Here is a 71,646-nt window from a genome sequence, read left to right on the forward strand (position 1 = left end):
AGCCCCATATGGAAGGTGAACTTATTTCACATTCACTAGCTTTGCCAAGTCACAATATTTAAATTAGCACACCCTTGTGAATGATATATAATTTGCTGCATAAGTTTCAGGCACCTTAACGATCAAATTTCATGATCGTATCTCTCATGATAGGCCATTCGTTGCCTTTGATAGCTGAATTATTTTACTGACTCACTAAATGTTTCTAGGAGAGCAATAAGATTCTTTTGTTTACTTGCCTTTTATTCTAAAGTTAGTTTTGACATTTGCAATTCTGTAGCGTTAAAGTTTCGCGATGAAACAGAGTTTATAGCTTGCTGACTTTGCTTCTTAATTTAGAATTTGGTGGTGCTTAGCTTCTATCACAGATCTGAGGTTCAGGAATGCAAAAAAAAATTTGAATGTTCTGCAATGCAGTTTGATTGTTGATTCAGTTAATGGCTTAAGGTTATGCTTGAATTTTGGGTAGGCTCTATTTGGTTGTTTGTAAAGTTTCAGTTTAGTATTTCTTTAAAGCTTTCAAAGTAGAGACAAGTTAAGCTTCAGACGGACTAGTTTGTGCCTCTGAACCTAGGTACTAAACCTGTGCATGAGGATTAGTGTCATGAAACGAGTTAAGCTTCAGAAGGATGACCACTCAATCCATACTTCTATCGCATGGTTGCAACTTATATATAATTTTCTACTATAATAATTTGCCTTTTCAGCAGAAGTATGTGATTAGTATGACTGAAATCTACCAAATTGTAGTAATTATGCATATCAGCTTATTTTACGACTAGAACTTGAGTATTGGTCACATTTATTATCAAGGTGCAGTTATGTTTGAACTTTTTATTTATCTTCAGAATGCCTGGACATTTATTTGCATCGGAAAAATGTTGATTCTTTGATTTCTTGGTTATGAAGTGTTATCCATCAGCCATACCATTGATGTCTCTGCTAGCTGTTATTTCTTTGTTTTAGTTTTCTCATTGCACCATTTTGCATTTAAATTGGTATTATTTTATTGCATCATAATGTGTAAGCATTTTAGAGATAAAGAATGCATTTCTCTACTTGGATTTTTTTGTTATGTCAATGTGACTACGTATAGATATATGCTTAAGAAAGTATATGCTTACCATACATTTGCATTATGCAGGCACCTCGTAGAGCAGAGGCAAGGATTAACGAATGAGCAACTCGAATCAAGATGTGAAAAAGATAGGACACGATATACAAATATGACATATAAGCATAGGCAAGCAATATGTGATCATCAAAATACGTGTGATATTAGTGGTTGCCTATAGATTTTATTAATGTAACCTTTTAAACTTTGACATAAGAGTGATATTAGTTTATTCGTAATGAAACTAACTATTGTAACATCTAATATTTTTTATTTAAAAGTAATTATTTTTTGGAGATATTATTGGTCAAAGATAAAAATATTTGACTTTAAAAAATCAAAAGGTTACTAGGATGCTTTCAGCAACAGTATCAGCATGCAATTCAATACATTAATTGATTGTCTGCTACCTGGATCTCACCATTGTAATGTTTGTGTTCAACTGTTCTGTTGGATGCCACCGCCACCATAATATTGTTTTGTTGTTTGCCTAGAAAATTCGGAAAATGTCATCCCTTCTCTTAGCCTTGATGATAGAGGCGGAATTTTTTTTCCAGAATGTCTTGTATCCATTAATGATGATTGAAGTGTCATTGTTATGACTAGATTGCTCTTGTGTCCAAACAGTAACTGGAATAACTTAAAATTTTGTCCCATGAGGCCACCTCCAGCACTAGTTCGACCTCTCAAATCCACGGAAGCCGAAAACAACATTGGTTTGCTACCCACGGTGTGGACATCGAGTCGTGGACCCCATAAAGCAAATAAAATTATACTCTTTCCATCCATCCTTTCTCCTCTCGCAGTAGCAAACTGCGCCACGCATGTACAAGAACGAATTAGCCCGTGTTTAGTTTTCTGCCGTGTAAACGCAAAATTTTTTTGCGACGAAATCTTATTAATTTAAAGTACTAAACGAAGTTTATTTATAAAATTTTTTGCACAGATGTGTTGTAAATCGCGAGACGAATCTAATGATGCTAATTAATCTATGAGTAATCAATAATTAGCGGATGGTTACTGTAGCACTATTGTTGCAAATTATGGATTAAGTAGGCTCATTAGATCCGTCTCGCGATTTACAGCCCATCTATGTAAAAAGTTTTGTAAATAGACTTTATTTAGTACTTCAAATTAGTACGATTTTTTTGTAAAATTTTGTATTTTTGCGTTTACGGGTAGGGCCTTAATTTATTCGCATGGGAGGTAGGCAGGCAGCTGAGAGTTCGGCGCGTCTACAAGCTTCGATTTTGGCTCTGACAACAATGATTCGACTCCCACACTGTTCACAATTCGATTGGAGCAGTGCATGGTTCCTTTTCGCGCACGCTGTGGGTGCCCTGAGGGCTGAAGGAAGACTACAAGGGTCTCATGGCTGACGTCAGTAAAACTTAAAGGTCTACTCACAGAATGAAGTGTAGATTTCAGTTTCCCACTGGACAAAGCAGATGTCTGCCGCCTCTCCAACCTGAACAATGAAGTTCTCTGGAGTGCATTTAACAGAGAATATCTTCCTCCCACTGCATAACTGCAAGTGCGTGGTGCCCATTAGGATGATGGTATTCCCGATCGATCAAACATTGTTCTCCCTCAGAAGCGCTCTCCCACCACTGTGACGTCCACATCATCAAAACCACCACCACATGCATCCAATCAGCCAATCAAATCACCCAGCAAAAACGCCTGATGGCCAACTATAAATGATTCTGATAGTTTGATGGTCGAGAATACTCGGGTTTGGAGTTGGATGACCAAAACCAAACTTAGGTGATAGTTGGATGGCTAAAATGGACTTTACCCTATTTGATATAGGAACATATGAAGTGCAAACCAATCTCTTCGTGCAAACCGTGCAAACTTCAAGTGAGAGGGGGGATTTGCATAAGTGTGATTAGAAGCGAGCAATTAGTTGTAAAATTACCCAATCCCCCATGCCCCTTGAATGTTGATCCGGTGGTCTATATTGAAATTTGCTTGCACGAAAAGGTTGATTTGCACTTGATATGTTCTCATTTGATATATGTTGACTTGAGCTTCTTGGGGATTTTTTTTACATAATGGAAACACTTCCAGCTTCATCCCCTTGCCAAAGAGGAAATCAGTCCAAACAATCTTACACAACACTACTACTGAACCAGATCCAAAAAAGTAAGTAAAATATCACAAGCGAATCCGTAAAATAAATGACCAACCATGGAAGGCAAAAAAGATAAAAATAAAAATTGAAGAGCCGATACCTCCATTGACTGACGCACCTGGACCATCATCTTCTTTATATCATCGTTATGCTATAATTGCGCCTATTATCGAGCTCAATGCGTTCCAGTGAAAAGAACCTGTATAAAAGTTATTGGTTGGCAACATCTTGAAGATATTATGATGGGGTATGCCAACATCTTGTAGATGTAGGACTTGTTCTCCATGGTAGGAGGCTCTTTTTACTTCCTTCTTCCCAACCAAATAAGGCTTCCTTCAAAGGTATGAGCTAGTGTCTAGCTCCAAGCATTCTAAGAGATAACTCTTTCTCAATAATATGACTCATAGCACATCGTTCATAACATGAATGACACTATATGTCATCCTCTTATAAACTCAAAATTCGTGTATGAAACTATCTCTTGAAAAACAGATAGCCGTTAGGAGCCAGGCTTTGGAGGAGGCCTAAGGGCAAGGGCAAGGGCAAATATTCTCAGCCAGAGCCATTGTGTCACGTTTCTCGGAGAAAGGCTATCAGTCTTTTAGGAGCGGGATGATCGGGCAAGCATGTTATATCGACAGATCAGGATACCTCATATCTTGTTACTTTTTTAATCCAGTAATTATGACTCACGTAAACTATAAACCTAGCACTAAACAATAGATAGTAAAACACTTAGAATTTGTCATCCCCCAATCAGATTTATAAAATGTGTAGAGTCACTAAAGCATGTGTCTGCTGGGTGGTGTTTTCAACCGAACTAAGTAAAGGAACATTTGCAACAAAATGACTTATATGGGAGAATGTCAAACTTCAAGTGACTTACATTTTCCATGTCTCGCGCAGACATAAACCTCCGAACGCGCCGGCCGCCGGCGACCGGGCGGCGGTGTTTGTCCCGCCGTCCGTCCACCCGGCTTCAAAATATTCGTGCGCCTCTAAATCACACAGGCCACTGCCGGCCGGCCCCAGCAGCCAGTGGCCCTGGCCTGCAACTCCCCTCCAAAACCAGGCACGAAAGCGAGCTCCCCACATCGCCGCCGCTTCCCTCGCACTACCGCCCCACCCGCACCCCCACCTCCACATCTCCGCCACCCGTCCTCCTCCGCGGGCTCTCCGCAGGGCGCGGCGCGACCCATGGCCGCGGCATTCGCCTGAGGGAGCCGCTGTTCCCGCGAGGCATTCCACTCGCCGTCCCCGGATCTCCCGAGCTGCCCCCACGGTGCAAGATCTCGTCCGCGATCCGAAGGCCCCACCGTTTGTTCTCCCTCTTGATCTTGCTCGATCTTGGAGCAAGGCTCGAGCTTTTCTTCTCCCATGGGAGGCGGCGGCGGCGGGTTCCGGGGCAGCTGCCGGGTTGGGGCCGTGCTGCTCTTCTCCGCCTGGGTCGCGCTTGCGGCGCTCAGCAGGTTGCTGCGGCCGGTGCCCAACGGCTGCGTCATGACCTACATGTACCCGACCTACATCCCCATCGCCGCCGCGCCCAGGAATGTCTCCTCCGACAGGTACGGGCTGTTCCTGTACCACGAGGGCTGGAAGCAGATCGACTTCGCAAAGCACATCAGGGGACTTAGAGGCGTGCCCGTGCTCTTCATTCCCGGCAACGGAGGAAGCTACAAACAGGTGATCAAGTCCCGCTTCTTTGGGTTCTTTTCGTCGTCCGTGGTTCTGGAATCAAATGTGGTCCATTTAGTGATAAACAACTTGGATTGGTTGGTGAAGTCCATATTGGACTTTACATAATCATGTTTTGTGCATCTCTGTTCTGCCTATTGTGTTATTGTCGGAGGGTATTATGTGCAAATTGAATTCTTATAAGATAAAAGATGGCTGACGGTACACAAAGTTATGCACTTATGGTTCAGCTTATTTCGTTCCAAATGCACACAAGTACTGCTGTTACTGATGATTATCATATCTCGCATCTATAGGTCCGGTCATTGGCTGCAGAATCTTTTCGAGCGTATCAGAGTGGCCCACTTGAGCCCACGTTTTATCAGGAAGCATCTAGCTTTGTATCAGGAAATGAACTCAAAGGTTTTTCAATTCCGTCACGATATGGGCGCATGCTGGATTGGTATGCTGTTGACCTTGAAGGAGAGCACTCTGCAATGGATGGTCGGATACTTGAGGAGCATACCGAATATGTTGTCTATGCCATTCACAGGGTACCAGTTCCAACCTTTAAGATTGTATCTTAGCTTACGTATTTGTCCCTTTGCTCATTACTGTCATAATATAACCTTCTGTTAGAATCATCGTCAAATAGGAAAATTACACGGCATTGGATATTTGAAATGTTGAGAGACTATAGTAGTATAGTTTCAAATTTCCGTGGACATTGCAATGCTTAAGATTTTCGTCTAGGTTTAAATTTTACAATGACTTGATCTTGTGCTTTGCAGATCCTTGACCAATATAAAGAATCGCATCTAGAGAGAACAAAGGGTGGTGCTCAATCTTCTCATGACCTGCCATCTAGTGTTATACTTGTTGGCCATTCGATGGGTGGCTTTGTCGCTCGAGCTGCTCTTGTCCACCCAAACTTGAGGAAATTGGCGGTGGAAACTATACTTACACTTTCCAGCCCACACCAGTACTCACTCTCTCTCTCTCTCTCTCTCTCTCTCTGTTTGTTTTTGCAGTTTCTTTTTTAACTTTGGTTGGGGGGGGGGGGGGGGGCACTTGCTCCTTTAATGTGTATTGCTTGTCATTGGGTGGATGAGCAAGTGGTTCACATGATGATAATCCCTTATCCAGGTACCCTCCCATTGCACTTCAGCCGTCCTTGGGTCATTTTTTCTCCCATGTCAATGAGGAATGGAGAAAGGGATACCAGATGGGGGTATCACATGCAAGCAGTCCAAAGTTGTCAAATGTTGTTGTTATATCTGTATCGGGCGGGATTCATGATTATCAGGTATCTTTTCACTGTTGTCATTAATCTTAATGTAGATTTAGTTATGCCTATGTTATCTTCAAGGACAAGATGGCTTTTTGGGTAAACATTTAGATTCTACGATTTCTTGCTTTCCAATCACCTATGGTTTCAGCAAGAACTTTTTGGGTGAACATTACGTTCTATGATTGCTCACTTCCAATCACTTATGGTGACAGCAAAAATCTTAGCTAATATTGAGAAAAGAGAATCATGTCCATAGCATACTGAATCAACACTATACAACTTATACTCCTTTATTCTACATTTATTTAATGTGCCATAATCTGTGTGTCATGTCACCAGAGAACAAGTGTCGTGACAACTCTAGTATATTATCATGTTACTTAGCTGTGTTGATTATCCAATATTTTTTACTTAGTTGTGTTGACTGTTCGATATTTTGCATATGGGATTACTTATCGCTTTCTGTTTATAAATTTTGAAATAAAGTTGCCTTGATCCTTGTTCTAAGTTTTAAATACACAATAAACTAATTAATCATTTCTAGTGGCCTTTTTCCATTGCATTTTTGTTATGGTAAAACTAGGGATAGCACGAAGAACCTGTTCGTCGCCCTCCCTCTGCCTATAAGGCTAGGCTAGTGACATTGACCTGACCAAGGTCTCAGGCAAATGGGTCAGCGTCAGTTAATTAGCGCACCTAGCCACGTGAATGATGAATTCTTTAGATGCCATGGTTGAACTCATACATGACACTGGGGTATTTCGTTTTGGGGCATAATCTTGGTCTGCAGCTACCTCAGCAGTTTGCAGAAAAACTGGTGATCTGACATATATACTTTACCGGTTCAGTGGGCGTACTATTTGAACGATCAAGTAGCATGACCCAGCGTCCCAGCCCATATAAGGGCCTGCTCTTCTCTTGTTGGACTGCTTGTTGGGTTTCAGTTCTGATATTTAGTCTGAGATTCCATAGAATTATAGATCCTTTATTTAAGATTTTTCTTTTATTTAACTTTGTAATGTTTATTGCACAGTTGTGTTCAGTTCTTGATGCATGCATGATATCAATATGTGATTATTAAACTTTGGATGTTCGCAGCCACTTTGTAACATGAAGTAGGGATATCTAATTGGACATTTCTCACTCATTTTGATTCAGATTAGGTCAAGATTGGCATCACTGGATGGAATTGTGCCTTCTACACATGGCTTTATGGTAGGAAGCTCCAGTATGAAGAATGTTTGGTTATCCATGGAGCATCAATCTATCCTATGGTGCAATCAATTAGCTGTACAGGTCAGAAATGTGTATTAATGACAATTGACAAATTTTGAATGTTTTGCACTACGTGGTAACATTAATAGTTATGTTGACTTAACGTTCTCCAGGTTGCTCACACTCTTCTTAGCATCATAGATCCTGTAAATGGGCAGCCATTTTCAAGTACACAAAAAAGAGTTTTTGTGTTCACAAAAATGCTTCAAAGTGCAGTTCCTCAGTCTTTGAGTTCGATGACTCATGTTCCTGGTTCTCTATCATCGAATTTACCTGCCAGTGATAACCGGGAAGCTGGAGGTACAGCTCATTCTTTTCCTCAAGTCCTCTGCAGCTAGAGCAATTGGAAAGTTGGTTGCTTACAACATGAATTATTTGTGGAATGGGCACATACTTCTTGGCCAGTATCTGAAATCTATGTAGATTTTTTTTCATAAAACTAATTCTGTTTGTAAATGTTCTAATGTGAAAACAAATTTTTTTGTCTCCAAATTAATTGAACTTATATAATGAACTAAGATGGTTTGTTTGCTCTAGTTTCTGACTTTCTGTTGTCTTTCCATTACAGTCTTTATTTAATTTTTGTGTCTAACAGCAGTACACTGCTATAACATGAGGCTCATGGAATTGGTAACTTTTTATGCTGTAGGGAAAGCATGTCAAACTGGTACTTCAGTATAACATAATCATATCGCACTTATTCAATCAAATGTTATGTAAACCCTTGTAGTTAATTATAGGGCCTTAACGAGTTACATAGTGTGAATTATTCTTCTTATCTGAACGTATTGATATATTCTTTTGTGTAGAACTACAGCAAAAAGATTTGCTTCCTTGCCCGCCATCGACTCAGTGGACAAGTGATGGCCTTGAAAAGGACCTGCATATTCAGTCAAATTCAGTTACCGTTTTAGCAATGGATGGCAGGAGAAGATGGTTAGATATTAAAAAGCTGGTAGGTGACTGGCCTTCTAGTTTTCAACCACAATCTGTACGTGATAGAAGTTTTGTTTATCATTTAGAAACTTTCATTGAAGTTAGATTGGATTGCTACCACATATGATGAATAGCTTTGACAGCATTGCTCTTTTCTTTCGGAAGGGATCAAATGGCAGAGGACACTTTGTTTTTGTAACAAATCTTGCTCCATGTTCTGGAGTAAGAATTCATTTGTGGCCAGAAAAGCATCATTCACCTGTGCAAAATGAAGTGCCTGCCAGTAAAAAGATAGTGGAAGTTACATCGAAGATGGTCCAAATTCCTGCAGGACCTGCTCCAAAACAGGTAATATTTCAAATTGTTCACCTAGTCATTATCATTTTCTTACATTCTGTCAGTACTCCTTTTGTCTGAGGAATTTGGGTAGACACTACACCAGTCATCTTTGTAATGTGACGGTCCAATTGAGGACAACTAAAATCGTTGTCTTACTGTCTTTTGTTACTGTTAACTGCAATGTCTATGCCTTATTTTTGCAGTGTGTTAGGCCAGTCTATGAACATGATTCTTGCATTTTTTTTAGGTTATATAGATGGATATTAAACATACTTCTTGAAAAGCTTGCGCTTTTATGTTGTGGAATATTGCACTCTTGCCCCTGTATATTTTTTCACCTTTTATGTTTGCCTGCATTTTTTAATGTGAACCTACAGTCTTGGTCTGCCTCTATTTCTTAATGCCGTTTGCTGCAGTCTGTCTAATTTACATATTTTGATAGTGTAAAGAAAATCTCGTTGACAGACAAAAGACTGAAGTGCCCACACTATTACAACATGCCATCTCTTCATCCTCTCGTTTTCTTCTCTTCTCGTTTTTTTTCTGTCTCTACAACGGATCTGGGCAAGAGAGTAGGTGCCGGCCTTAGTCACCAAGTTCCGCGTTCTGTGTGACTCAGGTGCCGGGCTGCCGGCATGCATGAGATGGGGCTATGTTAGCTCACGAAATATTTTTTTTATCTATCATTATGTTTCGTTTAGTTTAATTTATGCTATCTCTATATATACTGTTCTAAGCTGACATGTTATCACTATTACATTAAAGTTTCTAAAAATTAAGTTATTTTAAATTTATTTTTTAAAACAAATGATTGAGCTAAATGTAAATATGCACATTGAAATGCCGAAGTTCTTAACTTTTTATTTAATTATTTGCTGTAAAAACATATATATCAACAAAAACGTGCCATTGTAATAAAATATGTACATTTCATGCCTTCATTAATAAAATAATTACATTCTTTAAATCTAAAATAGGATCATGATCGATTTGATCCCTTTCATGTCAAACAAAAATAAATCACAACATTATGTGTTATGCTTTTTGAGCAGGTTGAACCTGGTAGTCAAACTGAGCAACCACCGCCTTCTGCATTTCTTCTTCTGAGTCCAGAAGAAATGAATGGTTTCAGCTTCATGACCATATCAGTGGCGCCTCGACCGGTATTCTCTTGTGCCATTCCTGTCTTGCACTAGAATGTTTTTGGTACAATTAAATGTGCTTAAACGTTTTTTTTTTTACAAATCAACCTTTTGGAAATAGCATGTCCACCACATTGATCTCTTTACAGAAAATTTGTGGCTTTTATGAATAAACACAATTGAATAAAAACAGAGTAAATGCACAGCAGGCACACCTGTGAGGTGGGTACACTAGACCATGGAACATGATTGTGCCTCAGTAGGACTTTGTTTTTTACTGGGTAGATTGGTCATTTATTTGTCCTATTTACACAAATGAACTTGCAATAGTTCTCCATGATCAGGGCACCTATACTCTCACATCAGTAACTTAGGTTTTCTGATATTTCTTAACTATCTGGGCAATTTCAATTTGATTCATATCCCACCTGTAATCTTCGGCACCCTGCGATGGCAATTATTTTTTAATCAGTGGAAACAAATTCTGACTGTTCTGAATGCTGATAGAATTTTTAAACCCACTGCTTGTGCTGAACTTCGTTATTCAGACAATTTCAGGTAGGCCTCCCCCAGCGGCCTCTATGGCAGTGGGGCAGTTCTTCAATCCAGAGGAAGGAGCTAGTGCACTTTCTACTGGCAGGATTATACGCTCCCACTTTGCTCCTGAAGTTAGTAACTAGTAACTACTGAAATTTAGAGTATGGCGAATCGTCTATTGTATGCTATGTAATATTGGTCGAATTTTATAATTCTTGATCTCAGGAAATATTTCTGTCAGAGGATCATCCATTGGCTCTTAACTTATCGTTTTCTACAAGCCTCGGCCTTCTACCAGTAACATTATCACTGAAAACTGCTGGATGTGGAATAAAAAATGCTGGTGACCAAATGGAAGCTGAGAAAAATAGTGAGACATTACTTCTCTTTTGCTCTGTAAATACTAATTTTAAGTTGCTTTTGTCCTAGTCTTTACTGGTAACTTTGGTCATAGTAATAACTGATAAAACAAATGTGGACTTAAACCTCTATACTAGTGTCTGGAGTGATATCATCAATTAGTAAGTGTCTAATAACATTGAATAGCATGTAATACTGCCAACACACCTTTAGTGTAGTGGTAAGCTTCCCAGTTGAGGAAGACACCAACCAGGGTTCAAATCCTGGTGGCAGCAAAAAACCCCCTCCCTGGCAACCCAAAAAATACTGGCAGGGTGCTGGCCTGTGGCACCTGCGGTTGATTTGGGCTCTCCTACCAGGGGTAGTTGCAGTGGTCACTAACATAGTGGGTCATGGTTGGCCCAGGTTACGGTGTGGCCCATAGGGTAAAGCCGGGGTTCGGGTGTTTTCTTGGCCGGCTTGGCTGAGTTTTCTTCTTGGTGCAATACCGTTGGGGCGGTCTTTCCCCCGCCGGTCGAGTTTTTTTTTTTAATACCGTCCACAAAACCAGACTAGTAATTATGCTGATTACCGGCTAACCGTGTTTGCACTATCTCAATGATTTTTCATATGTTTTTTTGTATTGTAGATCTTTGTAAATTGCGGTGCTTCCCACCTGTTGCTTTGGCATGGGATTCTGTATCAGGCCTACACATCATTCCAAATATATACTCAGAGACTCTAGTGGTTGATTCATCACCTGCCTTTTGGGACTCAGCTGAAGGGACGGACAGAACTACAGTAATGATCCTGGTAAGGTTCTTTTCTATGTTGCGGGTCCTTTAGATTGACAGTAAAGTAAGTTAGCGAGTCAAATATGCTCTGTATATGGAAACTGCCATGCAGAAAATCAGTTTGCTGTATGGTATCACAGAATACAGGTTCTATTATTTTTAGGACAGAATCTATGAGGCACTATATGTTTTTGTACAATGACTTTTCTTATTTTTGCACGAAGTTTATGACTGCTGCTAGCTGTTGTGCACTGCCAGATGCTAGCTGTTAGCCTTCTACAGACCTCTAGCATATGTTTGCAGATCTATACTAGCAACTATACCCGTAACATTTTCTTGTGAAAAGTACAAATATTTTACCCTGCTTGAGTTACTTGCCGACTTATTATGGTTGCAGATCAATACTAGCAATTGTACACACATTACCCTGCTTGAGTTACCACCCCATTATGTTAACAAAATGAATTTACTTTTGAGTTTTGCTAGCAGCTGTACCAGACTACCAGTACCCATTTCCTGTGAAAATGAGAAACGCTTTTTTCCCCATACATTAGTGGTCAACAGCAGGAATACTAAATACATCTAGTCCCTCTGGTCCAAATACAAGTCATTTAGGATTCCTGCCAATCAAACTTTTTAAATTTGACCATCGATATATGATAGATTACAAAAGTTGACAATGTATGATAGATGCTACTAGATTCATCATGAAAGTACTTTCTGAAAATTTATTTTCCATTTTTGAAATGTCATATTTCATAGAAATTATTGGTCAAATCAATGTGAAATGGTCATCCATGCCCTTATTGAATGACATGATACAACTACTTCTCTTCTTTCAGAGCAATTAATTAAGGAAGAAGTCTACATCACCCCTCAAACTATTGCAAGTGGGCTACTTAACCCCTCCAACTATAAAACCGGGCATTTACACCCTCATCTTTGTAAAACTGTTCAAATAACTCCTAGAATGGTTTTACACAGCAGTTTTTGCGTAGTGGCGTGCTGACATGTGGCTCCTCATTCTCCTCTTGGCCGTTGCCATTTGCTGCTTCACCGCTGCTTCTACTCGAATGCTGACTGGCGGTCGCCCTCCCAAGCTGCTCCGCCACCGGCCCCCATCTAAGTTTCTCCACCGCATGTGGCCGCCGGCCCTCTTGTTGTGCTCCCTCTCCCCTCGTGCATACACAGCAGCAGCATGCTTGCTCCCAAAGGATGCTGAGCTCGCACGTGCTGCTGCCCCCACACCAAAGCTGACAACTGAGCCGAGCTGACGCCCTCACTACGCTGTCATCATTTTCTCAAACATGCAGGAGAGCTGCGCATCAATATATTAAGAAGAAAAAGAGGGGTGTGTTAGATGTATATGTATCTTTTGTAGTTTCCCCGTTGTATAAGGGGTTTTGTGCATATTTCCTAATACCTGTACATGTATATATTCGGGCCTAGAGCCCTCATAATGAATACAAGTGCTATTCATAACATGGTATACAGAGCCAAAATTTAGGGTTATGGTTCATCTTTCTCTAATCCCTCATCTGCACGTTGCACTTGCGTGCATCTAGCTGGCTGCTTCGTTGTGCAGCCACCATCGATCCTCTGTTCTTCTCCGTGGCTGCGTCGCTGGGATTCGTCGTCTGAGTCTGCGCCGCCGCCCTCCCCTCCGCGGCCGTGTTGCTGCCTCCCCTCCGAGGCCGCGCCGCCGCCTCCAGACCGGGGCCGCGCCGCGCCGCCGCCCTCCCCTCCACGGCCGCATTGCTGCCTCCCCTCCGAGGCCGCGCCGCCGCCTCCAGACTAGGGCTGCGCCACCGCCTCTACTCGCCTCCAGATCGGGGCGCCGCCGCCGCCCTCCGCCGCTACTCCAGAGGCTGCGCCGCCGCCGGGATTTGTTCCTGGACGCATGCCGCCGCTGGGATTTGCCCTCGCCGGGCCGTGCTCCTCCAGAGGTCGCGTCGTGCTCCTCTGAGGCCAGCGCTGCTTGGTCCTCTGCCTGCGCCGCTTGCCATCCAGTGAGGAGGTAAACCTCCTCTGTAAAAAAAAGAGGTCTACTGTTGTGATTTGGTGGCTGCTTCGACTTTGTTTTGTCGCTTTACTTTGCCCCGGACTCGTCAATAGGGTACTCGTTTTTTTAAAAAAAAAACGCTGCTGCCGCCGCCGCTTTTCTTTTGCGCTCTTGCCGTCGACCGCCGCTTTTCCTTTGCGCTCTTGCCGACGACTGTTGCTGTTTGGGATGGCGTCTCCTTCCGTTCCGTCCTCCGGTGGTGTGCAGATTATGTGATGTCCGGTGCTTTTCAATGGCACCAACTATCACGACTGGGTTCCTCGTCTACGCTGGCACATGCGTGGTCTTCGTCTTCAGGAGTTCATTACTGGTGATATACCCTGCCCACCTCCTCCTGTTGCTCCTGTCAAGCCCATTATTCCTGATAAGGCTACTGATGCTGAGAAGACAAAGGTACTTGATAATTATGATGCTAGTATGGAGTCATATGTGTCTCAGTTTGCTGCATATAGGACATGGTTGGATGAGGATGCTCGTGCTGGTGCTGTTCTTGCTGCTAGTATGGAGGAGCAGTTTTCTGCAAATATTGTTGGTTTTGAGTATGCACATTAGATGTGGGCCTTTCTTCGTGAGCGTTATGAGCCCACTGGTCAGTCTACTTATATTGCTGCTCTACGTCAGGAACAACTATTGTGCCAGGGTGATTCTACACTTGATGATTTCTATACTCAGATGTCTGTAGTGTGGTGTCAGCTTGACTCTATTGGTCCTCCACTATCACCCAGCACTTGTGACTCGTGTAAGGCTCAGAAGGTTGCTCTGGAGACTAGGCGCACTTATGATTTTTTGAGTCGTCTTCGTGATGAGTTTGAGCAGCTTCGAGCTTAGCTGGTTTCCCGTGTGCCCTGTGTTTCTCTGATGGAGGCTCTTGCTGCTGTTCGTAATGAGGAGCTACATCTTCAGAATGCTGGTCTACTGCAGTCTTCTTCTTCGTCTTCAGTATTGGCTGCTCGGTCTTCTTCGTCTCCAGCTGCCACCCCTCCACCTGAGGCGCCTCTTCCGGCAGCGTCTTCTTCTGAGGGAGGAGGGGGTGGTCGTCTTAATTGTAAATATTGTGGTAAGAAGACTCATGTGGAGGCATTTTGCTTCAAGAAGAAGAAGGATCAGTCTCGCCGAGGTGGTAGTGATCGTTCTTCACAGGGCACAGGTGGTGCCAGCGGAGTTCTGCTGGTTCTGAGACACAGGAGATACTCATGTTGCTTCGTCGCCTAACTGCCTCTACACCGTCAGGAGCTGCTGGTTTTGTTACTCAGTCCTCTGCACAGTCAAATGCTGCTACTGCTTCTCAGTCTTCTTCAGGTACTTTACCATGGATTCTTGATTCTGGTGCTTCTTTCCATATGACTCCTGATCGTACTAGTCTTTCTTCTATTAGTCCATCATCTCTTCCTATCACTGTTCAAACTGCGGATGGATCATCTCTCTCTTGCAGGGCAGGGAACTCTTTTGTCTCCCTCTTTTCATGTGCCTGCTGTTTCTTATGTTCCCAAACTAACCATGCAACTTATCTCTGCTGGCCAGCTCACTGATCATGGTTGTCGTGTGATTCTTGAATCTGACTTGTTGTATTCAGGATCGCATCACGGGTCTCCTGGTTGGTACTGGCCCTCGTCGACGTGATTCTCAGCGTCTTTGGGAGCTTGACTGGCTTCGTCTTCCTTCCGCTGCTTCTGCCGGTCTTGTTGGTTCTGCTGCATCCACGTCATCCACATCGTCTTTTGCTCAGTGGCACCATCGTTTGGGACATCTCTGTGGCTCGCATTTGTCTACGCTCGTTCGTCGTTGTCTTTTAGGGTCAGTCTCTGGTGATGTATCTCTAGAACAGTGTCAGGGTTGTCGTCTAGGGAAACAGCTCCAGCTTCCTTACTATTCTAGTGAGTCGGTGTCGAAACATCCTTTTGATCTTGTTCATTCTGATGTATGGGGTCCGGCTCCCTTTGTCTCGAAAGGGGGCCATCGATATTATATCATTTTTATAGATGATTTTTCTCGCCACACATGGGTTTATTTTATGAAACATCGTAGTGAGACTTTGTCTATCTATAAAAATTTTGCCACTATGATCCGTACTTAGTTTGATACCTCTATCAGGGTCTTTCGTGCTGATTCTGCTGGGGAGTATTTATCTGGAGCCCTTCGTCAGTTTCTTTCTGAGCAAGACACTCTTGCCCAATTCTCCTGTCCTGGTGCTCATGCTCAGAATGGTGTTGCTGAACGTAAGTATCGTCATTTGCTTGAGACTGTTCGTGCTCTTATGATCACTTCTTCTCTTCCACCATATTTTGGGCTGAAGCTATTTCCACTGCCACTTATCTTATTAATATCCAGCCCTCGTCCTCTCTTCGTGGTGGGATTCCGTATGAGCGTCTTTGTGGCAAGCTTCCTGACTATTCTTGTCTTCGCCTTTTTGGATGTGTCTGCTATGTGCTTCTTGCACCTCGTGAGCGCACTAAGCTGACTGCTCAATCTGTTGAGTATGTTTTCCTGGGATACAGTGCTGAGCATAAGGGGTATCGTTGTTGGGATCCTGTTGGCCGTCGGATGAGGATTTCACGGGATGTTACTTTTGATGAGTCTCGTCCTTTTTATCCTCGCCCTTCTCCTGATGCTTCTCAAGCGTCTGTCATTGAGCCACTCTCTTTCCTACTTTTTCCAGATACTCCTATTGCTCCTATGTTTCCTTCACATCTAGTCCCTTCTTCTGAGGCTCCTGTTGAGTTGCCTGTAGTCCCTTCACCCGAGGAGCCTTCTTTTGCGGCCCCTTCACCTGTGGTCCCTTCTTTTTCGGACGATATTCCACAGGTTCCTATGGGTACTACTTATGATAGTAAACCGCCTGTCACATGTGTCTACACACGTACTCGGCGGGCTGTCAGATCATCTTCTGATGTCCCTTCTTCTCTTGATGAGCCATCTTCTTCTGCTGCACCTTCTGATGCTGAGACGGCTCCTTCTGATGTTGAGACAGCTCCACGATATGTTCTTCGTGATTGGCAGTCGCTTCGGCCTCCAGATCGGCTTGGTTTTGCTGGTACTGTTCTGTCTGAGCCGACTTCTTACCGTGATGCCATTCAGCATCAGGAGTGGCAGCATACTATGGCCGAGGAGCTTGCTGCTCTTGAGCGCACTGGCATGTGGGATCTTGTACCTATTCCCGCACATGTCCGTCCTATCACTTGTAAATGGGTTTACAAGGTTAAGACCCTCTCTGATGGTTCTCTTGAGCGCTACAAAGCTCGTCTTGTAGCGCGCGGTTTTCAGCAGGAGCATGGTCGGGACTATGATGAGACATTCGCACCTATGGCTCATATGACCACTGTTCGCACACTTCTTGCTGTGGCTTCTGTTCGTGAGTGGCCTATATCTCAGCTTGATGTGAAGAATGCCTTTCTTAATGGTGAACTCAGTGAGGAAGTGTAATGCAGCCGCCACCTGGGTATTCGGTTCCTGAGGGTATGGTATGTCGTCTTCGCCGCTCGCTTTATGGCCTCAAGAAAGCTCCTCGTGCTTGGTTCCAGCGTTTTGCTTCTGTGGTCACTGTTGCTAGTTTTTCTGCCAGTACTCATGATCCTGCGTTCTTTATCCACACTTCCTCTTGTGGTCGGACTCTTCTCCTCCTTTATGTTGATGACATGATCATCACTGGAGATGACTCTGAGTATATTGCCTTTGTGAAGGCACGTCTCAGTGAGCAGTTTCTTATGTCTGATCTTGATCCTCTTCGTTACTTTCTTGGGATTGAGGTTTCTTCCACACCTCAAGATTTCTACCTGTCCTAAGAAAAGTACATTCAGGATCTTCTTGATCGTGCTTCTCTCACTGACCACCGTACTGTAGAGACTCCTATGGAACTTAATGTTCATCTCTGCCACTGATGGGGAGCCTCTTGCAGATCCCACTCGTTATCGTCATCTTGTTGGGAGTCTTGTTTATCTTGGCGTTACTCGTCCTGACATCTCATATGCTGTCCATATCCTGGGTCAGTTTGTTTCTGCTCCCACTCAGATCCACTGTAGTCATCTTCGTGTTCTGTGTTATCTTCGTGGGACTGTATCTCGCCGCTTGTTCTTTCCTCGCTCTAGCTCTTTACGACTTCATGCATATTCTGATGCTACTTGGGCTAGTGATTCCACTGATCGTCGATCTCTTTCTGCTTATTGTGTTTTTCTTGGTGGTTCTCTTATTGCTTGGAAGACTAAGAAGCAGGTAGCAGTTTCTCGTTCGAGTGCAGAGGCTGAGTTGCGAGCTATGGCTCTTGTGACAGCAGAGGTTACTTGGCTGCGGTGGCTACTTCAGGATTTTGGTGTTTCTGTTTCTGGGCCGACTCCTCTTTTGTCTGACAGTACAGGTGCTATTAGCATTGCTCGTGATCCGGTGAAGCATGAGCTCACTAAGCATATTGGTGTTGATGCTTCTTATACACGAGCACAGGTACAGGATGATGTTATTGCTCTTCAGTATGTGCCTTCAGAGCTTCAGTTGGCAGATTTCTTTACTAAGGCACAAACCAGAGTTCAGCACAGGTTCTATCTCTCCAAACTCAGTGTCATGGATCCACCTTGAGTTTGAGGGGGGGTGTTAGATGTATATGTATCTTTTGTAGTTTCCCCGTTGTATAAGAGGTTTTGTGCATATTTCCTAATACCTGTACATGTATATATTCGGGCCTAGAGGCCTCATAATGAATACAAGTGCTATTCATAACAGGGTGAAAACCCCGGGTGATACAGTTAGGGGCCTGTATCATGCCCTTACAAAAGACACCTGTTGGAAATTTCTCTCAAGAAACCCACAAGGTGAGACCTGACCAACAACCTAACCCACCGGGTGTTCCTGGGCGAGGGAGGTAAGACACTCCTCGAGCCCCGGCTATAGACCACTGGCGCAGTTCCTCTTTACAGACCGAGACCACACAAGAAACATCAGGTACAACACCGTCGAAGATGCATCTATTGCGGTGTTTCCAAATGGACCAAGCTACCAAGATGATGATGGTATTTAAACCTTTTTGGACCTGGCTATCCACTCTTGAGATTGCAGCTGCCCACCAATCAAAGAAGGAAGAATTTGTCTGTGGAGCTAAAGCCTGAAGACTGAAATGCTGCAAAACACTAAACCAGACCTGTCGGGAGAAAACACACTCGACCAGTAAGTGATCAATAGTTTCTGCAACCTGGTCACAAAGAGGGCATGCCGCTGGGTGGGGGAGACCTTTTCTGGCCAAGCGATCAGCTGTCCAGCACCTATTTAGTGCAGCAGTCCACAGAAAGAACTTGCACTTGCCAGCGCCCAACTTTTCCAAATTCTCTCCCAAGGGCCAAAACCAGTGGCTCCAATGAACAAAGCCTCATAAGCTGATTTGGCGGTGTACTGCCCCGTAGTAGAGAATTGCCACACATGCACATCATCTATATCTGAATGTAAAGTAACTTCCGAGAGGAGATCCCAAAGTTCAAGGTATTCCACTAGGACATCCAAAGTAAGCGCTCCCTTTATGTCTGTAATCCATCTAGCACCTGTAAAGGCATAAAAAACAGATTGTTTCCGTGCTCTAGGAACTAAAGCCCCAAACAGATGTGGCAACATCTGATCCAGTCTCTGCACCTGCAGCCACCTATCTGTCCAGAAGCAAGTATTTTTTCCATTTCTGACTTCGGAGATAATGGCCGCTGAAAAGAATGCTCTGACCTGTTTTGGGGCATGAACTGTGAAGAAATTCCAGACCTTGTCAGGCTCAGTTTTCTGCAACCAAAGCCACCGTAAATTGAGTGCCCAACCAAGATGCTGCAAACTTGAGATGCCAAGACCACCGAGCTTAATTGGCCTTGCAACTTTGGGCCAGGCACCTCTGCTGCGCCTTTAGTCTGCTCGCACGCCGCATCGCCTCAGCGCCACCAATCACCACAAGCCAACCCTTGCAAGCTACTGCTGGCCACAGTCGTCGCCATGATGGCGAGTGGTTGAGGCGCTAGCACAGAACCCTCCTCCGGCCTAAGAAAGGGCAGTATTGAGGTGTCCTCCACCATCCAGTGCTTGTCCAGTCTTCTGCTCAGCAGCTCGCTCCCATCTCTATGATTCTCTCCATCACAGAAATCAGGCCAGCCGACCAACCACGTTGCTCAAGCCATTAGCGCTAAGGTGAGATGCCAGGAGCCTCTCCACCATCAATGCCACCTCTCCATCATCTCTAATCTCTATCCGATCCTCCCTGTGTGTACCGAGCCCCCCCCCAATCCACAAAAAAAGGAATCTGTGCTGCTCTCATCCTCTTCTTTCTCCCCATGCAGATGAGTGTCAGAGGGTGTAAAATAGACAGTTTTATAGTTTGGGGAGTTATGTAGTCCACTTGCAATAGGTTGGGGCGTTATGCAGACTTCTTCCGTTAATCAAGGGGTAGAGTGGAAATATGTCACGGCCCTGGTTAGGGAGCTGTGCAGAATGTGGGGGTTGAGGATTGTAAGGCATAAACAGCTGTTGAACCTGACAATTGAGATCGGGCACACCAGCAATGGCTGCACCCAATCTCAAGGCCCGGTGTTAGATGAGGATCTCTCCTGATAATTGTTAATTGGTTCCAAATAGATGATTGGCTGCCTGTAACAACTACAATCTACTGACCTGAGTAAGAGCATCTCCAACAGTTCCCAATCTCTCCTCCTCATCTTTATTTTTTTTGAAAAAAAATGAAAAAAACACTCTCCAATAGTTCCCCATCCTAATTCCCCATCTCCTAATAATTGGCAAATTGGGCTCCATTGTGCGCAAAAATACGCACCCAATCGCCCCTCCTGATCACCCCTCCCCACGGCTTTTTTCTTCTTCGTGGGCTTCTTCCCCGCGCCCAAGTGCCGCTCACGCCGCCCTTCTCCTCGCCGGCGGCCTCGCTGTAGCCCTCCTCATCAGCGCGCACGGGGCCGCGGCCTCCAGTGATAAAGCGGCAGCACGAGCCTTGTTGGGCTCGGATCTGGCCAGAGCAGCATCGGATCGAGACGGCGAGAGCGGGGCCGCGGCCTCGGGCGACGGAGCAACGGAGCAGGCAACACCCAGTCTTGTCGGCACTCCTCGCTGCCGGTGTGCATGGAAGGGAGTACGCCGCACAGGGAGGGACGTGGCCATGCTGCCAGTGGCGGCGCAGGGAGCCACCTGCTACTGCCGGGGTCATGGTCTCCATGATGCCGCGACTGTAGGTATGCGGGTGGATGCCGCTGACGTGGGAGAGCAGGTTCACCCGTCTGCAGCTGCAGTCTCCACTGGTTTTGGGCTGGAGATGAACGCTAGCAAGCTGGTCCCTCTAGTGCAACTTGTTTTCTGCAGGTGAATGGGGCTGCTGCTGCTATCTGGGATTTAGGCTCACAGAATTTCTTCAGTGGATTTGAAGCACAATTTTTGCAGTGTTTTCCTGCAGAATTAACCTTGTGGCCACAACTTTTCATTTTTGGGGAGTAAAAATGGGAAACTCTTGGAGATGGACTCTTTTTTGCCTCCCTATACCTATTTGAGGAGTTGGCAAACAACAAGATTTGGGGAGAAAAAAATTGGGAACTATTGAAGATGCTCTAACAAGTAATCTAGAGATAACTTTCCAGTCTAAGTATCTAACTAACTTGAACATAAACCTAACCTAACCAAAGAGATATTCCTAACAACCTAAACTTGCACGTAATCTTGTTGCTGCCATGGGCTCACTGGGCAGGTCGGCCAGCTGGCCGCCATGACAAAATACTGCAACAACTAAATTCTTGATTCTTCAATGGACAGCATTGTGGAACATATTCTCCTGAAGCTATGGACAAACATAGCAGAACAGAGGGAGTAGTTTATAGTAGTACTTTTGTATTTCCAACAGTGCAGGCAATTAGCTTGTGGTCACCCATTTACTTAACATATAATTTTGTTGTTCAAACCTGTTACCTTTGAGGGGTTTGATTATTTTGCAAGCTTTGTTTGGCACCAGTCTATTTTCAAAGCCCACTGATTCAGCTCTATCCACCAAAGTTCAAGTACTTAAAAAGTAAAACTCAGGTGTATCATCTTAATTAATCCTAAATTGGAATGTTAGAATTTCTAATGTGGTAGTGTCAGCTTCAAACATATACTCCTATTTAATTTGCAGTCTCACAGAACATTATCAGACATTTCAGATGTCAAGTTGCGTAATATACGTTTTCATTTGTAAGAGAGCTAATTTCTCGCTTTTAAATTATCCATAGTAAGGAATTAAAACAAGTTATCTCTCAAATGTAACTCGTCTCAAAATTTGTAGGCTGACCCGCATTGCTCATACAAAGTCACTGCTCGTGCTTCACTAAGTGCTGCGGCAAGCAGGTTCTTTTTATTGTACTCATCAGAGGTAACCTGTTGTTTCTTTGTACTTTGATCCACGCATGACATCATGATGTTACCCTTTTCCCTGAGTTGTATTCATATACTGATCATGATACAGTAGTGTTACGTCTGCTAGATCACATTGATTGTTGAAAACTATATGATATGGATTAGGCTGGATACGGTTCCAAGAACTCAGAGTAGAGCAACCCCTGTCAACTGATCGCTGGCTGGACTCATCCCCATGGCCTGATTAAGAAGGGATGTTTGATCTATTCCTCACTTAATCCATGAGAGATACAGGCTGAACTTTATATACGTAGATGGATGTTTTGACCACCGAGGAAGTTGCCTCTAAGCATGGAATCCTAAAAATATGCGGGTGCGGCTAACATGGCAATGACTCACAAATTTTAAATATGCATTACCTGTGGCACCTCAATTTGCCCTGATGCACTGATAACCATGATGTTTATTATGTTGGATCTTTCTCATGCATTGCTGGTGGCTATAGCTTACTGATGATCTTCTTGGAGTAGGTTTTCAGTATTTTATTTTCCCGACTATCTGACCCACCAGTGGCCAATGAAGCCTCTGTTGTTGCTGCACCACACAATGCTACTGCCTGGATGCTGTCTATCACTGTAGTACAGCTGTATTATGTAATATACAGTACTAATAAAAAAATACTTGCCTATTAATTTTTCTATGTTTTTACCTGTTTAATTGACTTAATAAAATCATAGAATTTGTTAAATTTGAATATTTCGGTTGCATATGTATTTACGGTACCATATACAAAAGCCTTCAAAAAAAGAAAAAAGATGGTTTCTGGGCTCTGGTCTGCATCTGCATATTTTGAAGCTAGGATATTTTCTACTTTTCCTTGCTATAGTATATTTGCACTGGAATCTGTGTCTTTCATAATACCATGTTAGTAAATATATATTTAACATGTCCCTGCATGTTTACTTGGAACTGCTAACTACTGTAGTAACTAACATAACTACATAAGAGGTCAGCAATGCTTTGCTTTTTTTTTTAACTGTAGCCTGTTCAATTGCAGATTCTTGGTTCCATGGTGGCCATAATGTTTTTTGGCCTGATGCGGCAATCATCAGCATGGGAATGTGATTCTTCCGTGCCATCCATTTTGTCAGCTATAGAGTCTAATCTTGGGGTCCCCAAGCCATTCGTGTTTCTTTGCATCATGCCGATACTTCTATTTCTTGCCCTTTCATTTTTCTCAACGGAGCAAAAACCACCATTCTGGACCTTCTTGTTGGTTACTATGATCTGCTATATAGTTGCTAATGGTTTCACAATTTTATTGATACTAAGTTCAAAATTATTACTGTATGCGGTTGCCATTCTACATGTCTTCATCAAGAGAAGGTTAGTGCACGCTTCTATATCCTTTTTTTATCAGGAACAATTTTTTATCTCTTCCATCTTTTTCTTGTTAAAAATACTGTCCCCACGGTATTTCACTAAGAAGAGCTCAATGGGACGCCACGCAAAGAAAGGTCCCTAAAGCCCCCTCCCCCCCCCCCCCCCCCCCCCCAAAAAAAAAAATACATGGGGATGCTGCCCCCTGTGGTTGGGCCTTAACCCATGCTTTGAGGGTCCGCCACCACAAGTCAGTTCACCCATGCCGCATAGGGGGACTAGGAGTAACTTTTTTTACACAGGGATTCGAACCTAGACACCCAGTACCTGGGGTGCTACTAAGGTCACTGCAACCACTAGGCTACATGCCCCTTCACACGTGGTATTAGTCTTGAAATTACTAATTATCTTGATTAGATTGCTTTGCTTCTCGTATAAGTAGATAGCTTTTATTAGAAACATTATTCAGATTAACAATGCCATCAGACAATATTTTTTCTTATATTCTCCTGTACAAGAATAGCTATAAGGAAGATGACCAGTTTTGATTTCAGAACTACCCAGCTTTAATTCTGCCGCAAATGATTAGTTATTATTTCGTTTCAAGTAATCCGCAAATTGTTTTATAGTTACTACCTATGTTCAATCATCTTTTATTTGTTTATTTGCGAGTCCAACTTTTGATTTCTTGTCCAGTGTCACCCGATAAGGATTTGTTATGAAGCATAAGTAATTGCCGTATTGTTGACTATATGGACTCTGCGCTCACCATAAAATCATACATCATTGTTATTCATTTAGTCTTGCAATGATGATTTACAGATGGCAATCATGGGGGGATGGTGTCCAATCTTCATTTCTTCGTCAATTCTTCACTTTCTCTTTTTCATTGCAGTCACTGAAGGTAAACATCCTTCTATAAGTGGAGTACATAGAGACCTAGCTTGTCTTTCGTGTTCTTTTAGTCCCTTATATTCAGGTGCTAACTAACGTCCTCATGGAAAAGATTGTGCAGATGCTTAAAAATAATCCAAATATAATTGTAGCAATTGTGACTTTACCACTTGTCTGTTTGGTTCACCCGGCCATTGGCCTTGGTCTGCTACTTCTCTCTCATACATTCCATGCTCATTCAAATCTATGCAGGTGCGTTTTAACTTTTAAGGCTGCTTTCGACAGTTTCAATTGCTGAAATGTATTTGTATTGTGAGCAGAATATACTTAATTTATGTTGTATCTCCAACATGCCCCCACCATGTATATTTTATTTCATTTGTGGCTGCAAGTCAGTATCTAAAGTAGAATTATTGTCTTGTGGCAGCTTTTTAGCAGCTTCTTTTCGCAGTATCACTCAGAAAAAGGACTTGTACAAATCCAAGATGGGTGATAGTCCAGTTCTGCTGTCCAAAAGTATATCAGATGGGCTCCAACAACTTCTGCCAATGGATGATAGCCCAAGAGCTCCTAAAAGCTTTACCGACGGTCAACTAGAATTGTTTGATTGTCGGCATGGGATTATGATCTTGCATCTTCTAACCACACTCATGTTTGCGCCTTCATTTGTTGCTTGGCTACAGGTTTGTCATTCTTAACTACCTGAACATCATGAAGCAGATTCCTCCAAGTTTCCAGTTTTCTGTATTAGATTGTCCTAATCATCTCCTGCGCTCTCAGAAGAAAAAAAAGATTGTCCTAATCAGTGATGATTCCAATATGTTCCTTTTGTACAGAGGATTGGTATGGGGCAGAATTTTCCCTGGTTGATAGATTCTGCTATTTGCGTTGGTGTTATACTGCATGGACTATTTGGATCCCAACCAAATGTCAGCTGTTGTATATCTTTCAAGCTACCTGGAAGGAGAGGGCATGAAGTTGGTCTGAGCTTCCTTTACCTCCTGGCTGGCTATTATTCCTTCGTAAGCTCTATGGCTTTGGCGCCATATCGATCCTTGTATGCCATGGCAATCATTGGTTACATATGCTTTGCTTCCAGAATTATTGAGAGAAGAAATATGGTGAGGGGTGACATTAGTTCTAGGAGAAGTCGGAAGCACTCACATAAACACTGACACCGTGGAAGTTGTAGTTTTGCTATAGTGTGGAACCGATTTGTGCATGATAGTGGCTCTTGGTTTTTGGTTAATGGTTCTAAACCGCAAAAGCCTGCTTGGGTGCTGGGGTCAGTTTTGGGAGTGAGCAAGGTAGATTCTGTTATTTGTGCAGCTTTGTCGTAGCGATGAGAATGAGATTGTGATCGTGTGGAGATTGCTCGTAGCTGAAAGGTGAGGTTGGCAATCGGGCTTCTTAACCCTGTGGTTTGAGTCTGGTTTTCTTGTAACTGTTTTGTCCGGAACGATGAATCAGTTATTGTACATTGTTCAATTGCAAGCGAGTGCCGCATGAAATGACTTTCGGCAGGGTGCATTTAATTGAACTATGCCATATATCAACTTACCCGTACAAAGTTTGTTTGAATTTGGCTGATATTTGGAAGGCTATGAAAGAGAGGAGCTTGATAGGATAAAGATTTAAAATTCAAAGTAAATTCAGGATGTTTTCGGTGTCATTACCTGAACATGAATTTTTTTTCATTGTTGAGCTATCCTAGATTGTATGAGTGTAGCCACTTATTAATCTCCCATCCATTTTAATTACAAAAATCTACCCCCCTCATTCTCTTTCAAGTTTCAACATTGATGCCTCTTACATCTCCCACCAAAAATGGGATGCACAGAAATATTTTTTGTTTTTAAAAAAAATCAAGAATCACAGGTATTAACAAACTGCACACCGGGCTTCATCACTCCTTGTTCCTCATTCTGCTGCTCCTCTCCTCAGTCGTCCTCTCCTTTCTCCCTGCCAGCGGTGTCTTGGTCGATGCCGACAGCGACCTCGTCATGGCTGTTGTTGCGCCGTCGGCCACCCGAGCATGATCACGGCGTGGCCGGTGCACGTCTGACTTGTGGTCGGCAGATGATGAGGCCGGTTCGTCCTCGTTGGTTCTTGCCGTGAGCCGGGAGATGGCATCGGCCGAGGCCCGGTCTGGTGCGACGGCAGTTCCATGGCTGGCGGCACCCATGGTCCTCTCCTGCTCGACGAAGAGAAGCTGCACGATGGTGCGCAGCGGCATCTGGTCGTTGGATATCGCCTGCGCCCGCACGTCCGGTGACAGCTTCCGGCAGTCGATCAACCGGCACAGCCGCTTCTTGTCCGCCTTGCTAAGCTCCGGGTGCTCCTGCAATGTCCGGCATTGATCACCGCCTCAATCCATCATTCCATTAAATTATACTATAAAGCTTGCATGTTTGTTGGGGATCAAATTTGGGACGACCTTGAGATAGGCGTCGATCGCGTAGTAGAGGCCGTCGTGGTCACTGCGGGCGATGTCTGGCAAGCACTCGACGAGGTCGACGAACTTGGCGACGGGGAAGTCGCGGTCGAGCGCGATGGTCCGCAGGTACTCGTCGAAGGTCCTGGCCACCTTGCCCATGGCGGCGCTCATCCGCCGGCGCTCGTCGGGCGGCGCGGGGCGCTGGAACTGCGCCAGGAAGTGCTGCAGCACGGCCTCCGCCGCGCCGACGTCGTACGCCTGCGGGTCCGACGGCAGCGGGATGAGCAGGTCCGCGGCCCCCGCCTCGTGGAGCTGGGATCCGGCCTGCCGGACCAGCTGCGCTCGCGTGGACGACGACGCGCCGACGTAGTTGGCCACCCGCAGCAGCCGGAGCAGGAACCGGCCGGTGACAGACCCCGGCTCGGCGGGGATCATCGTGACGATGGACTCGAGCACGCGGCGCTGCCTGGCCAGCGCCTCCTCGGCCTGCGCTGCCTGGCCGTTGGCGACGGCGCCGGCGCCGGCCCCCGCGCGCAGCGGGTCGACGAGGTGCTTGCACGTGTACACGTGCAGCGCCTCGCCGATGAGCGGCGGCGGGAGCTGGAGCGACGCGCGCACGGTGGAGATGACCGAGCGGAACACCTCGACGTCCAGCTCCGAGATGTCCTCCGTCCACCAGTCCTTGGCGGGGGCCGACTTCCTGGTGTACCCCGGGCGGGTGTAGGTGTAGGACCAGGTGACCTTGGCCGGCGGCGTGAGGATCTTCTCGACGATGGAGTCGATGCAGGGCTGCACGATGCGGCTCTCGCTCCAGCCGGAGATCCGCCACGCCGCCTGCAGCGCGGCGACCGAGTCCTTCCACCCCTGCAGCACGCACGAGTCGAAGAAGGCCTCCAGCTTGGCCACCAGGTTGCCCTTGGCGACGGCCTCCGTCATCCGGAGGAACCGCGCCGCCAGCATCGCCGGCACCAGGTTCGCGGCGCCGATGCTGACGGAGATGCCGTAGCAGAACTTGGCGCACAGCTCGAAGGCCTCCTCGCCGCCCGGGATGTCGTGCAGCGCCACGGGCACCGGGTCCTCGTCGCCGTCGTCGGTGTCGGAGCAGAGGCGCTGCAGGAGGCCGCACTTGAGCAGCAGGGGGAACTACAGGTAGGTAAACAACACCTGAAATCAAGAGGCTGGACTAGATTGGAAAGGGGCGAGGCGGGCCACAAAATTATATATCTTCTCCTCTATTTCGTCAGGTCTTTGAATTTGCTATTTGCTAATGTGACCTCAATATAAGGGTCTGTACTTTGCAGTTTACTTCATTTGTTATATGTTGTTCTCATGTCTATTGCTGCACGAAGAAAGGCAAGTGATCATCGGTTCTTTTCTGGTTTCTTTGTTCGTTTTGTTCCTGAAAAGTTCAATGCTCTAGATATTCGTCTGCATACTTTGTAAGCCTGGTTGCGAGCGATGTCGTCGGGCGCAGCGTTTTCATATTTCTGACCAAATTTCAACTGCAAATAATGTAGAAGCAAGGAAGTGCAGATGTTCAGAATTATGTCTACACATGTTACCAACGAGTTCAAATGTAAAATTTATGCAAACCTGGCAAAATAATTTCGGATGTAATTCTCTATAACTCTTAGCTTTGCAAAATGTAAAATGCCAATCGCTTGATTCAACCCTAATGTTTCTTTTCTTTCGTATATTCACCAAGAATACTAGTAGAAATTAGGTAATCATCTCGGAGACTTGGGGAGAAATAATAGGACTAATGGAAAGACCAGCAGAAGCAAGTGCACAACAAGAATACTGCCGAACCACTATGGACGGTCAGCACCTGAATACCAACCTTTGAAACTAGAGGCAGATCATAACTTTCACCACTTGATCACTATACAAATGGCCAGTAAACTACTCACATCAGTGGCATTCACGAGACGATCTAAAGAAGAACTGGACAATCTATTATTCCGGCATCTTTACTAGGTTTGCATGTTATTCAGAAGAAGCTTTTGAAGCGTGTATCTGAAAAAGCGCGAGACAGGCTTTCTTTATGCCATTGTGTGTTCCGATCTGCATGTGAATTATGACAATCTTAGGTAAAGCAGATCCTCAGCTCGATGAACCAGCCGAGATTCGTTCATACAATAAGAATTTTAATTAGTAAACAAAGATGGAGTTGGTTTGATGCCATCATTGGGCTTTGATCTACACTAATCATTGCAAGCGGCGACTTAGTAAAGGCGGGCTTAGTTCATAGCATCATTAGATCCGTGACGATGCCAATGGAAAGAAGGTGGCAAAGGGGAACATCATGTGACACGATGAACTATCAGAGAAATATGGATCAAGTGCAGCGCCCACATCGTAAACTATGCTCGTCGAATGCCTTAATTATTTGGAGTTTTGTAAAGGTAGTGGCTAACAGATCTATGAGCCTATATAAGTGCTTGCAACTGCAGTTGATTGACAAGAATATGTTTTCCCAATCTTTTCAGGGGAGATGTTCCTTGCATCAGATTGATATGGGTATTTCAGTTGACTAACAAGCTTCTAAAACTACTTTTGAGTCACTGAAACCTAGACAAATACATGTCCGTGTCAAAACATTGAAAAAGATGAACTGTTTGATTAACATCTCACGAGCAAAGTATGAGTGTTTCATAAGAGGAAACGATGACAACTTTGCATAAATAAAAAAACTATTAGTACCTTGTGTAGCTGATACTTCGTGTTGTTGACATGGATGATGAGATCCGCCGGTACGTCTGACACTACTGACCTGATAAGCCATAACAACTCAAAACTGCTGAGTCACTTGATAATAATTTTCAAAAATTATTTGATGCTACATGGAGTAAATGTTATTATTTCCATACAAAAAATAAAATGTTACATGGTAGTTACCTGACTGCTTCTTCAGTGTAGAATGTATCTGGTTTTGTTCCAAGCTTCATGTACTTCATTGTGATGATCTTCTTAACGAAGTCCTGCTAATAACATAAGATCTCTTAATCCACTAGCTGCTTCAGCTGATTTACTTGACCAAATCAACATATTGGAAAATAAGAAGAGCACCAAAATTAGGCAACGTATCAGGTGCAAACCAACCCCTTTGTGCAACCGTGGTAAAAATTATCCGAACAACAAATAGTCGGTTTCCTCCATTTTGAGTAAAAAACAGAGACAACACCATGTTGAGTCATTGAGTGTTCCTTCATTATCAAATAATACTTCAGAAAAAATGTGATAATCTCACAAAATTTTGCGCATCCATCAAGCAATGTCAAAGTTGAATGATTATAAATAAAAACCAAAACAGGGCTACATATTGTTCTGTAGCAAGGATTTCCAGCGACAGGCTGCTAGCAGTCAGTCACTCATTTTCAGATCCTTCGCTAGAACAGAACAGCTGGACCCGCATTCAAAAGCACAAAATCTTAAATCATACAAGACTTCACAAATAAACTTTTTCAAGAAAAAATTCTTAGAACTTAATTGATAACAAAAGAATGAAAAGGCTTTAAAAGCGCAACTAACAAAATGCCAGTAAATTGTTCAGAACTTCCAAATTCAAGAAAAGCTTTTTTTTCAAGCAAAACAGGTGCGGTAAAGTGGATCCATACCTTGGCGAATTAAAAAAAGGAAAACTCTGAAAACTTATAATCTGCCAGCTAAAAGCTGGACCTCATGCTCATGGAAAATGTGAGGTAACTGAGGTGTGGCCCTTCTCATTTGGAGAAACAGCACCAATCAGCCCCTGCCAATATATATACTCTGGGAGGAGAGGAGCTTTCAGGACCACAATTCACTGTGTATGTGTATGTTTGTGTGGCGTGCTCTTTCTTGATAGATAGCTTTGGGTGAGCCCCATATCCCATCCTAGCTCTCTCTCTCTCTCTCTCTCTCTCTCTCTCTCTCTCTCTCTCTCTCTCTCTCTCTCTCTCTCTCTCTCTCTCTCTCTCTTCTGAATATCTTCACGGAGTGTATATTATTGAGATGTTTCTTGTATGCACTTCATTCTTTGAAGTTTATGCAAGCATGACTTCACAACCGGAGTCACACGCATACACATGGTGGCATCTTAAGGGTCTTGCGGGTTGATTAGGCTGACTCACCTTTTGCTGATGGTGTAGTGCTGATGTGACCTGTGCCCAGACCACACAACACACACACACACACACACACACACTCATAATCCAATACAGAGACAGGATGCTGGCCACATTAGTGACAAATGTGTGAGTGGATGACAGTCCTAGCCTCATTACAGGCAGCTTTTAAGGAAGCAAAAATCCAAGATAAGGTAATTTAAATTTTCTTTTGATCAAGGATAGATACTAATGCTAGCGTTTCAATTTCTTAGAAGAAAAATCCAAACAAAAGAACAGGATTTCTAGGAGCTGGGAATCCCTGAAATCTGGTGAGTCAGTTTTGTGCTTCTAATGTGCACCTAGCCTTTTCCTAGTGCCCAAAGCATCATGGCATTAGGGAAGACATATGGGCCCTCCATGCAACTCATGTCCCTTGAAACCTCATCATGCACCAAACTCCAGCTTGTAGCATCAACATGGAGAGAGAGAGAGAGATGAAAAGGCAGGAGGACCAACAGTGGTGATGGCACTAATACTCTGTGCTGCTTTCAGATGTAACAGTGCTAGCAGCTCACCTCAAGCAGGCCTCACCCCACAAGGCTCCACCAGACATGCATCACTGGTTGCTTGCTTGCTTCCTCCCCTCCTTTTGCTTCTCACTCTTTCTCTGCACAAGATGTTGGCAACTTGGCATCACCCTTGTATCCATTTATGTATGCAGGCTTGCCATGAGTGATTTTGGCACATGCAAATAATGGGGGGATTCTTTGGTTTGCTTTCAAGCATATCAACACTAGTCACAAGTTTTGCTGATTGCGACGCCTTTCTGTTTCTTTGAAATACAGAATTTGCCCCTTAACTAGAGGGATGTGGACTGAAGGTCTGAAATTAACATCAATCAAGTGCAGCTAGCATGGAATGCATGCACTGAAGATGCCAGGTTCATTGCAAGTGAGTAAGAGGGGGTTGGTGTGGGAGAGAATTGCATATCATGATGGAAATACTGGACCATGTATGCGACACAGGGATTTAATGTTTGCAGCTGGTGCCATGGAGAAATTGGTACAAGTAGTATTCAATGAATCAACAGCTAATTCTTTGGGAAAAAAATTCTTCTTGAATAATGGACAAAAAATGCAAAATAATTTATACGAAGGGCATACTAGACGTGTGTCTCTGGGCTACGGCAATTAAAGAGCATTACTTTTCCAGCATGGGAGAAGTGAACTCCATAGGCATTTTTATATCTCAAATTAAATGAGCACAGAAAAATCGTGTGTGCCTTTGGATTGTTTTGTACCCATGCATATTAAATTTGGCTGCGGCCATTATTAGAAAGCCACCAAAGTCGTCCCAAACATTATTTGTTTGGCAAAAATTGGGATCGAAGAGCCGAGAAACTAAACTTCAACTTTTTCGTAAGATGCAGAACTTCTGTTGCAACGACAAGAACCGTGTGCGCGAGCAGTGATCATGGTGTGGTTGCAGGATTGACCAATCCTGAAAACTCTCCATGGATCTAAAGCCTTGTGCTGAAGCAGGCGTGCAGCATGGAACTATGGAAGCGAGATGGCAGTTCGTAGAGAGTGGTAGAGAGAGAAAGCTTACCTCAATTAGGATCCGCGCATGCTGCAGCTAGCTTTGGGAGAGAAAGAGAGAGAGATAAGCCAACCTTCGTCCCCACTCACTGATCCAGAAAATTTGCTTGAGATGTTATAGGGGTCTGCTTGGAGGCTCTGCCGCCTTTGCCTCTCTGTGTGCGTGTGTAGAGAGAGAGAGAGAGAGAGAGAGAGAGAGAGAGTTAGAAAGAGAGGTGAGAGACTCTTGCAGTATGAGGAGTGTGAAGAGGGTGGGTTTAGGCCTTCATGAGCTGAGGAAGTTATATGGAGGGAAGAAATGGGAGGATGCTGACAATCAAGAGATATCCCCCTCCCTCAAAATGACTCCTCGCTCTCACCATGTTCCACACATAAGATTCCACTCTTATTGAGCGAAATCATGAGAGAGAGGGGGGGGGGGGTGGAGAGAGTTGCGTGTGGTGAAGGAATGGGAGCAATGTGGCAGAGAGAGAGAGAGAGAGAGAGAGAGAGAGAGGCCAGGATCTTCTTGGCTCCACAAGTCGGCGGAGGATAGTGTATTATTTGCCATCACTAGCTCGATCGAGCTCTCAATAGGGCAAGAAAGCAGCATGATTAGTCCATGGGAAAACTAGGAAAAGAGTTGCAGTTGGCTTCTTTCTCATGTTTTTATCCGAAAATGTTTTGAACTTTTGATTACAATAAAGTGGCTCTCTAATCTATCGGCTTATATTTAGCCGTGCCGCACCTCTTTTACCAGAAAAGAAAATTTGAAAAGTACACATCCCCGCCCAAGGATAACTCGGTTGTTCCTTACACATCTACTTCGTCCGTCTCAAATTATTAATTACTTTATTTACTATGCAGTCAGATAAACGTTATTGTGGGGAGGTAGCATAAGAAGCCATAAAAAAGTGGTATGATATTATATATTATATTGTTAGCAAAATAAGATGTTATGTTGGACGAATTATGAAAACAATTTGAATTTATAAAACTTTGCTATATAGTAAAGTTGTAGATTTTAAAATTATAAACAATTTTTGTGTTGATCATTTTTTGTCCAAATTGTAGGTACAACGGGTCGTATATAAGTGTGCAAATGAGTTGCGAAAGCATTTTGAATTTTAAAATTTACTCTATGATAAAGTTATAGTTTTTGAATTCTTGATCAAATTCTATGTTGAGCAGCTTTTATTTCCAATGTATTTTAGTGTTCAGATTGTATGTATAATGTTGTTCGTGTAAAAGTAACAGATGGAATGAGTTGTGGTTTGATTTAATTAAATCCAAGGGTTTAAAAGAGCCCAAACAACTAATAATTTAGAATGGTGGGAGTATATGTTTTTTTAATTGCTATATGGATGGATTACTCGGTTATATAGGCAGCTATCTATATCCTTAGACATTCATAATTTAAACTCCATCCATGAAAAAGAGAGAGCCATTTGATCATGAGTTTTATCAAATTTTCTATATACAAATTGTGCTTATATTTTTTTATAAACACTAGAGTACAGATAAATAAACAGTAGCTTGCATATGAAAAACTCGCACTCACTATCCACAAAAATATGTTGCCACGAAGAAGGGAGTGGATTCAATTGGGATGTTGTTTTCGAAAGATAATTTGGAACATTTGTAAATCAAAGCTTTAGAAAAATGCAATCAAACATTTTTCAGCTTTTGTAATATATATAATTTTATTAATTGGTAGTTTTTCTGGGACATTTATTGATAGGCAGGTAAATATTCATTATTAGACGTGACACGAGATTAAAAATATCTATATGTGCATGCCAAGAAGGCCTTTGTAATAAAGATACAAATCAAAGATCACATAAATACTTGATGACGCGAAAGGGCATGTAGTCTATTGGTTACATACATGAGCCTCGGTAGCATCTCAGGTCTTGGGTTCGACTCTCCATAGGAGCGAATATTTTAGAATTTAATGGTGTTGTGCTTTTAGTGGTAGGTGATGTTTCCGTCGATAGCGGGGCGTCTGTGATGACTTATCAATCTCGAGGATTGTCGGTTCAATCTTCGAATATGCTCATATGGGTAGGATTTGCGTATCTATGTTCACAGGTGAGTGTGCGTGTGTTGTGAGTATCTGAGTTGTACTATATAATTAAAAAACTTGATGACGTTAAGCAGATGAGAGTGAGGTTAGTTTCTTTTAATGTGTAGAAACCAAATTAATATTGGTGGTCGTACCAAACTAGAAATGAGCTAGTATATATAGCATTCCCTTTTCCTGTGATAGCTTACTGCATCCACAGGTTCACAAGTCACAGGAGGTCACAACCACATTATTTGGCTGCTTTCACAGCATTAGCCGGGACAGATAGAGATGCACTACCTCCTAACCTTGCCAAATCATAATCCATGCCATCGTGCCTTTCTCCTTGGCAAATCTCTCGAACAATCGTCTCTGACTGCATGAAAACAAAGGGCACTCGCTAGTTTTCCTATGAGTTCACACCATTCTCAAAATCTTCATGTGCTTTTTCGACAATTAAGCTTCACACGCAGCAAAAAGATAAGTATCCAAACAATATTTGTGCGAGAAATTTTACAATGATTGAAAAAAATAGGAGCCTTCCATCTGATAAAATCTTACGGTGCTGATGGTAGGAAGTACCCAGAAGTACCTAGGGTAAAGTACCTGGTACTTTCAAAATGTGGGACTAAGTACCAAAAATAGTGGAACCAAGTACTGATTTAATTTAATTTTTATATATCAACGGCCAGAAAAAAAATTAAGGGAATAAGTACCCGAAAGTACCCTTTGGTACTTTACGATCATCGTAAAAGAGCTCTATTTGTGCCAGAAAAAAGATGTATAATCCTTAATCAGTACTACTTTTTTCTACAGTCGCTGGAGAGATGCCACTAATTACATCATGCATGTGAGGTGTTGAAATTTGGTACTAGGTACCAAATCTCAATTAAGTTTTAGTTTTAATTTGATACCTCTTAATTAGTATCTTTAGAAACATAATAAAAAGACTAGTCAGTTTTTCCACCCTAGTTGCACCTTGCTGGGTATGTTCGTTCCACTTGTCAACTGTTACGTACGCCCTCTGCTATATTTAAAAAGAGAACATATCAGATGCAAACCAACCTCTCCGTGCAAACCATGCAAACTCGTGCTTAGTTGCATGGTTTGCACGGAGAGATTAGTTTGCACCTGATATATTCCCATCTAAAAAAGGAGGGAGTATCTATTATTTGTTGCTGGATTATTCAACCTATTATATAATTAAGCTGGCACATGAGAATAGGATATGCATGTAATGCTGCAAATTCAAGGCCAATTTGGAGTAGAACGTTGGGAAGGAATTTTCTCAATAGTATTTTTTGTTAATTTTTGCAAAGCCTATTATGTTAAATTCTTGTGTTTCAAATGGGGTTGGCAATGATTAGCGAGTACCATGCCGACACTAGATTCTTAATGTCTTGGGTACCATGATGGGTTCTCATGAAAGAAAAGGCATGATGGGCATCAGGTCATATTCCAGAGAGAAAGACTATTATAAACTCTGTCTTGTCGACAATTACAGACCGATGTAAAAAGGCACTTTCTTTCTTGTGCTGTAAGATGTTACAAGATGCAGGCCAATGAGATCTTTGATCAGCTGCCTGTTGGGTGCATTTCCTGTCATAGGCATGGTCCACTTTAGCCCAGAGCTCTAGATCCCTTGGACCAGTTCCCGTATAGGTTGTCTGCTTGTTCTATTTCCCTCGCAAATTTCATGGGTAATCCAGTAAATCTTTGTTTACTTTTTAATGCTATATAGTTTTGTTATGTATTCCCAAAGTTTACCCTGAGTAATATATTTTTTCCAAAAGCAAAGGTACATTACATTTATTTTCAAAAAATGATGCTAATAATAGTCTTCTTACTTACAGAGTAACAATTAAATTTTAGCATCAAAAGTGGCACATTATTTTAGATTCAGCTTGAGTATTTGATTAATTTTCCAATTGGGAAGATAAGATGGTTAAATTTATGTTGTGACAATTGCAACGCTGGATATTTTGAGAACCATAAAAGTATTTCAATTCCTAAATTCATGATAGTGTAACTAGAAATATTTTAAACCTATGGTACATTTTTATATTTTAATGGTATCACAGTAGCTTGACACTAAATTCAATACGAATTTTTTAAATTCAATAAATTTATTTCGTCAAAGCATCACATAATAACTTTACATACAAATAGAAATGACAATATTGCCAAGGTTAACCAGGACCAACATTTCTAGCTCATATGAAGCTTCACTCAAGGTTAGGCCAGCTGACCCCACAATATTTCTTGAAACAACCCAAATTATATGCAAATGAGAAACAAGGTGATATAATTGTTCATTTAAAAAAGCGGGATATCTAGGTGTGCAAGCAAAGTTCAGGAGATGGTTCAGGCTGGAAAAGCGTCGACCTTGTGTGCATTTGAAGGACAACGGCATGTATAGCCTTGACCTAGGTGCGGACCAAGCCCGCACCCAGCCCGGTCCAGCCAACTTGCCATCTAACTGGGCCAAATGCTAGTGTAGTCTATGAGCAACGAGTGGCAATGAGCATGATCATGTCTCAGATAGCTTATGCCAGAAAGCCCTAACAAGAAAAAAAAATGATATTTCGCAGAAAGCCATCAGCCACACTAGTAGTGCGCCAAGCTACTCGCACATTCAGCTGAACATAACCGCCCGCTGCAGTAGACTGCCTCTGCCTGCCAAAGATATTTGCATCAACCAAAGAAGTTCCCCTCCCATGGGAAAGTGCTCCTGCAGGCACAAAAAGCTTTCAGTGCAGTTCCAAAGGATCAGGCACTGCATCATGCCGCCATGGAATCATGGGCAAAAGCAAGCAATGCCTATACAAGGAACTGCCCCATACATGGGGAAGGGAGCGAAGCTGCAGGGCATGCATCAAGCGAAAAGCTGACTATTTCATCGGCAACTCACAGTGCTCGCTTTCCACAGTGTTAGTGGGAGACACTACCAGCCTACCGTCCCCATCTCATCAGCTCCACCAGCACCACCACCACCACTTCTTCTCTGACAGCTGCGGCACCACAACGAGGGAGGGGGATATTCCGTGTCACCGGCCACACGTTCCGGCCCGGCTCAGCTGGGCTACCTCACGGATCGCGTTGTCGGCGTCTCGGCGATCGACACCGGTGAGGGCAGGCCGAACATCGACAGGGAATCAGGGATCGATAGGCCATCGCAGATTCTCCCAGTTTGATGTTGTCCCCTTCTAGTGGCTAGCTTGGAGCTTCCCTTGCCTTCCCTCCACTAGTACTCGCTCCTCGCCTCACTTCTGCGTGCACTTGATGAGTAGTTGGGAAAAAAAAGAAGGTTTTGGTGGTTGCCAATATTTTGTCCTAGGTTAAAAAGCGCTCAAAAAGGGGGTTTTGTAGGGTTAGAATTCGACCGGCGTAGGCCATGATGCGCCCATGATGGGTAAGTTGGTGATCAGATTACTTCTGACCTGGAGATAGAAAACAACTGAACATTGTTGCGATATAACTGATGGCATCGATCATGCTTTGATTTACCTGTTCACAGGTGGTGTCGAAGTGATCGATGGGGCTAGCCAGTAGGAAAGCTACGAAATTTGTTGTCCTGGAAACTAAAGTAGATTCCCTGCTGAATTCTGCTTTGCTGCGGGATGACACAAGTGTTTTCTCTCCGTGCAAACGTATTTAGGCTTTCAGCCAGCTGGCCAATTATTGTTGAACACATTTGTCAGAAATTCATGATACATATGATGGATGCTGTTTTGCCTGTTGTTGCAGATCAATGGGTTTAACTGCCCATTCTAAGAATTTGTTTTCAGGAAGCAGTTTGCCTGTTGTGACAAAGGCAGGTTTTCCTTTTGCTTCACAAACGACATAAATAGGCTACATATTTCTTCAAATCCAAGTGTATATACGTTTTTCTTTGAATTTGTGCCATTATTCTTCAGATCCAAGTGTAGAACGTTAGCAGTCTTGGTGTCATATACTCTTGAAATTCAGAGAATAATGGCAACTGAATAAAGTGCACGTAAGCCATTATTCTTCGGATCTGGTCTTTAAATTTCAATGACCCAGAGCAACTGGTCTTTAAATTTTAGATATACGATGAGCACCGATAGGCCCTGGAATGTATTTGGCTAAATCTGTCTAACAAACATCACGTTTCTGTTGCCGTGTGTGATTTTGCATTTTGCCTTCGTAAAAATTAGATTGCTTCTGCTGCTGACAGTCTAACTTTTTTTTTCATAAGCTTGAGTTAGATAAGAAGCTTAGAAAGAGCTAGTATATATTTTTCTTTTGAAAAAGGGAAACTTTATTGATTTCAAGAAGGATACATCGAGGACTCATCATCTAGAAAATTTCCCGGCCTGTGTCGAAAGGGCACACAACCTACAAAAGTTTGACAAGAATCCTGACACACTAATGATTGTCAATCCTAAGACTAGACAGCCACCCATGTGCCCGGACAAAAAAATCTTTGGTCACTTGTGCCAAAAAAATGAGACGCCGCTACAAGAATATCCTGCGAAATATGCCGTTGAATGATAGCCCATGGACGGAGCTAGTGTGTAGTCGAGAAGATAACCTACAAAAAAGAAAATTATTAGTTATAAAAAACTACTGCGTTTCTACAGAGCCAAACATACCAACGCAAGGCTGCCCTGCCCACAAGGACCAGTGGTTTAAAAATTTTTGGTAATCCATTTAGCCAGCTCCGAAGCATATTAAACATGTTGCAAGGTTTGGGTATGCCCCAGGCCACATATACTGAAGCCCATACCATTCGCGTGAATCGGCAGTCAAAAATAGATGCTATATTATTTTATTTTCATGACAGAAGCAACACCATCAGTTTCCTTGCCAATTCTATTTAGCTAGATTATCTTTTGTAAGAATGACACCTCGCCTAACATACTTTTATCTTGAGTGGGGTTTTTAGTTTCCAAATTCTCTTATTGGGTTAGGAATATCTTGATGGATTAGTCCCAGATAATGTGATTTTACTGTAAAAATGTCTGTCTGGTCTAAATTCTATTTGAAATCATCTCTCTCTTGGCTTAGTTCCACTGTTGGCAGATGTGAGGCAAAATTTTTCTACACCGCCAACTTGTTGCCAATGAGATCTCTGCGCCAAGATAGGTTTGGAATCTGTGTACATAGTACCTCAGCCACCGTATCTTATTTTTTTCCTAACTATATTATATAGTTGAGGGTATTGGTCTCGTAGAGATCTATTGCCTAATCATATGTCTTCCCAAAATCATACTTGAGACCCATGCTTTATTATGAAGGTTCCAAATCTTAGGAAGTCTCGTTTGACCTTGGACTTGCACCAGTGGCTTAGTCCCTAGATATTTATTGCGTATGATCTTTTTCCATGTACCATCTATCGTTAACAGATGATATAACCACTTACTAAGCAAGGCTACATTTTTTAGTTCTAGATTATGTATCTCTAGTCTCCCTTGGTCCTTCGGTTGACGCATGATATCCCACTTTGCTAGCCGATATATTCTTTTGTTTTCTTCACTTTGCCAAAAAAATCTAGAGTGGAAGTAATCCAACTTTTGCGAACCTCTTTTGGGATTTCAAAGAAGGTACATGGGTAAACTGCTAAGAACAGAGTTGATAAGTGTTAAATGACACTAGTCGAAAGATTTTTGCCTTTCCAACTACTAAGTCGTTTTTCAAACTATACTTGGATCTTCATCCAATCGTTATTAGACAATTTCCAATAGTGGATAGGAATGCATAAATGACTAATTGGGAAAGTGCCTGGATTGCATTCGAACAGTTTCATGTACTGACTTTCACAATTTTTTGCTTCACCAAAGTAGAAGATTTTGCTCTTATAAAAATTGATTTTTAGACCTAATAGCTGCTCAAACGCACAGAGAATGGTCTTCATACTATAAGCATGCTCCAAGTTACGGTCCATAAAGAGGATCGTATCATCAGCATACTATAGTATGGAGAGGCCGCCATCTATAAGATCTGACACCACATCACTCAATTGATCTGCTGCTTTTGCTCTGTTGATAAGCAGTGCTAGCATATTGGCTACTATATTAAACAGAATGGGTGAAAGTTGGTCTCCTTTGCCTAAGTGCTTTCTTAGTTTGAAAATAAGGACCTACCTCATCGTTGACATTAACTGCTACGCTTCCGCCTGAGATGAAAGACTTAGTCCACTCAATCCACTTGTGTGAAAAGCCTTTCATCCGAAGCGTCTGGACTAGAAAATTCTACCGCACTTTGTCGTCCGCCTTTTCAAAATCTATTTTAAAGATTAACCCACTCTGGTTTTTTCGTTGTAATTCATGTACTGTTTCATGTAAGATCACAACTTCTTCTAGAATGTTTCATCTAAGATCACAACCTTCATCGCTCCATAAGACTATTGGCATGAGCAATGTTGTCCTGTAACAATTAGATATAGGTGTTAATTTTTCTACTTTGTTCCTTGAAAAATATATAAAGGCACAAATCTAAGGTGAAACAATATTACGAGATGGTTCCCTTCGTGCTTGCTGATATTCATTTATGATTTATGAGATGCAAGAAACACAAACCTTGTGTTTCTGAATTTGTAGTAGTTTCCATCGGATATACACTTCACACTAGTCAATTGCTGGAACATTTTGTGTTTGTTGTCATTTGTCAATGATCAATTGAGCTGTAACGTATCATATATATGTACATACATTCAGATTGTATTAGCAATCTTTCGAGGCCTTGATTTAGTATTTATGGTAACTAACTTTTGATGTTATAAAATTGTGTATCTGGCCTTCTACTTTAGCACGTACAAGCAAACGGCAACTAAAACAGAAACGATGTTCTGCAGCTTTGCATTGTAATTCTGTAGATCTTCAATTCGGTGTAAGTGGCTGCTTGTTTTCCAAAACTGTTACTCATTCAGGAGTAAAAAAAAAAATAGTGGTCTTGGTTCATCTACAAAATATGTACTCTGTTCTTAACTATATGATGTTTAGAACAAGCCAATTAAATTATCCTAAACGTCTTATACTTAAGGGCGGAGGCAGTATATTTTTACTGATCGATCCATCAGTCTTTCTTAAATCTCTGACATTCGAACATCTTATCTGTCTATTGGTCTCAGAAGCAACTTCTTAGCCACAGTACTAGATTTTTGCAATAGTGCATCACCAAATGTCATCTGCAACATGATTTATTCCCCACTCTTTTCTGAAGCAATCTCTTCTGTGCATCGCAAGTTTGTCTGTGTCTTTTGGGACACATGGAGAAAGTTGTGTACGACGGGTAAGCGGTAGTGGAACTGGCTTGGACAATGCCCATGAACGATATGCTCACTGGGCTTACAACCTGTATCCAAACCTTTGCTGTCGATCAATCAGAGGAATCTGGAATTTTTGGCCGGCCTCCATGTTTCCTTCTCTTTTTTTTTCTAATTTTTTTTTCTCTTCTGGTCCCCTTGTACCTGGGCATTTTTCATGTTTTGGAAAATATGAGTTAACTGAACATGAGAAACAATGTGGGCATGCATGTCAGGTTACTAGGTTAGTGAGCTACCGTGGGCATTTCTGGTCTCGTCTCTAGATAACTCAGTTGTTGCAAATTAAAGAATTTCGTCTGAGTTTTGTAGGCTGCGGAAAATTCATCATGGTTTGAAAGTCTAGCATGACATACTAACAGATGATGAACTAGAAACCACAGCGCGGCCTTGCCGCGCCAACGTTGGAGGGAGCCAGTGTTTAACTGGCGCTGCACTATGGAGTATATTTATATTGTGTCCTTCTAGTATAGCAGTATGTACACATTATTCCATCACTTCAAATAATTTGGTTGTGCTTGCTATGATTCCTGCTGAGAAGAGAAGTGTATGTGTGGCGTACATGAGAGGAAGGCCAGCGAGGGATGCAGCTATTTGATATGGTGCAGTAGCGTTGCTTTCTCTATGCAGCAATTTTGTAGACTATACTTTTATTGTGCCTTGCCGCGGATGTGCAGTGAATCATATAAATATTTTTCCAAATGTATTGCAAAAGTACTTTCAATTTGAAAGTTTTGTCAATTAAAAAATTTCATATCTAGAAGTGTTGAGCAAATTAAGTTTCTAATGTTTCTTAAATCTGAAGACGGTCCGGTGTTTATATTGTACGTTTAGTGGATCTTATATGAAAAAAAAATTTCGAAACGTATTGCAAAAGTACTTTCAATTTGAAAGTTTTCTCAATTAAAAGATTTGATATTTAGAAATGTTGAGCAACTTAAATCTGAAGACAATCCGGTGTTCGTCGATTTAATGAATCTTATATGGAAAAATTCTGGGGTTATATTTTAGGAAACTACGAGGTTTGCTTTGATAAAGATCGGGGGCTTTCCAAAAATTACTCGAGAGGAGGATTGTGCTGCGGATTGATTTATTTGAAGTTTGAGGGGTTTTGTCAGATTAATTTTGCTAAAGTTTAAGGGTTTTCATGAAAAATGACCAGAGTTCGCACTATCTCGTCCATCCGCTCAGGCGATCCAATGGCTGTGAACTGGAGGTGACGTGACCACCTTGCCATGCGAGGGAATGCACCCGGTCAGCCCAGGCGAGGCGGGATGTGCGGCGGCCCGGCTAGCTGGCGAGCGCTGCCCAACCCATGGCCGGGTGGGTGGGGGGGGAGTGGAGCACGGGCCCGATATACTTTATATTGCCTTCTATCTCAAATACCATTGGAGGAGCCCATGCGTCAATCTTTTTTGTTTTTTTACCCCCGGTGGCCTCCCCCTCTCTCTCTCTCTCGCCGCACGAGCCGCCCCTTCGCCGACAGCGCCGGCCCTCCCCACCTCCCTCCCCGGCCGTGCTGCCCCTGCGCTCCTCCCTCCCCTGTCGCGCCGCCCTTGCCACGACGCCCCTCCCCTCCTCCCTCCCCGGAGCCGCGGAGCTGTGCGGCACGGACGGGCATCGCTGCAGCCAACTCACGACGGAGGTGAGGCGGGCGGAGCAAGGGCGGACGGTGGCGTGGGGCCTCGCGCAGGCGGTGGCACGGCCTCGAGCTCGGCTACAGCGGCGCGGCAGAGGCCCTCGGCGAGCACGCTGCGGGCGAGCGGCCGTGTGTCGGGTGGCGAGCGCGCGGCGGCCGGCGTGGCGGCTCAGTCCCCTTCCTCTCTCTCTCCCTCCCTCTCTGTCTAGTGGTGGGCGGCGTGGCAGCGAGCTGCAGCTCCGTCCGGTGGCCTCGACGGCGGACCTGCGTGGCGGCGGCTGAGGCTCGGCAACTCGCGAGGGGAACCCCGCCGCCTGGCCCGAAGCTTCGGGAAGATGGCCGAGGAACGCATACTTGTGCACCCTGGTTTTCAGCATAGATGTAAGATCCGACGATCAAGCTTTGGAGGTGACGTGGCCCAATCAGGACTCAAAAAGTTTACCGATTTTAAGTCTTTAGAGATTATGGGTATGTTTGTTTGAGCTGCAGCTTTTGAACTTTTCCGAAAAGCTGCCGCTGGCTTTTTTTTCTCAAAATCCAACACTAGCTTTTTGATCGTCAAGTTTGGTACCGTCACGGCTCTCGAGCAACAACACAAAAGGGCCTCAAGCCGGATACGCCACATGCATTACTGCATAAAAGGCAAGTATCGCCACTAACCTATCTTCTGATCACTTATAAATATATAGGTAACCCCTCAAACCTACTGTAGCTCCAATGGCTCAAATTCGTCTAATGCTGGAAGATCGGCAACTAAGACTTTTACATTGCCGGACCACTGGTATGAACCAATTTTCTATAGTACCTCGATCACCGGCGTTACTGTGACATATGCAATCTTCCTCTTTGCTGGACCTTCCAGCACGTAGGACCTTTACGAGCCGTCGTTGCAGGCTCACTTTTCATGTTTGGTCAAGCATTTTTCGTGTATAGAACTTGTGCGACTCTCTGGAACTCAACTCACACGAAGCTTCCAGCGTGTTGAACTTATCACTGAACTATTCAAGGTGTAAAAGCTTCGTGGGTACTTGATCTTCGTTGCTCCAGCATGCACAACTCCATTTCACTGGATTGTCCAATGTTGCATGGAAGCAATGCTTCATCATGTACAAAATTTGTACAATTGTATTATCCTGCATTCATTTTTTCCATGAGGCTTGATTACTCAATCCAATCATTGTCCCAGCTTCAATGTCTTCTTTATTTGTATTGCATACAGTCTCTAAAACATAAACTTGACAAACATATGCGTCCCTTTAACCTATCATTCAATCACTAGAAACTTTTATTGAGGCAACATAACCCAAGAAAATCAAGATCAAAATAAAGATAATGCGCGAGTTAGGGCGTTCGACAACCCAACCAAAACTCAGATACCCCAAGCCAAACGGTGATTTGATGAGGTGGGAATTTTTACATGTATTTTTATTGCGATGGATGCTGCAGAGTGATGCTCCAACCCCAATGACCGATGCTGGTAGAAAATATTTATACGTATTTTGGTGGCAATAGACATGTGACGATGTTGCTCTAGGAGTTTCAACTGATTATTGATATTGCAATAGTTGTTTTAAGATGCTACAATGGGTTGATATGTGATGTTGTGGTGATTTATTTTTGGGATGCTTAATATATGCAAGATGTTTAGGATACCGCAAAAGTTTATTCTAGATTATTCAATAGATAATTTGCCATGATGCACCTTTTTCGTCTAATACTTGACTAATTATATTTGTTTCAATGAAATCTTGTTATTTTTTAATGTGCTTTTAGAGAATGTTGCGATTATAATTTTTGAATGTTGTAAAAGGGAAGCTGCTGTTGCAAACTTTTTTTTTACATGTTGCGGCACTAGTAAAATGTGTATGTGCAACTTTTTTTGTGAAGATGAACATGACCACATTCTTAGAAGCGTGTGCAAGCACCCCTTGTATCTTACACTCTCCAACCACAAATACTTAACATTTAGTTAATTGTGCAATCTTATGTGTAACTTTTACCACAATTTTGTACTAGATATTATGTAGAAAGTCTGATGTATTTGATAACATTATTGTGAAAGAATTTTCAGATAAATGAAGTACATATATGATTTTTCAGTTTTAAGGTATACATTTTATGATAAAGTAATTGATCATTAAAGTTTCAAAAGTTTGACCATAGTCTTATTCAAAACTTTAAGTTATTGGGATATCTTTTGGGGCGTTCCGCCAAAGAAAAAAGGAAAAAAAAAGAGAATACTTCTAATTTCTAAGAGATGTTGATGTACACTTACGAGTTGTGAAGGGCCATCCACTTAGTTTGAACTCTTAATCCATATTATTAGCTGTAAAAGTGCTGTACTTACACTGAATACTCACCTAATATGACCACTCTTGCTTTGGCTGATTCCAACCACCACTTCAATTTATTATAAACTTCACTTGAGCAGCAACTAAAGGTTTGAAATTAAGTATGGCTTCTGACTGATCATTTGACAGATCCGATCAAAAGCTAGCAGAATCACACACGCCGCACCATCAAATATTCCCCCAAACGTTTTTCAGATATCTCCGTACTTTTATATTGGTTTTGCGGACGCTTCCTTTCTGCAGTCCACGAAGTATCAATGATCTAGAAGAAATGGAAAAGGTGCTCACTTTCCGAATGGAATCAATTCGATCGACTGCCCATTTTGACTTGATGAAAAGAAACACAAAAATCCAGTCTCATGCTTTTGGCCGCTTGGGCAAAAGGAGGCAGGATTCGAGTAGGGAAAGCAAATTAAAGGGCGATCGATGAGGAACAAGTTATTACGTCCACAGATGCAAAAGACAATCTACTTTTAGTTACTCGGAACCTTTATTTGTGTATATATATAACTTTTCTCCTTGCAGCCTGCGTCGTGTGTAAGTTCTGGCCATGAAAACTCAATGCCATGGAGTTCATTCCATCTGGCGATCGACCGACACCAATTTGGCAGCTGTTGTAGAGCATTAGGACCGTCCATAACTTAATCCAATGGTTTATTTTCAAATATTTTGGTCCCTCAAGTTACACCTTGCATTGACTTTTCTTTTTATGCCATCATTAGACAAAAGCAAGCTATCTAATATGGCTATTCATTTATTTATTTAAATATTAGATGGAATATTTGGCATTTGTATGCATAGATTCGTCTCAAAAGTAGTTTTCACATTTCTACTGTGTTTTATATCAATGCAAATAGTTAGATCTCAGTTAAGTAGTCCGATGGTCGAATTCAACAAAGCCCGGGTGCAAGAGAGCCCAGACAAACTTCTGTTCTGGAATGCATCATGAGAGTAGCCCACACAAACTTCTGTTCTGGAATGCATCATGAGAGTAGCCCACACAAACTTCTGTTCTGGAATGCATCATGAGAGTAGCCCACACTAATGCAGCCAAATATACCCTGAGGGCTTACCCCAAATCAAATCCATTGTTTAAGACTCAAGTACTAATGTTAAACTTCCATTTCAAACACATTTTGGTGAGCTTAGCACAAGGTTCGCCTCTAAGGGGCGCCGCTTGTTAGGCTACGAACAGACCCAACCAACTTCAGAGAACCACTCTGAAATATGGCTTCAGAGAACCACTACAATGGGCTCCTGTACTTCTGAATTTTATACAGCATAACAAACATATATCCTACACTATATATGCTAATTAACTGCACCATTCTTGTTTGGGACTTGGGACTTCAATTCAAGTAGCTTGTTTTGCATCAAAAGTTCAATGACAAATCACTGGGCCTATCTTCCACGTCTACTATAAAACTTACATCACTGAACTTCATCAGGTTCATGCGCAGCTATTTCTAGGATTGGCAGGGCTGTTCTCTTCACTTTTTTTTTGCACAGAAAGACGCCTAAAAATACTACTATGCACAATTACCATAGGCGCCGCCACCAAGGGCGGCTGTACAGGTGTGTTCCTCCTGTGAGTTGCAAAGAAATTAAGATGAACAGAGTCCATTCTTACATGTCGGAGATTAGGCCTCGTGATGACCCTTTCATAAAAGGTAACCGCCTAATGACTAATCTAATTAACGATTAAACTAATTCTAATTTCTTCATAACACTTACATCCCATGAAACTCCATCTTTCTCTCTCTTTGCCATGTCAGCAAAAGTGATGGTATTTAATGTCATAAAACTCTCCATAAAACTCCCATTGAGGTTGGCCTAATAGGATCGTATACCCGCTCTAGTTCTGGGACCAGTCATCACTTCAGTTACTGCAGACTGCATGGATCCAAACAATGCTTGTCGTGAAGACAAACCTGGGTATACGAAAACACTAAATACAGGCAGCGTCAAATACCATCTTCAGAATAATGGTGCATACAGTACCACACCTTGTGTATGCACGTTCATTTTCATAGGAGCCTCCATGGCAAGGGAAATCTTTTTTTGGCCATATCTGACAAATTATTTAGCATAGCGTTCTTTTTTTTTATCGAACACGCAGGAGAGCTGCGCATCTTTATATTAAGAGAGGAAAAAAAGTCCAAATACAACCTCATCACCTTACCTTGGACTAGAGTAAGGGATGCGACTAGAACATAAAAAACTGTTACACCCGAAAAGAAACAATAAGGACCAGACCAATACTAGACAGCCTCTAAATAGCAAGTAAAGCACCCCCTTGGCTTAGAACAGTAAGCCCTTTGGCACCAGCAAATTGCCATAGATGAAGCTCATCTTTGAAGGCTTGAAGAGCTCCCTACAAGTTTGGTGTTGTTCCATCAAAGACCCAGGCATTTCTATGTTTCCAAATGGTCCAAGCACCAAGGATCACCAGTGAATTAAATCCTTTTCGTAGCTGTTTTTGCACTCTTTTCCAAGATTTTCTCCACCAATCTGCAAACGAACCAGCTGCGCATCCAGGAACCAAGCAGGATAGATTCAGTGGTTGGAGGATGCTAAACCAAAACTGTCGGGCGAAGACACATGTGGTGAGTAGATGTTGGACTGTCTCTTCTTCTTGGTCGCACAGCGGGCAGCGAGCAGGGTGAGGGAGCCCTCTTTTTTGTAAACGGTCAGCCGTCCAACACAGAGGGACCGAAGCCTGCGACCAGAGGGGGGTGAATAGGAGCCGATCAAAATTTCTTCGAAATTCGAATCGTCGGCCTATATCCCGAAAATCATCCAAGCCCTCAAGCGTTCTGACCAAAGTTTGGAATAGCTATTGAAAAGCTAAACCAACACAAAAGGCCTCGAACGAGCGAGCGAAAACCCGAAGCAATTCGGAAGCGACTCGGGAAAACAGCCGACCTGATCTGCCTGGACCGGTCAGACCGGTGCACGGTACCGGTTTGACCGGTGCACGGTACCGGTCTGACCGGTCTCGGCTATTCAATAACTAGCAGACCGGTCTGACCAGTCTTGCCTACCGGTCTGACCGGTGGCACCCAGAAAACCCCCGAAAACTTGGATTCAAACGATGAATCTCAACCAAACGACCACGAAAATCGATGAAACTTGGGGGATAGCTTCGCCCCTACCCCGTGAACATATCCCTAAGAGATCTCGTCCTAAAGATCAACAAATCTTGAGGAATCGAGGAGAGATCAAGAAGGATTGGGGTTTTCTCAAAAACTCAAGAACTCCAATTCGGAAGAGCTAGCGATTCCAGAAGGTTTGGCCGAGGCTAGAAGCAGAGGAACCACTACAAAGAGCTCATGGAACTGTCGCAATCGTGTGCACCAAAAACGAAACCAAAATCCATCACAAACGGGCACAAAAACGACGAGATTGGATCGATTCAAAAGCCCAGAGGGCACAAGGAGGATGGGGCCTCCTTTCCAAATCAAATCCAATACAAAGTCTCACAAAACCATAATCAAATTCTACTCTAAAGAGAAGAACAGAGGGAGAGAGACATAGGGGCGGCGGCCTGGAGAACAGAGGAGTGCACGAACAGATTACAAAAGCCGCAATTAACCTAACACAAGTGAAGGGGTATTTATACCCGCGGGACCGGTCAGACCGGTGCCAGGGACCGGTCAGACCGGTTGGCCTGCAGCACCCCCTGTACACGATCTCATCCGACGACCGAGATTCTTTCTTCGAAATGAAGTCTTCTCCGCGATGCCGCTATCTTGATGAAGATCAGGTCCGCGGTTTTGAAGGGTCCGCGAAACCCGGGTAGGTGGCCGGTTTTGAGAAAACCGCCAAAACCTCACGCGCAGGAAGATTCCCGCCTCCACGCCGTGGCCCTAGACGCCGTTCCCGCCTCGGCCTTCTGACGGCCCTAGATGCCGCCCGACGCCCGTCACCTCCTCGCCCGCAGCGAGGCCCTAGACGCCGTCGACGTCCGTCGCCTCCGTCAGTCCCGAGATCGACGCCCGTGCCTCCACAACTTGGCGTCTTCAACCACCGTCCGCCTCCTTGGTTTTGTGGCGCAAACCAAGAAACTCGCCTTCCGTCGCCGCTTGTGCCCTCGATCCAGGAGTGGATGCCACAGCTACCGCCCGGTCCGAGCTCCGGTCCCGGCTGCCCTTCACCGCCGTCCACCGCACGGTCCATCGGCCACAGCACCTCCACGGCAGCTCTCCGTCGACACTTGACGCCCGTGTACCTGCAATCCAAAACCAAGCGCACGATCACACCGCACGGTTGACAATTCATTCATCACAGGCAGGATAGAGTACTCAACATTTCTCAAACACCGGTTACGAATGGCCAGCCAAATGAAGGTTTTACATTTGCTAGGGGCCCAAGATTTCCAAAGCCGTTTCCTTGGCTCAAAGCTCACTGATCCTGCAAAGAAGGCCCAGTATGCCGACTTAGAGGAGAAATTCCCTGAAGCTTTGAACTTCCAATGATGGGTATAATCAGTGCCGTGTAATATAACATCAATGAGAACATCCCAAAGGTCCAAATATTCAACCAAACCCTGCCAACCATGAGCTCCACGGATGTCTGACACCCAGGTTAGCTCGTGCAAAGCATCCTTCACTGTTCTTGCCTTCCTCAATCTTGCAGGTATGCACTTGAAAACATTAGGTGCAAGGTTTTCTATGCTGCAGCTATGTAACCAGCGATCATACCAGAACAACGCATTTGCAGCGCCCAACCCATAATTTCAAGGTTATGAATTCCTAAGCCTGGGATCAATAGGTCTCATGACCTTTTCCCAAGCCACTAAGCAGCTGCCCCAATTGATTTCTTTCCTTCCTTTCCACAAAAAACTCCTCCTAATTTTGTCCACTGCTCGGATGAACCATTTGGGCACTCTGATGGCGACCAGCAGATAAATAGGGATGGCAGTGATAACAAAGCGCACCAAGACCGCACGACCAGCCAAACTCAATAAAGGGGCCTTCCAACCAGGAAGCTTATTTGCAATCTTCTCAATCCAGGTTAATAAATCACATCTTCGCAGCTTTTTGTCCGAGACTGGTAGCCCTAAATAAGTGGTGGGGAAAGAGGTTGTAGTGCACTGTAGGGTATTGTTCACAACCTCTGCAATTTCATCATCGCACTGAATTGGGATCACACAACTTTTCTGTAGGTTCGTCCGCAACCCTGATGCCTTCTCAAAAACTTGCAAGATATTCTTAGTAATCTGTAGATCATCTTCTTCTGATCTTATGAAGAGAGCCACGTCATCTGCATACAAAGATAGCCGTTGACCAGCAGAATGGAGAGGTAGGAGCAGTCCCTCCTCTGCCGCTTTCATGAAAAGACTGTTTAGGACATCCATTACCAAGATGAATAACATGGGGGAGAGTGGGTCCCCGTGCCGGAGCCCACGTCGATAAGTAATGAAGTCTCCTGGTTCTCCGTTTAGAAGCACCTGAGTTGAAGCTGAGTGTAGGAGATTAGAGACAAGGTTGCGCCAAACAGCTCCAAAACCTAAATGTGCCAAGATCTCCAATAGAAGAGCCCAATCAACTGAATCAAAGGCCTTGGAAATGTCCAATTTCAGAAAAAGGCTTGAGATTTTGCGTCGATGTAGGACCTTGATGGTTTGCTGCACAAGTATGTAATTATCATGGATGCATCTGCCCCTTATGAATGCACTCTGATTTGTGGCAATTAATCTGTCTAGAATAGGAGCCAATCGATTTGCCATCATCCTGGTGGCAAGCTTAGCAAAACTGTGCACAAGACTAATGGGACGAAAATCCTTGGCTTCCACTGCATCAGCCTTTTTAGGGATCAGTGTGAGAAAAGCTGAGTTTAACAATTTTAGTTTCCTTGTGTCACCTTGTTGTAAGCTGATGAGTGCTGCCATTAAATCAGATTTGATAATTGGCCAACAGGACTTGTAGAAACGTCCTGTATAGCCATCCGGCCCAGGGGCCCGGTCTGGTGGGAGTGATTTGATGGTTGCCCACACCTCTTCTTCTGAAAAAGGTGCTTCTAATTCAGATAAGTCAATGCCTGCTCGATGAAAGGCGGCCAGCTCAAGAGTTGTATCTCTGAATCGTGCTGTTCCTATCAAGTTGTTAAAATGATCAAAGAGGATCTGATGTTTATCTTCTTGTGCAGTTGCTACCCGGTCTCCATCGATCAATTTGGAGATGAAATTCTTCTGTGCTCGGAAGCAAGCTTGCTTGTGAAAGAAGGACGTGTTTGCATCACCATCTTTTAGATATCGAACACGTGAGCGAAGGCGGGCGATTGTTCGTTCCAGGGAGCCAAGTACCAAGCAGTGCTTCTTCAGCTCGCAGCGCAGCCAGTTCTCTTGCCCTGACAACTCCCGGTGATCCTGAGCAATCTCCAGATGGTGCAAGACATGGCGAGCGAGGGCAAGCTGTGTTTTTACATGACCAGTTTGTTTCTGACTCCAGGTCTGTAGGGCTTTTGTCAGGCGTTTCAGTTTGATGGATAATCTTTCAAAGGGACAGCAACACAGAACAGGCTGATCCCAAGATTGTTGTACAGTCTCATGAAATCCCGGCAATTTTGACCAAAAACTTTCAAAGTGAAATCTCCTTTTCCCTCTAATTCCTTCTCTAAGACCTAAGATCAGTGGGCAATGATCTGACATTTCAGTGGCATGGCTCTGCAAGATGTTCTCTGAATAAATGTCTTCCCAATCATTAGTGCAGAGGACTCGGTCTAACTTGACAAGCGTGGGGGATTCCCTCTCATTTGACCATGTATATTGTCGTCCAAGCACTACTAGAAAACAAGCCTTAGGTCCACCCCAAAAGTACCAGTATCAAGATGAACCGGTACCTATGGTAGCATAGGTACCGATTCATCTCCATACCGGTACTTTTGGGGTGGATGAAATCTTTGAATGGGACTTAGCCACCGGTTGGTATTATCAACCGGTACCTAAGGTTCTCCACAGGTACCTGGTGGTAATTTTTATATTAGTACCGGGTGGTACCACCAACCGGTACCTATAGACGAGCCTTAGATACCGGTTGGTGTTACCAACCAGTACCTTAGGAGTCTTTGGTACTGGTTGGTAACACAAACCGGTACCTAAGGCTCATACATGGGTTACTTTAAAAGGAATATATCTCCTTCTCAATCAGAACAACTGTGTAACTGAGATGGTAAAGGGGCAGCGTGCAAGGCTAGAAGTCGTGGGTTCAAATCCCAACGAAAGAATATTTTGTCTCATTTTGGAGGCCTTAGGTACCGGTTATTTTACCCGGTACCAAAGGCTCGAGCCATTGATACCACTTTCGGGGTACCGGTTCAAGAAACCGGTACCAAAGGGCAATCTCAACCGGTGCCTATAGCACTTTTCTAGTAGTGAAGTAGGGGGATCTCCTTTAATTCCATCTCATTTACAAGACGACGAAACCTTCCCATCATTGCTTGATTAACATTCTCATTGTTTTTGTCCTCAGAGCAGTAAATCATGTCGAAATCACCAGCTAGCATCCATGGCCCTGGGCAGTTTGCTCGCACCTCACGTAGTTCATCCAAGCAGGCTACTTTATCTGCATCACGTTGAGGACCATATACCCCTGTAAACCACCAAGGAGGGTCATTGTTGCTGCTGAGCAGCACAGACACAGAATGGCCATGCACTCGGTGATGATCTACAGTGAAGGCCCCCTCTCTCCAAGCCACCAGAATCCCGCCTCACGTTTGCTGTGCTGGAAGGTACACAAAATTAGCAAACTCCTGGCCAAGAATGGAGGACACATCTTGAGCAGATATATGCGACAGCTTTGTTTCTTGAAGACAGATTACTGCCGGTCTAGCTTCATCAACCACTTTCCTCAAGTTATCTCTTCTTGCTTTGTCATTCAAACCACGTACATTCCAAATGAGGATACTTGTTCTATCCATTGGATTAGTAATAGAAAAACAAGACCAGTTCATATCACAAATGACCCCTCAAACTAAAATTACAGGGGCGATTGCCACTCTAACCTGATCCTCAGGTGGGACTTCCCAGCCAAATAGGGCAGCTACCGCAGCAAGGTGATCCTGCCCCAAGAGATGATTATAAGACTTTGTGTAGCGATCAAGTGCCTCGTCGGAGATCCGTCCATCCTCTTCAGTTAGGCCAAGTTTTCTGCATACCAAAGATGCGGAAGCTCTATCTGATTCAGGAGGCAGTTTAGCAATTCGGCGGCTACGGCGAGGTAGGCTGATAGGTCCTGCAGTTTTAGCTCTTCTCTTCTGGACGGCCGGTACAGGCACCAGGACTTCCACTGGTTTTGAGACTTTGCTGATGAAGTCCTCTGCCAGAGATGGTGCAGGACCAATTGTCTGACCAGTTTTCCGTGGCGTTCGGGTGTAAACGACCATATGGTCCGGAAGAATTCTGAGCGGACACTCCATGCCCGCCGTGGTCGCAGGTGTGTTAGCAGCCGAGAACGCTCCCTCGCCGGCCGCACCCGCGGTGGTCGCAGGGGCCGGAGATGCGTTCTCCAAGGCTGGGAACACCGAGGCCGAGCACACAGAATTGGACGCAGAGGCCGGAGGTGGTCCTGATGCCTCAGCACAGATGATCGTGGGAGCAGAGGCCGGCGAGGTCCCCGCAGCGTCCACGACAGCAGGCACAGTCGGATTCTCCACCAGGGGTGTCTCCACAAGGGAGAACGTCGGCAAGCCCCGAGGCCGCCACGCCGAGCGTCGTAATCGCGCATGGGGGCGCATCCACCAGCGACACAACGCAGGGTGAGGTCGCGATCGGGGTCGAAGGGCAACCTCGATGCTCGGGCCCGGTCCCGCCGTCAGGATCTCAAGCAGTGGGCCCGGCAGCTCAGTTAAGATCCCCGAAGAAGGGGGGAACGATTCAGCGACGGGGGAGAAGGCCGAGACGTCCGCAGCCGCAGAATCACCCGCCGCGGCGGCATCGTGCCCAGCGCCCGCGTGCGCGGCAACATCGTGAGCTACGCCCGCCGCAGCCAACGAGCCGAGGCCATCAAGGCCCCCATGCACAGGATGCGAGACGTCAACATGGACCGAGCTGGCACACCCGGTCGCTCGTGGGCCCAGCCTTGAATGCACAGGCCCCTCCTGAATCGCCGTCGCCGGGGAAGACGTCGATGGAAGCCGCCGTTGGTGTCGGTGATGATGACGATCATCATCAGCAGGTGACGGTGGTGGTGGCGGGTTACCACCCAGCAATGGCGGCTCGCCGGACTGATGAACAGAGACATGAATGGGGTAGACGAGTGTGCGCTGCTCATGTAACACACCACCCGTTTCCGGCTCTGGAATTACAAGGTCCATCTCAGGAGGGATGTCCCTCGGGCTTGAGCACCAGGCACGTAGGCGCAGGACATCCCTGCGTCCCTCCATCCCGGGAAGGATGCCGCAGGGTAGACAGCAGTCATTGAGGAGTTGAGAAGCAGTATCCACATGCACATCCCATGCATGCGCTGGAATTCCCCGAAGCTCGATCTCCGTAGCACAGGGGAGATTCCCTGCCGTAGAGGAGAGGAACCGCGTCCAACGCTTGGCATGGATGCGACAAGCAGGGATGATCAGCGCCCGTCCGTCGTTGAGGATTCTGGACGCCGATTGCTCATCCGGTGAGATCAAGAGCAAGCTAGCGAGTCCCAACGGGGAGAGGGACAGCGAGCGTTCCTCGATCTCAAACCTCTGAGCAATGGCAGGTAAGATGGATTCGAAGAGGCCGCCGGGATCATCAGCGACAACGGAGAGGACGAGGGCCCGCTCGGCCAGCAACTCCTCCCGCTGAGCAATGACGCTCGAACGCTGAATCACGCGACGTGGCCGCAGAGAATGGCCAGCGTCGGTGATCAGGTGATCATCATCGCTCGAAGCAGGGGAGGGAAGATCTCCCGGGTTGGAGTTGGAAGAAGGCTGGCCGTGGCCACCGCGTCGCGAACGTTTGCGAGCACGCCGTCGCCCCGAGTAACCGGCGTAGCTGCCGCCGGGGCAACCATGGGAGTAGACGTCGCCGCCACCTTAGACGAGGACGCCACCGGCCGCCACAGCAATCTGGGGGGAGCCGAGGGAGACGGTGTCGCGCGACGAGAAGGGCAGATGTAGGACCGGTGGCCGGACTTGTGGCAGATGAAGCACCGAGTGCTCGACTTGCAGGATGACGCCCGGTGCCACGGGGAGAAGCAGTTAAAGCACTTCCCACGGAGATCGACCGGAACGGGTCTAGGCGGTCGCCGCTCGGCGCGACGCACAGCCAGGCGCGACTTGCGGCAAACCGCAGTCACCCATCCGTCGGTGTCAGGCACCGTAGCAGGAGACCGGCGTTGGCGCGGGGCGTCCCGCACCACAATCCGAGGCCTGGAACCACGGGGACTCGACCGGGGCGTCGACCTCGGCGACTGCGGCGATGCGCGCGCGGCAATGCCGAGGAGGAGCGCCTCCTTGAAGGATATTGGGGTAGCGCCGCCGGACTTTCCCGTAGGGGGCGAGTCGCGGACCCAACGTTGGGCTTTGCTGCGACCCCGGAGCTCAGGTGTTCCCCGCGCCGGGGAGGTGGTGAGGGTGGCCGCCGGACTCGGAGGGAGTGTCGGCGAGAGGGGAGTGGCCGCCGGGTCCGCGGTGGACGTCGGGGGGAGGCTGGTGGGAGGTGAAGTGGCGCCGGGCGGGGAGGGGAGGGGGAGAGGGAGGCGGAAGGGTCTCCATCTCGAAACCAAGGATACATAGAATGGGCTAGCGTTCTTTTTCTTCTCCCACGTGCATTCCTCTTGAGTCACATCATGAGGACAATCTAGATAACAAACAAATAAACATAAAATCAGATAGTATATATAGCCTCTTCCATCATCCGGAGAAAAAAAATTTACCTTCTTTGTCACCCAAAGTCGTGTATGGAATTTATTATGTGTTCAATAATTTTACTTCACCATTCCTTGTAAAAGTATCATTTCTCTAGATCCATCCCTCACCAGCATCGTCATTGAAATCAAGACCGTGGACTAATCCTACACAAAACAGCATTAAAAACATATTATGATGTCTTATAGTTGGGACTAAATTTTTTCTATCACGAAACGAGCAACTAACGTTGATTATTGTTTTCAATATCGGCAATGATCTTGCTTCTTCGATGACACTGACAACATCAACAAATGATGTACAATCCAATAGAGCATATGTGACTATTGATTGATGTTAATATTTGTGCTTTCAGTTAAATAATGAATACTAACTTACAAGAATACGCTGCACCAGTCTTTGTTATGAGATGTGTGCATTGCTTTGGCTTCAGCCTTCTCATGCTGATAATTTTCCCTTGCCTTTGCGCTTCTTTTCCTTCTCCTCCTCCGGCAAAAATATCTTAAGTATAAGTGAACATAGAAGCGAAAAAGAAAAAAAAACTACCATGGTCACCACAAGCATCTGCTTCTTATTTTAACCTCTTATTATGACCACATTTTTTGACAGGAAATTATGACCACATATCCACGCCCAATGTTTGATATGTTTGTCAGATGACCCAGTGGAAGACGACCATCCATCAAGGTGGAATAAACAATTTATTTCGACCCCTAACATTACCATTGAGATTGAATTAGAGTATAAAAATCAAATTGATTCCATGCAAAGACAAAGAAATAAAACTAAAGAAAATCACCACTCAATCACTAGCCTACGTCAGGTCGTTGTGGATCAGCGCAGACAGCAACAAAGGATCAGGCAACGAGGATCACAGGCAGTGCCTACGTCGGATCGTCATGGATCAGCGCCACCGGCACCAAGGATCACAGGTCGTGTTTACATCGGGTTGTCGTGGATCAGCGCCGCCGAGACTAAGGATCAAGCGCCGCCGAGATTAAGGATCAACAGCCGTGCTTACATCGGATTATTAGCACCGCCACCGAGGATGGACTCGCAATCACCGCTCCTGCTTACGTCGGCTCGTCATCGATGGCACCAAGAAATAGATCGTGCTTGACGGCTTACGCTGCGTCACACTGCGTTCCCTCCCTCCAGTGGGCAGAATATCTATTGTCTGTGCAATCCGCCTGATAGGAAAAATAGGAAGGTTAATTGCCAATCACGGTGATCATGCATCCCTTACGATATGGTCCTCTGGCCTTGCAAGGATTGCACCACACTCCTGCGATGGAAAGATATCAACCTCCCAAACAGGGGCGGGCCCAGAATTTCGAACATGGGTATTCAAAATCTTGAAGAGAAATTTTTTTGACAGCCTAAATATAGTTTTTGGCATGTTTAATTGATTATAACATTAATTAACACTAATTGTACACTATGTACCAATGCTGCCAATTATATCTAGCAAGTTTTTTTCTTCAAACTTATGCAACCGATATTTTTAGACCCAAGTGAAGAAGCATAACTAAATTTTGGTGGGGAGGTCCGGAGGGGGTGGTAGTGTGCTGCTTCATTTTACTGTTGTGGTGTTCATTTTTCATTTTTCTTTATATACTTGACAAATACTATGTATACAAAAAATGGTCAAAATTAATGGGTATTCAAATGAATACCCTTTGCTTCAACTTGGGACGGCCCCTGCTTCCAAAATGCTACACGTCATTGTTTCTTTTCCTTCCATCAAGCAATATGTAATTTATTTTCCTCCCAAAGACAACACATGTGTTTCTTTTCCTTCGATAAAACAACGATATCAACTTTTATCCTTCTAAAACAAACAATATCGTGAATATGGGTGAATGCATGTGCAAAGAATGTAAAGTATGTGCTATTAGAAAGTAATATGTGGGTACAAGCGGTGGGTATATGCAGTGGCGGAGCCACCACTAGGGCGAGCCAGGGCGGCCGCCCTAGGTACCTCCAGGTGAGATTCAGAGTATATTTGTTAATAGTAAAGGTAGCAGAGAATGAGAAGGATGGATCTGAAAAACATAGAAAGAACATAAGAGAAGAGGGAATTGGTTTCGCATAACATGTTACTTGAGAAAAGAGTAAGAGTTCATACAAGTTGTTTGATACCTTTCCTCTTCGCACGCACTCAGTATTTAACTAGCGACTCTCTTGTGTTTATATGGATTGGGCGGCCTGATATGTGTGGGCAGGCACATCTAGCGAACTCATTCGCGCCAAGACAAACACTAAGCTTCCTGGTGCGGCGGCCCATAATAGTAGATGTTTCCTCTGCATCTTCTTGCCACCATATGCCGCTGCCAATTTCAGCAGTTCACCATCTACACCCCTACAATCCCGCTCAGGTGCTCACGTTAGCGCGTCGCTGCCGTTGCGCGACGCCACTCCGCGCTTGTCCGTCCTGCAGCCTCGTCTCGGCACCCGTCGGTGGCGACTGCGGATCCCGTGCGCCGCTGACGTGGCGCCTGCTACCGGGCAGCAAGCCTCGGCGTCTCGCTCTGGCCGTGCAAATTTTTTATCGTAGATGTCCGCCTAGGTCATTTTCTGGGCTGGCTTCGCCACTGGGTATATGAAAATGATGGTGTAAAAAGTAATATATGTGCTCCTCTCAAACCTCCTGCGTTGGCAAATGAGGTCTCCATGAGGAGTAAGGTGGGCTTATTCTTGGTGAGAAATTATTCCAATTATTTCAACTTTTATAGTATAGATATTGGCAGCTAAAAAGTACGACAAAAAGGGCTGTAACAAAAAAAAATTACAGGCAAAAATTTTCAGCAACAACAAAGTTACAATTATAATTTGAGTAAATTACACCCACCATATAACAACTTGTATATTTGTATACTTTGATCCAACAAGTAGCAAAATTTGTATATGCATACACAAATTTGTCAAATGTCATATGTACGCTATGCAGCTGTATTGTGCCAACATCACATGGCAGGTTTAATGGATGTAACCCCTACATATATATCTAAACCTACATCGCGGAACCAAAAGGAGGCCTGCGGAGGCCTCTCAGCTGTTGCCCACTCATGCTGCGCCGCGTGTGACTCATGTAGAAAAAATGTATCACACGGAGGCACGGAGGTGTCGCCACGAAACCGAGACAGTTCGCGTTCGCTTTACGCGCAAGATAGGTCAAGCGGTCGCCGCTTCCTCGCACCGAGTCCAGGGGTGACGTCCTTGCCTCTTCACCAAATCGAAGACACCAGGCGCTCCCGACCATCTCGAGCGCGTCGGCCAGCGCTGCGCCTCCCTCCCTCCATCACCGGCGCACCTCCTCCCTCCCCTCCCTCGCCGGCGACCACAGCGGCGACCGGATCCCGCATCGGCGACAGCTCGCGGCGCCCGCCCCTGCCCCCCGGCGGCTCGCCTCCTAGGTGGATCTCGCAGCTCGTCTTCCAGGTGGATCTCGCGGTGCAGCGCCCATGCTCCCCGGCGGCGGAGCTTCCTGCCTCAGTGGCGGCCTCGCCACCCGAGCGCTCCGCCTCCGGGCTCCGCCGCGCCACGCTCGGTGCTTCCTAGTGCTGCTCCGCGTGCCTCTCCATCGTGGCGGCCTGCGCGGCGGCGCGGCCTGCGTCGGCGAGACCGGCAGCGGAGATGGCCTGCGAGCCCGCGGCCGCGGCGACTCCTCGTCGCCGTCTTCCTCGGCTCTCTCGAACCCGGCTCCTCGCCGTCATCCCCACTCCCTCCCTCCCGAGCTCCCTCCGGCGGTGCTTGGCCGGATCCGCGCCCTTAGGCCGCGCTGGGGCCGGCCTGCGCGGCGGCCCGCCTGCGGCGGCGCGGTCTGCGTCGGCGCGACCGGCAGCGGAGGCGGCCTGCGAGCCCGCGGTGGGGCGGACCGGCGGCCGCGGCGGCTCCTCCTCGCCGTCTTCCTCGGCTCCCTCGACCCCGGCACCTCGCCGTCCTCCCCACTCCCGCCCTCCCTCCCGAGTTCCCTCCGGCGGTGGTTGGCCGGATCCGCGCCCTCCCGCACGGGGCCACGACGGCGGCGGCAGCCGTGGAGGCCCCCTCCCGCAGGGCGCGGCGATGGCGGGTGGCCTCCGGTCAGCCGTCACCTGGTGGCCCTCATCCCCATCGCGACCAGTGGCTGCAGTACAACCTAATCACCTTGCTGCATCAGGTTCTTGCTTGGGGTCCCATCCGATCTTTGATGTCTGGATCAATCGAGCTGGAGCTCCATCCCCATCCACATCTGCTGATGTGATTATTTTATCCTTGCTGCATTAGATTTTGATTCTTCTCGATACACAGGAAGCTGAAGAGCGTAAAAAGGTCATGAAGGATCCAAATTCAGTTGTGCCAGCAGCATTTGTTTCATTTCGCTCCCGTTGTGGTGCAGCAGTCTGTGCTCAGACCCAACAAACCAGCAATCCAACAGTCTGGTTGACTGAATGGGCTCCTGAACCTCGTGGTGTTTACTGGAATAATCTATCAATCCCATTTGTTTCCCTCACCGTCAGGAGGTTGATAATTGCTGTGGCATTCTTCTTCCTTAACTTCTTTTATGTCATTCCAATAGCATTCGTACAGTCTCTTGCAAACCTTGAAGGAATAGAGAAGGCCCTTCCATTTGCCCGTTATTTCCATTCTGTCACTTTATGTCTACTTTTCTTCCTGCTATGACACTAAATGATATTTGCCCATTATTTGTGTGTACTTATGTTAGCGATGGTAGCTTATTCAAAAATAGATAAAGTTGTTAGTACAAATATGTAGCTCTTGAACATCTTATTCACCTTTTTGTATTTATTAAGTTGCATACCTGTACCTTATGTTTTATCAAATTGCATTGATGATTCTACTCTTTTTTTTCTCTGTCACAAAGAGTAAATGTGATGTGCATACCTGAAGGAAGTGCATACAGTTTTGTGAGATACCAAATATGACCAGTTTTGGTCTAGATGTAACCGCTTTTGGCGCAATTAGCCTATCATAACATTGAGTTTAAGACCCACCATATCTTGCTTTAGTCACATGAGAGGTCTATGAAAGTTTCTGTTTTGGCAAATTATATTTTCTTGGAATATCATCTTGAACATAAATAAGCTTTTATTTCGTCTTATTTGTCTTAGCCTAGGCTTTAATGCTTGCAAAGATGTGGTCGCATCTTCAATGCCTTTTCACATGAGAGGAGCTATGTTTACTGATTATAATGGAATCTGAAATGCTCTATGATAGTGATCATGATGTCAGTGCCATAACTATCATATTCAGTAATTATCCTTATTTTTATGCATTTGGCATTGTTATCATTATGAGTCTAAGAAACAAAGTGCTTATGGCCTATTGGCAATTAATTTTATTTCCGGTGGCTTCCTCCCTGCACTTGTGCATTAGGCCTTTGAATATGATTGTCAGTGGTACATGGGAACCTACATTTTAAGTATTACCAATCATTTTCTCCCATGCATCTACTCAAATATCAAATAGTATTGTATAGTTGAAAAGAACTTGATGCAAAATTGCTTCAGGAAGGTAGATGCACATTCGCTTTGCTCGATCTTATGTTTTTTATTACAAGTTGGTGTTGCCACTATGTTACTATGTGATTAGAGCAGCCCATCTCCATTGTTTAATTTGATGTTGGGGGTTTGGCATTAGCATACTACTGAAAAGTTCATCTAACAATTGTTTGATCCTTGCTTATTTATTTGACTCAATTCCATTAGTTGTGTATATTACAAGTTTGCATGTGCATTGTTGCAGGTTCATCAAAGGTAATTCATGATTCGATGTATCACTTGGACAAATTTAAATGACTATCATTTTTTGGAGTGTGATATATTTCCAGAATATCTTTGTGGTTAGTTTAAATGATTTTGTTGTTTTTACAAAGTGTTATAATTCCTACTTAGGATATCTCACAAAAATCTCACATTTGTTGCAGGCTTTTTTCTTTATATGCTGTGTTTTGCTAATCGGAGACATAGAGTTCTTGCTTCAAGATAGTTTGCTGCATGTACCTTTTTTCTTGCTTTAGATCGAGAATGTACGGAAACGATCATTTGCAGTATTTATTTCTGTTAAATGTCACCATCTATTAAGTTTGACGAGGTCACTTGCTGTAACGAACAAAGAACTACCACATTTATTTTCAATAGTACAAATTAGAGTTGTCCATTCATCATGGCAGTCTACTTACTGTCAGTCTACTTACTGCTATGTCCGGCACATTCTATGCTATAGCAAATGAGCCCTCACATAGCAAATGGGCCCTCACATACTACACAACGCTATAGCAAATGAGCCCTCACATACTACACAACGATATACACGCACATTACCTGCAGGCGCGGCGTTAGCGCGCCAATATTTCTAGTCTATTTTGTTGTTCCGTTTGAAGCTTCTACCACCGTTTTGATCCCAGAAAGATAATTTCGAGGCAGCCACGTAAACATAGTTTTGGGGCTCCTATTAAAATAAAGGACCCTGATACGGAGGAGAGACCTCTCCCCGAAACAAATCAGCGAGAGTCCACCCCAACCGCCCCCCCCCCCCCCCCCCCCCCCCCCAAAATCCACGCCTCACGTCACGCTACCCGCGTCTCTGCTTCCCCATCCCGTCGTGACCCAGCTGTGCCGCTCCCACTACGTGAAAACCCAAAATAGGTAACACGGCATTAGTAATGGGCGAGCCCGTTACAAGCTATGTCAACAGTAACAAGTCTTTGGTAAACGCACTTACAAGTAAGCCCAGCAGGCCATGCCCGACCTGACCACTGTAACAGTAGTAATGGGCCACATTTAAAATCCGTTACCAATGAGAGCTCACTGTTAACCGATATTAACAATGTCCGTTACCAATAACAGTGGTAACGGGCCACATAAAAAGTCTGTTACCTTGATTGAGGTCCGGACCTGAAATTTTACTTGCGGCCGCTATCGCTCCGCCTTCCTCTCTCTGCCCCTTCCTCTGCTCTGCCTTCCTCTCTCTGCTCCGCCTTCCTCTCTCTGCCTGCACCGCTATCGCTCTCGGCCTCTCGCTCCCCCTTCCTCTGCTTTGCGGCCGCACTCCACTCGCCCCTCTTGATACTCGTTACTACTGAAAGTTATTGGTAATGGGCATTAACTTAATGCCCGTTACTAGGGACTGTTATAAGTAACGGGCATATGGAGTCATTTGTAACCCAAAAAGGGTAACGGGTGCCTTGCCCATTACCAATGGCCATCTATGCCCATTATCATTAAGGGTTTTCCACATAGTGTCCGCTCCCGCACCACCCTGCGCCTTCCTCATCGGCATTCTGCTATGGGCCTCCACCCGCCCCGCCCCATGCCCCGACCTCCCCCGCGCCGGCGCCGGTGCGGACTGCCCTATCCCACCCCTCCCCCTCCCCTCCTCCACCCGGTCCGCCTTCGCCAATAGCCGCTCGGCGGCCCCCGCCGCCGACCCTGCCTGCCGGTTGTCCACCACCAGCCGCCCGGCGACCTCGCCGCCCACACTCCGCCGGGCTGGCCGCCACACACGGCCTTCTCCTTCTAAGGTCGCCCGGCCATGGAGCAACCCCAACCACGGAAACTCAGAACCCTAACCCCGCTAACCTCTGCTGCCACCTGTGGCCGACAGCGACACCCCACCCCCCCCCCCCCCCAACTACCCCGCCCACCTCCCGCCCGTCACCGGAGAAGAAGGTTGCGTTACTTTCTCTCCTATGGTTTTAGAAGTAACAAAAGGGCTCTCGATTTAAGCTTAAATGGAGAGGGCTCTCGATGTAGCATCGGGGGTAAAAGTAAATATGCTTTTAACAACACCTAGTTTAATTCACAAATTGTCTAGTTTTATTTTTGTTTCTTAAGATATTTAAGTAATATTTGTTACTAAAAGTTCTAACATGTATATGTGATACAAGGTCCAGTGGATGATTTTTTCAAAGTGGAGAAACATTATTTAAGTTTCTTTATTGAATTAGGAAAGTATGACATATGAATGAGCAGCAATAAAACATATTCGGTTTGACTAGGGCATGATCACGTAGTGATTGCGTCTAGGCCAATAAAATCCCAATAGCTCGTCATCAGTATGCATCCACTAGTATAAGTGCATATAAGTGCTAACATGAAACAAACGATAGATGCTTCAAATTGTAGGCGTATAAGGGAAATTTAAATATTTGGCACCATTCGAGTGGCTTTCGTCCAGTTGCCCCTTGTAGTACGTGACTAACAAATTTGTCATCCGAGAGAAACTGGGGGTCTAATTTTTGTCACTTTTTGACTTGTGACAGTCCAGGTCACCTTGCAAGCGTGGATTCTCATAGGAAATGACCGTGTTGTCCCCTGGATCCCCTTTACCCCCTCGGTTGGGCCCTCTCATCAGCTCCATTCCCTCCCCCATTCACTCCCTCTCTTCTCCCCCCGCCCGCTCTCTCTCCCATCTCTGGCCGGCACCACCCCCACGCCTGCTCCCTGCCGTGCTACACTCGCCATGCCCCCCAAGCCTGGTGGCCGGCACGGGGAGGAGCAGTGGCAGGAGAGCGCCTCCCTCTCTCCCACTCTCTTCCACCTCCCTCGCCCGGTGGTGGGAAAAGGCCGGCGCGGCGCACGGCGAGGCCGTCCTCGCTCCTCCCTCGCCAGCGCGCCTCTAGCCACTAGTAGAAATAGTAGCACCCATGACGTTTTTTTCGCATAACGTTTGTAGCTTCGTCATTGAACAGACCGCATCTAAAAAAACAGGTTCGCAATAGGTCTTCGTCGGCAGCCCTCGGATGCTACTCAACTGTCACAAAAAGCAAAACATGCGTCACAGTGCACATAGGTTTCGTCATAGTTCATCGGCACAGCCCTCAGCACCTGCGGAACTATGACGAAAGTAAAACGCGTGTCACAGAACAATATTTCATATCGTCAAAAAAAATGTACACCATCTAGTCCTCTTACTTGTGATCGGCGCGATTCGTCATGAAACCAGACCGGCTGCCACGTGTAGCGATTCGTCATAGAATCAGACCGGGGCGATCTGTCATGGAACGGCCGGTCCACGGCCTTGGCTTGTTGGTCAACTATATCAACGCGGGTCCGTTGCGAGAGGTTTGACCCAGGTGTCCACTTGTACAAGTGCGAGCCCAGCAGGCTGACACGGCTAACACAAGCAATTGTGGCCCCGGTTGACTGGTCCAGTATGTCTAGTTGGCAGCCACGTGTGCTGACTGGAACCAGAAGGTCCACGTGTTAGGGTTGTGGGTGAAATATATATGTCAACGCAGGCTCCACTGGATAGGAATGAGCATGTCCACGTGTACGAGTGCAGGCCAGCAGGACGTCATGGATAACATGTTTGCCCTGTCCAGCGTGTCCACACCGTGGCCAGGTGGTGCCCGCAGATATAAAGCCTGGGCCCGTTTCAAAGTCAGGCCCGATATGAAATTATTGTGGTGCCGGCAGAGAGGTTTGAGTGAACCACCAGGATCCACTGGATCCGGCCCATGAAGAAGAAAGGCCCTATGTGAAAATAGGTCCCGGCCAGGAAGAAAAGGCGCTGTGAAAACAAGTGTGCCAATCCAACACAAAAGGGAGGAAAATTTGTGCCTCCACATGGGTTCGAACACGGGCCAAAACAAGCTCAGCAGTTCCTATACACCACTGCGCTACGCAAGAGTTTTGTGAAAATCATACTCGCATTCTGTTTGGAATGGCTCCCCCGACTACTTAAGGATAGGAGACCATCTGTTTTTTTTGTGAGATTGACATGCGGCTCCTATCTGTCGGCAACCGGCGAAGAGGGGTCGGGTCCTTAACCCGCACATCTTCCCGCCAAAGCTGTCGGCGGCGCCAGCTGAACACCAGATGAGAAGAATTGTGGCAGTACCGATGCGCGCCAATCTTGATTTGTGCGCACGCGGTAAGTGCGATTCCGTTGTTGTTCTACCATGGCCGCAATTTGGATGCAAAGTGTTTTGCAGCGAGGACTGCCGGATTCGTCGCGAGCTCAAGCTGTTCTTGACTGCCATTTTGTAAATTTGCATTGGGACGACGATTACTTTCCTTTTGCTTTCGTCTATCCACTACGCTATTGTATTTTTGAGGATAGCTTAATTTCGTCAAACGGTTCGGTGATCTTAGGGTCCGTGACCAAAGCAAAAATGGTTCGGTGACGGAAGTTCCTCCGTCACTAGAAAAACCAGTTTCGTGATGTTTTGCGCGTTCCATCATTATAGAACAAACTTGACGAGACTTTCACGATGTATCAAATTTTGACATAAATTCGTCACCAAACTTTCTTTATGATGGATTTTGGCCCTACAGTGACGAATATCATTTGTCACCGATATATCGATTTCCACTAGTGAGCTCGTGCATCTCGCCTCGGCCGACGCCCCTCCTTCCTCCTCGGCCGAACCGCAGCTCCGGGCGGCGGCGCATGCGGTAGCAGCTCTGGCCGGCGGCAGCGGCGATCACTGTAGCAGCAGCTCGAGGTGGCGGCAGCGCCCGTGGCAGCAGCAGATCTGGGCAGTGGCACATGGCGACAACAGCAGCTTTGGGTGGAGGCATAGGCCAAGTCATGGCGGGGCGGAGCCGGTTTCGAGCATGGGCAGCAGAGCCGAGATTCGCCGGAGAAGCCTACCGCCATGCCACGGGAGGAGGGAGAACAAAGGAAGTGAAGCTAGGAGGGGATGGAGCTGACGAGTGGGCCCGGCCGAAGGGGGTAAAGAGGGTCCAAGGGAGGAGCAGCACGGTCATTTCCCACAGAAATCCACTCTGGCAAGGTGACTTGGACTGCCACGAGTCCAAAAGTGGCAAAAATTAGACCTCAATCTCTCTCCAATGGCAAATTTGTTATTTGCATTCTAAAAGGGGCAACTAGACCATGGCAACTCGTAACGTCATTCTAAAAGGGGCAACTAGGCCACGGCAACTCGTAACGGTGGCAATTATTTAAATTTTCTGGCGTATAATTGAAGCCAAGTATATTTTAATTGTTTTGCAGGTGTGCACCAGTTTGAGCAGCTTCTAAAATTCCACATAAAAATTCCCTTTGCACTAATAGTGGTTAGAGTATTTTATAGTAAACTAATTAGCGGCCCTTTTGTATCCAAATATGAGATATGCAAAGCAATTAATAGCTTAAGCTGAAGTTATAGTAATCAGAACTTGATACAGAGATAGGACTTCATAACCGTGCAGGATGAACATGGCTCCGAGTGGTAGTAATGAACACGGCCTCGAGTGGTAGTATACCACCACTCCACAGGAGCAACGGGCCAAACCAGCAGCAACTACACTAAACTGTGCTAGCCTAAGCAATACAGGGCACGTTTGGTTTGTTCGATACTAACAAGCAAGCTTGGCATCCTCTACATAGCACGAGGAGCATGCAAAGATTCAAGTCCCCTTGCTGCACGCAAAAAACTTTCAGAAACTTTGCTGCTGCTTTATAAAGAGCTCGTCACAGCCACCGCCACTTTGTTGGCTCCTAGTGAGGCTAAGACGCCATCCGATTGGGTACTTCCAGTGAGCCACTCATGTCTTGGTTGGCTGCCCGCTCTGCGTCACAGTTGCTATATTGCCTGGCCCAGAGCCAGTACTCATCATCTCCCCATGCATGACCAAGGTACCTTCCCGTTGCATCTCCCGGATGAGCTGCTCGAGCCTTGGGGTCTCCTTGACCACAAAGGCAATCATCCTGCCGGGGGGTGCACCGATTGATGAGTCCATCTGTCCATGATCTGCTGCAGGTACGGTAGGAGCATTAGTAGCATCTTCAGTGGGTATGCTAACATCAGTAGCAACCCCAAAAGCTCCTTGGGGCATGCAAGCAGCATCAGTAGTAATCCCGGTGGCTGTATCATTAGCAGCAAATGCTCTAGCTCCAGTGGAGCAGTCAGGTTGATGCAATGCAGCAACCTGTTTCCCTTCAACTTCCTTGGGCTTGAATACACCCCACAAGTAGTGTTTCATTTGGAACGCTACACATATAAGAGAACAACCCATTAGCAATGGATTAAAAATGCATGTGTAGCCACAAAAAAAATGCATGTATACAAAGGCATATTCTAATAAAAATGGCTAAAAAATGTTTAGAATAATTATTGAGTAGAAATGCATCATAGATCCACCAATTTAGATCCACGAACTCCAAAAGTGCAATTTTAGGTCAATCAACTTGTAATTTGTGCCACTTAAGTCCATAAACTTCGAAACATAGGTACATAAACTCTAAAAGTGCATTTTTGCTTCATAAACTTGTAATTTGTGCCACTTAGGTCCATAACTACAAAAGTGCATTTGTAGATCCATAAATTTCATCCATGAGCAGTTGTGTGGCTGCAGACGCGCCTACAACGATCGCGCCGATATCGCTATCCATGAATGTCTTTCAATCGCACGAGATTTTTCACCGCAACACCGAGGGCCACAGAGGACATAATATATCTCCTACCACAGCAACACCGGGGGCCACAGAGGACATAATATATCTCCTACCAAGAGAGGCATGTTGTTGAGTTCCTCCGTGACATCCTCCACCTTTTTCAAGCTATCACCCCTCCTCTCCACCCATATTACGGGGTCATATCAAGATCTAAGCTCAGTTCTCACCAATGACAGTCTGCAAGCTCCCATATGAATCCTAATACATATCAATAACCTTCAAAATAAGTCTTTCATCTCTCCTATCTCCTCTCCTTATGCTCTTGGTTCAAGACCTGAGCTCAAATTTCACTATTCTGGCATAACTCCAGTAACGTGTGGGCATCGTGTTGATTCATGTTATTAGTGCGATATCAGTGCATGAAGGTTAGATTGAGGGATGGACCTAGGTGACAAAAGTTACAAGTTTTTGGATCTAAAAATAAACTTTTAAAGTTTATGGGCCCAAGTGACACATATTACAAATTTATAGACCCAAAAATGCAATTTCAAAGTTAATGGACCTAAGTGTTACAAGTTGATAAACCTCTGGTGCATTTTACTCGTAATTATTTAATGCCAACCTATATTTATTGATACCAATTAGAACATCATAATCACTACCAATTAGACGAGGACGCCACCGGCCGCCACAGCAATCTGGGGGGAGCCGAGGGAGACGGTGTCGCGCGACGAGAAGGGCAGATGTAGGACCGGTGGCCGGACTTGTGGCAGATGAAGCACCGAGTGCTCGACTTGCAGGATGACGCCCGGTGCCACGGGGAGAAGCAGTTAAAGCACTTCCCACGGAGATCGACCGGAACGGGTCTAGGCGGTCGCCGCTCGGCGCGACGCACAGCCAGGCGCGACTTGCGGCAAACCGCAGTCACCCATCCGTCGGTGTCAGGCACCGTAGCAGGAGACCGGCGTTGGCGCGGGGCGTCCCGCACCACAATCCGAGGCCTGGAACCACGGGGACTCGACCGGGGCGTCGACCTCGGCGACTGCGGCGATGCGCGCGCGGCAATGCCGAGGAGGAGCGCCTCCTTGAAGGATATTGGGGTAGCGCCGCCGGACTTTCCCGTAGGGGGCGAGTCGCGGACCCAACGTTGGGCTTTGCTGCGACCCCGGAGCTCAGGTGTTCCCCGCGCCGGGGAGGTGGTGAGGGTGGCCGCCGGACTCGGAGGGAGTGTCGGCGAGAGGGGAGTGGCCGCCGGGTCCGCGGTGGACGTCGGGGGGAGGCTGGTGGGAGGTGAAGTGGCGCCGGGCGGGGAGGGGAGGGGGAGAGGGAGGCGGAAGGGTCTCCATCTCGAAACCAAGGATACATAGAATGGGCTAGCGTTCTTTTTCTTCTCCCACGTGCATTCCTCTTGAGTCACATCATGAGGACAATCTAGATAACAAACAAATAAACATAAAATCAGATAGTATATATAGCCTCTTCCATCATCCGGAGAAAAAAAATTTACCTTCTTTGTCACCCAAAGTCGTGTATGGAATTTATTATGTGTTCAATAATTTTACTTCACCATTCCTTGTAAAAGTATCATTTCTCTAGATCCATCCCTCACCAGCATCGTCATTGAAATCAAGACCGTGGACTAATCCTACACAAAACAGCATTAAAAACATATTATGATGTCTTATAGTTGGGACTAAATTTTTTCTATCACGAAACGAGCAACTAACGTTGATTATTGTTTTCAATATCGGCAATGATCTTGCTTCTTCGATGACACTGACAACATCAACAAATGATGTACAATCCAATAGAGCATATGTGACTATTGATTGATGTTAATATTTGTGCTTTCAGTTAAATAATGAATACTAACTTACAAGAATACGCTGCACCAGTCTTTGTTATGAGATGTGTGCATTGCTTTGGCTTCAGCCTTCTCATGCTGATAATTTTCCCTTGCCTTTGCGCTTCTTTTCCTTCTCCTCCTCCGGCAAAAATATCTTAAGTATAAGTGAACATAGAAGCGAAAAAGAAAAAAAAACTACCATGGTCACCACAAGCATCTGCTTCTTATTTTAACCTCTTATTATGACCACATTTTTTGACAGGAAATTATGACCACATATCCACGCCCAATGTTTGATATGTTTGTCAGATGACCCAGTGGAAGACGACCATCCATCAAGGTGGAATAAACAATTTATTTCGACCCCTAACATTACCATTGAGATTGAATTAGAGTATAAAAATCAAATTGATTCCATGCAAAGACAAAGAAATAAAACTAAAGAAAATCACCACTCAATCACTAGCCTACGTCAGGTCGTTGTGGATCAGCGCAGACAGCAACAAAGGATCAGGCAACGAGGATCACAGGCAGTGCCTACGTCGGATCGTCATGGATCAGCGCCACCGGCACCAAGGATCACAGGTCGTGTTTACATCGGGTTGTCGTGGATCAGCGCCGCCGAGACTAAGGATCAAGCGCCGCCGAGATTAAGGATCAACAGCCGTGCTTACATCGGATTATTAGCACCGCCACCGAGGATGGACTCGCAATCACCGCTCCTGCTTACGTCGGCTCGTCATCGATGGCACCAAGAAATAGATCGTGCTTGACGGCTTACGCTGCGTCACACTGCGTTCCCTCCCTCCAGTGGGCAGAATATCTATTGTCTGTGCAATCCGCCTGATAGGAAAAATAGGAAGGTTAATTGCCAATCACGGTGATCATGCATCCCTTACGATATGGTCCTCTGGCCT

The 71,646-nt window shown here is 45.2% G+C and overlaps 3 protein-coding genes across 24 annotated transcripts in view; 2 read left to right on the top strand and 1 right to left on the bottom strand.

The window, feature by feature from the left end:
• Positions 1–1,317, top strand: part of LOC120696001 — a 2,838-nt gene extending 1,521 nt beyond the window's left edge. Inside the window, exon 2 of the mRNA XM_039979177.1 lies at positions 1,145–1,317. The gene's annotated coding sequence lies outside the window, so the exon portion shown is untranslated. The remainder of the gene's footprint in view (positions 1–1,144) is intronic.
• A 2,967-nt stretch (positions 1,318–4,284) lies between these two features.
• On the top strand, positions 4,285–25,791 carry LOC120673459. Of its 2 annotated transcripts, none has more exons than XM_039954307.1 (18): positions 4,285–4,934; positions 5,243–5,479; positions 5,717–5,907; positions 6,072–6,231; positions 7,375–7,512; positions 7,605–7,791; positions 8,301–8,446; positions 8,593–8,775; positions 9,819–9,929; positions 10,457–10,576; positions 10,671–10,815; positions 11,434–11,597; positions 21,904–21,990; positions 23,032–23,360; positions 24,177–24,258; positions 24,370–24,500; positions 24,676–24,931; positions 25,085–25,771. In XM_039954307.1, the coding sequence occupies exons 1-18, from the start codon at positions 4,629–4,631 to the stop codon at positions 25,421–25,423; spliced, it is 3,312 nt and encodes a 1,103-aa protein (XP_039810241.1). In that variant the 5' UTR covers positions 4,285–4,628; the 3' UTR covers positions 25,424–25,771. The 2 variants fall into 2 exon arrangements, with proteins under 2 accessions (XP_039810241.1, XP_039810231.1); XM_039954297.1 differs by having other exon boundaries at positions 4,286–4,934; positions 24,361–24,500; positions 25,085–25,791.
• Positions 25,792–25,888: 97 nt separating this feature from the next.
• Positions 25,889–32,823, bottom strand: LOC120673471 (BTB/POZ domain-containing protein At5g47800-like). Of its 21 annotated transcripts, none has more exons than XM_039954415.1 (8): positions 32,443–32,823; positions 31,346–31,437; positions 29,755–29,891; positions 29,584–29,666; positions 29,389–29,458; positions 28,122–28,187; positions 26,686–27,828; positions 25,889–26,589 (listed from the first exon to the last, which is right to left on the bottom strand). In XM_039954415.1, exons 4-8 carry the CDS (start codon positions 29,640–29,642, stop codon positions 26,155–26,157), a joined length of 1,773 nt encoding a protein of 590 aa, XP_039810349.1. In that variant the 5' UTR covers positions 29,643–29,666; positions 29,755–29,891; positions 31,346–31,437; positions 32,443–32,823; the 3' UTR covers positions 25,889–26,154. The 21 variants fall into 21 exon arrangements, with proteins under 21 accessions (XP_039810349.1, XP_039810302.1, XP_039810294.1 ...); XM_039954368.1 differs by having other exon boundaries at positions 29,788–29,891; positions 32,379–32,823; XM_039954360.1 differs by having other exon boundaries at positions 32,379–32,823.
• Positions 32,824–71,646: the final 38,823 nt, after the last annotated feature.

The sequence above is a fragment of the Panicum virgatum genome, chromosome 2K, assembly GCF_016808335.1.
Source record: "Panicum virgatum strain AP13 chromosome 2K, P.virgatum_v5, whole genome shotgun sequence".
NCBI classification, from domain to species: Eukaryota; Viridiplantae; Streptophyta; class Magnoliopsida; order Poales; family Poaceae; genus Panicum; species Panicum virgatum.

Coding starts and splice junctions, on each gene's coding strand:
- LOC120673459 (XM_039954297.1), top strand. CDS start 4,629: ATGGGAGGCGGCGGCGGCGGGTTCCGGGGCAGCTGCCGGGTTGGGGCC. Junction 6,232..7,374: donor GCGGGATTCATGATTATCAG/GTATCTTTTCAC, acceptor ATTTTGATTCAG/ATTAGGTCAAGATTGGCATC. Junction 21,991..23,031: donor TTTTATTGTACTCATCAGAG/GTAACCTGTTGT, acceptor GTTCAATTGCAG/ATTCTTGGTTCCATGGTGGC.
- LOC120673471 (XM_039954421.1), bottom strand. CDS start 29,642: ATGAAGTACATGAAGCTTGGAACAAAACCAGATACATTCTACACTGAA. Junction 29,459..29,583: donor TACACTGAAGAAGCAGTCAG/GTAACTACCATG, acceptor ATGGCTTATCAG/GTCAGTAGTGTCAGACGTAC. Junction 27,829..28,121: donor CTCGCAACCAGGCTTACAAA/GTATGCAGACGA, acceptor ACCTACCTGTAG/TTCCCCCTGCTGCTCAAGTG.